Consider the following 72089-nt stretch of genomic DNA (forward strand, 5'->3'; position numbering starts at 1 on the left):
AGGGCCATAACCTGGTCTAGGGAGTCAGAAGAGGGGTAGCTAACCAGCAGGTCCTTCAGGGCGTCAGATAATCCTAACCTAAACTGGCACTTTAGGGCCGGGTCGTTCCACCGAGAAGCTACGCACCACTTTCTAAAATCAGAACAGTATTCCTCAACAGGTCTCCCACCCTGACGTAAGGTCACCAGCTGACTCTCGGCTAAGGCAGTCCTGTCAGTCTCGTCGTAAATGAGACCGAGGGCAGAGAAAAACCGATCAACGGAGTAAAGTTCAGGGGCGTCAGGAGCCAAGGAGAAGGCCCACTCTTGGGGCCCTTCCTGGAGTCGGGATATAATGATACCCACCCGCTGGTTCTCGGAACCTGAGGAGTGAGGTCTTAGGCGGAAATAAAGTCTGCAACTCTCCCGGAAGGAGAGAAAAGTCTTACGGTCCCCTGAGAACCGGTCAGGTAACTTGAGGTTGGGTTCTAAAGGTGAGGTGAGGGGTACTACAAAGGCAGCGTCAGACTGATTGACCCTCTGAGCCAGGGCCTGGACCTGTAGGGAGAGGCCCTGCATCTGCTGGGTCAGGGTCTCAAGGGGGTCCATGATAGCGTCAGCGTAGAAGAAATGGTAGACTAGGTAAGGGCTTGTTATTATGTAATGGCAGGAAGGAGGTGAAGGGAACAAGTGAGCCCTAATCTACCCACCGCCCTGTCCCTGCCTACTTGCAACGACCCGCGCTAGGCGACGGGGTACAACTTGGCGGCGGTCCCTACGCTGTCTAAGTGCAAGGGAGACAAACAGGGAACACGCAAGGGAATACAGTAGCCCACGGAACGCCGCGAGGAAACGGAGCGGTGAAAGAGCCAGTCAGGATCAGGAAGTAGTGGAGTATACAAACGGGAGCACGGAGAAGAAGCAAGCCAGGGGTAGAGCAACGCAGGATAAACGGAACTGAAGCAAAGCAGAAGCACGGCAGAAGCAGGCTGGAGCAAGGCAGCAGTGGGGCCAGGAATCCAAAAAGAATAACAAGCAAGGAGGAAGAGAAAACGGCAGGTATAAATGGACAGGGGGCGGAGCTAACTCTGACTGACCAGGCCGCGATAGGCTCTCCCACTCCTGAACCTGCCACCCTGATTGGTGGGAGCAGGTGTCAGTCTCAGAGGTCTGGTCTCAGGTGTCGACTGATTAATCCTGGGAGTATACCCAGATGTAGTACCTGGCAGATCCTTTACACTGGATTTGTGGATTTTCTTCCAATCTTTTTTGCAGATTCTCTCAAGCTCTGTCAGGTTGGATGGGGACCGTTGGTGGACAGCCATTTTGAGGTCTCTCCAGAGATGTTCCATTGGGTTCAAATCAGGGCTCTAGCTGGGCCACTCAAGGACATTCACAGAGTTGTCCCTAAGCCACTACTGTGTTGTCTTGGCTGTATGCTTAGGGTCATTGTCTTGTTGGAAGGTGAACCTTCGGCCCAGTCTGAGGTTCAGAGCACTCTGGATCAGTTTTTCATTTAGAATATCTCTGTACTTTGCTCCATTCATCTTTCACTCGTCCCCGACCTGTCCCATCCACTGAAAACCCCCACTACAGTATGATACTGCTACCACCATGTTTCCCTGTAGGGATGCTATTGGGCAGGTTACCCAAACTTCTTCCATTTAAGAATTATGGAGGCCACTGTTATCTTGGGAACTTTCAGTGCAGCAGCATTTTTTTTGTACCTTTCTCCAGATCTGTCCTCCACACAATCCTGTCTCTGAGCTCTACAGGCAGTTCTTTCCTCCTCATGACTTGGTTTTCGCTCTGATATGCATTATCAGCTGTGAGATCTGATGTAGACAGGAGTGTGTCTTTCCAAATCATGTCCAATCAAATGAATTTACCACAGGTGGACTCAAATCATTGTGTAGAAACATTTCAAAGATGATCTAGAGAAATGGGAGGCCCCCAGAGCTCAATTTGAAGTGTCATACCAAAGGGTTGGAATACTTATGTTCATGCAAAATTTGAGTTTTTCATTTTTAATAAATTTGCAAAAATTTCTAAAATTATTTTTTAACTTTATGGGGTATTAAGTGCAGAATGATGGGGAAAACTTGAATTTATTTTATTTTAGCACAAAGCCTCAACATAACAAAATGTGAAAAAACTGAAAGGGTCTGAAATCTTTCCAAATGCACTGTATGTGCCTGTGTGAGTATATATGGGTTTGTTTTTGAATGTGTCTTTGTGCTTGATCCAATGTAGAGATGAGCGAACTTATGAAAAGTTCGGTTCGGCTGGTTTAGACGAATTTCATGAAAAAGTTCGATTCGGACCGAACTAGTTCGGACCGAACCTGTAATTCAAGAAAGCCCATAAAAATCATGTATAACACTGTTTAAAAGTCCTAGAAGCCCTGTATAACACTCTTAGGTCACCCATGAGTGTATCCAAGTACTTTTGAGCTGTCTTTAAGGCAAAGTTAGTGTCAAAGTTACGCCAACATGTATGGCTATAGGAAAACGGATGGGACACGGTGATAACTAACAGAAACCACTGCACTTGTGCATGTTGTATGCTTAATGCACTGTTAAAAAAGGTACAAAAATTAACCATTTTTGGCGGCAGATGCCTGCCAGGGTTCATACATATAAGGTGGTAAAAGAAGAAGCAATGGCTTTTGACAAGCCCTCCAAAAATTTACTCTTTTTATTGGCAGATGCCTGCCGGGGTTCATCCATACATAGATGTAAAAGCAACAAGCAATGGCTTTTGACAAGCCCTCCAAAAATGTACCCTTTTTATTGGCAGATGCCTGCCGGGGTTCATCCATACATGGATGTAAAAGCAACAAGCAATGGCTTTTGACAAGCCCTCCAAAAATTTACCCTTTTTATTGGCAGATGCCTGCCAGGGTTCATCCATACATGGATGTAATGTAAAAGCAACAAGCAATGGCTTTTGACAAGCCCTCCAAAAATGTACCCTTTTTATTGGCAGATGCCTGCCGGGGTTCATTCATACATGGATGTAAAAGCAACAAGCAATGGCTTTTCACAAGCCCTCCAAAAATTTACCCTTTTTATTGGCAGATGCCTGCCGGGGTTCATCCATACATGGATGTAAAAGCAACAAGCAATAGCTTTTCACAAGCCCTCCAGGCCTGCTTGTAGCAGACGGCAGTGGAGGTGTATTGGTGGTATTAGAGGTAGCCAATGGACAGCACGGGTGGTGGTAGTAGTAGTAGTAGAAGCAGCACATTAAAAGAGACTGGACAGTTACAGGACAAAGCCCTGTGGTGGGGCAGGCCTGCTTGTAGCAGACGGCAGTGGAGGTGTATTGGGGGTAGTAGAGGTAGCCAACGGACAGCACGGGTGGTGGTAGTAGTAGTAGTAGTAGCAGCACATTAAAAGAGACTGGACAGTCACAGGACAAAGCCCTGTGGTGGGGCAGGCCTCAGGCCTGCTTGTAGCAGACGGCAGTGGAGGTGTATTGGTGGTAGTAGAGGTAGCCAACGGACAGCAAGGGTGGTGGTAGTAGTAGTAGCAGCACATTAAAAGAGACTGGACAGTCACAGGACAAAGCCCTGTGGTGGGGCAGGCCTGCTTGTAGCAGACGGCAGTGGAGGTGTATTGGTGGTAGTAGAGGTAGCCAACGGACAGCACAGGTGGTGGTAGTAGTAGTAGTAGTAGCAGCACATTAAAAGAGACTGGACAGTCACAGGACAAAGCCCTGTGGTGGGGCAGGCCTGCTTGTAGCAGACGGCAGTGGAGGTGTATTGGTGGTAGTAGAGGTAGCCAACGGACAGCACGGGTGGTGGTAGTAGTAGTAGTAGCAGCACATTAAAAGAGACTGGACAGTCACAGGACAAAGCCCTGTGGTGGGGCAGGCCTGCTTGTAGCAGACGGCAGTGGATGTGTATTGGTAGTAGTAAAGGTAGCCAATGGACAGCACGGGTGGTGGTAGTAGTAGTAGTAGTAGCAGCACATTAAAAGAGACTGGACAGTCACAGGACAAAGCCCTGTGGTGGGGCAGGCCTGCTTGTAGCAGACGGCAGTGGAGGTGTATTGGTGGTAGTAGAGGTAGCCAACGGACAGCACGGGTGGTGGTAGTAGTAGTAGTAGTAGCAGCACATTAAAAGAGACTGGACAGTCACAGGACAAAGCCCTGTGGTGGGGCAGGCCTCAGGCCTGCTTGTAGCAGACGGCAGTGGAGGTGTATTGGTGGTAGTAGAGGTACCCAACGGACAGCAAGGGTGGTGGTAGTAGTAGTAGCAGCACATTAAAAGAGACTGGACAGTCACAGGACAAAGCCCTGTGGTGGGGCAGGCCTGCTTGTAGCAGACGGCAGTGGAGGTGTATTGGTGGTAGTAGAGGTAGCCAACGGACAGCACAGGTGGTGGTAGTAGTATTAGTAGTAGCAGCACATTAAAAGAGACTGGACAGTCACAGGACAAAGCCCTGTGGTGGGGCAGGCCTCAGGCCTGCTTGTAGCAGACGGCAGTGGAGGTGTATTGGTGGTAGTAGAGGTAGCCAACGGACAGCAAGGGTGGTGGTAGTAGTAGTAGCAGCACATTAAAAGAGACTGGACAGTCACAGGACAAAGCCCTGTGGTGGGGCAGGCCTGCTTGTAGCAGACGGCAGTGGAGGTGTATTGGTGGTAGTAGAGGTAGCCAACGGACAGCACAGGTGGTGGTAGTAGTAGTAGTAGTAGCAGCACATTAAAAGAGACTGGACAGTCACAGGACAAAGCCCTGTGGTGGGGCAGGCCTGCTTGTAGCAGACGGCAGTGGAGGTGTATTGGTGGTAGTAGAGGTAGCCAACGGACAGCACGGGTGGTGGTAGTAGTAGTAGTAGTAGTAGCAGCACATTAAAAGAGACTGGACAGTCACAGGACAAAGCCCTGTGGTGGGGCAGGCCTGCTTGTAGCAGACGGCAGTGGAGGTGTATTGGTAGTAGTAAAGGTAGCCAATGGACAGCACGGGTGGTGGTAGTAGTAGTAGTAGTAGCAGCACATTAAAAGAGACTGGACAGTCACAGGACAAAGCCCTGTGGTGGGGCAGGCCTGCTTGTAGCAGACGGCAGTGGAGGTGTATTGGTGGTAGTAGAGGTAGCCAACGGACAGCACGGGTGGTGGTAGTAGTAGTAGTAGTAGTAGTAGCAGCACATTAAAAGAGACTGGACAGTCACAGGACAAAGCCCTGTGGTGGGGCAGGCCTCAGGCCTGCTTGTAGCAGACGGCAGTGGAGGTGTATTGGTGGTAGTAGAGGTAGACAACGGACAGCACAGGTGGTGGTAGTAGTAGTAGTAGTAGCAGCACATTAAAAGAGACTGGACAGTCACAGGACAAAGCCCTGTGGTGGGGCAGGCCTCAGGCCTGCTTGTAGCAGACGGCAGTGGAGGTGTATTGGTGGTAGTAGAGGTAGCCAACGGACAGCAAGGGTGGTGGTAGTAGTAGTAGCAGCACATTAAAAGAGACTGGACAGTCACAGGACAAAGCCCTGTGGTGGGGCAGGCCTGCTTGTAGCAGACGGCAGTGGAGGTGTATTGGTAGTAGTAAAGGTAGCCAATGGACAGCACGGGTGGTGGTAGTAGTAGTAGTAGTAGCAGCACATTAAAAGAGACTGGACAGTCACAGGACAAAGCCCTGTGGTGGGGCAGGCCTGCTTGTAGCAGACGGCAGTGGAGGTGTATTGGTGGTAGTAGAGGTAGCCAACGGACAGCACGGGAGGTGGTAGTAGTAGTAGTAGTAGTAGCAGCACATTAAAAGAGACTGGACAGTCACAGGACAAAGCCCTGTGGTGGGGCAGGCCTGCTTGTAGCAGACGGCAGTGGAGGTGTATTGGTGGTAGTAGAGGTAGCCAACGGACAGCACAGGTGGTGGTAGTAGTAGTAGTAGTAGCAGCACATTAAAAGAGACTGGACAGTCACAGGACAAAGCCCTGTGGTGGGGCAGGCCTCAGGCCTGCTTGTAGCAGACGGCAGTGGAGGTGTATTGGTGGTAGTAGAGGTAGCCAACGGACAGCAAGGGTGGTGGTAGTAGTAGTAGTAGCAGCACATTAAAAGAGACTGGACAGTCACAGGACAAAGCCCTGTGGTGGGGCAGGCCTGCTTGTAGCAGACGGCAGTGGAGGTGTATTGGTGGTAGTAGAGGTAGCCAACGGACAGCACAGGTGGTGGTAGTAGTAGTAGTAGTAGCAGCACATTAAAAGAGACTGGACAGTCACAGGACAAAGCCCTGTGGTGGGGCAGGCCTGCTTGTAGCAGACGGCAGTGGAGGTGTATTGGTGGTAGTAGAGGTAGCCAACGGACAGCACGGGTGGTGGTAGTAGTAGTAGTAGTAGTAGCAGCACATTAAAAGAGACTGGACAGTCACAGGACAAAGCCCTGTGGTGGGGCAGGCCTGCTTGTAGCAGACGGCAGTGGAGGTGTATTGGTGGTAGTAGAGGTAGCCAACGGACAGCACGGGTGGTGGTAGTAGTAGTAGTAGTAGTAGTAGTAGCAGCACATTAAAAGAGACTGGACAGTCACAGGACAAAGCCCTGTGGTGGGGCAGGCCTCAGGCCTGCTTGTAGCAGACGGCAGTGGAGGTGTATTGGTGGTAGTAGAGGTAGCCAACGGACAGCAAGGGTGGTGGTAGTAGTAGTAGCAGCACATTAAAAGAGACTGGACAGTCACAGGACAAAGCCCTGTGGTGGGGCAGGCCTGCTTGTAGCAGAGGGCAGTGGAGGTATATTGGTGGTAGTAGAGGTAGCCAACGGACAGCAAGGGTGGTGGTAGTAGTAGTAGCAGCACATTAAAAGAGACTGGACAGTCACAGGACAAAGCCCTGTGGTGGGGCAGGCCTGCTTGTAGCAGACGGCAGTGGAGGTGTATTGGTGGTAGTAGAGGTAGCCAACGGACAGCACAGGTGGTGGTAGTAGTAGTAGTAGTAGCAGCACATTAAAAGAGACTGGACAGTCACAGGACAAAGCCCTGTGGTGGGGCAGGCCTGCTTGTAGCAGACGGCAGTGGAGGTGTATTGGTGGTAGTAGAGGTAGCCAACGGACAGCACGGGTGGTGGTAGTAGTAGTAGTAGTAGCAGCACATTAAAAGAGACTGGACAGTCACAGGACAAAGCCCTGTGGTGGGGCAGGCCTGCTTGTAGCAGACGGCAGTGGAGGTGTATTGGTAGTAGTAAAGGTAGCCAATGGACAGCACGGGTGGTGGTAGTAGTAGTAGTAGTAGCAGCACATTAAAAGAGACTGGACAGTCACAGGACAAAGCCCTGTGGTGGGGCAGGCCTGCTTGTAGCAGACGGCAGTGGATGTGTATTGGTGGTAGTAGAGGTAGCCAACGGACAGCACGGGTGGTGGTAGTAGTAGTAGTAGTAGCAGCACATTAAAAGAGACTGGACAGTCACAGGACAAAGCCCTGTGGTGGGGCAGGCCTCAGGCCTGCTTGTAGCAGACGGCAGTGGAGGTGTATTGGTGGTAGTAGAGGTAGCCAACGGACAGCAAGGGTGGTGGTAGTAGTAGTAGCAGCACATTAAAAGAGACTGGACAGTCACAGGACAAAGCCCTGTGGTGGGGCAGGCCTGCTTGTAGCAGAGGGCAGTGGAGGTATATTGGTGGTAGTAGAGGTAGCCAACGGACAGCAAGGGTGGTGGTAGTAGTAGTAGCAGCACATTAAAAGAGACTGGACAGTCACAGGACAAAGCCCTGTGGTGGGGCAGGCCTGCTTGTAGCAGAGGGCAGTGGAGGTATATTGGTGGTAGTAGAGGTAGCCAACGGACAGCAAGGGTGGTAGTAGTAGTAGTAGTAGTAGTAGCACATTAAAAGACACTGGACAGTCACAGGACAAAGCCCTGTGGTGGGGCTGGCCTGCTTGTAGCAGACGGCACTGGGGGTGGATTGGTGGTAGAAGTAGTAGCAGCACCAACAGCGGCACATAAAAAAAGAGTGGACAGGACATAATCCCGTAGTAGCAGGCGGCAGTAGCAGGCGGCAGCAGCAGCAGCAATGTCAGATCTAATCAGTGGCATCAGGCACAGGGGTTTTAAAATCCTCACCGATCCACGCTTGATTAATTTTCAGAAACGTGAGATTTTCCAAGCTGTTGGCGGACAATCTTGTTCGCTTAGGGGTGACGAAGCCCCCTGCCGCGCTGAATACCCTCTCTGACGCTACACTGGAGGGTGGACAAGACAGTACACCTATGGCAAACTGGGCCAGTTCTTGCCAATGATCCAATCTGCTGACCCAGAAGTCCATGGGGTCTGGGATCAGGATTTCTGACGGAGAAAGGGCACAGTCCATGTACGAGTGAACCTGGTTGTTTAGGTGCTGGTGATGGTGAACATCCCTTTGGTGACTACGATGTGTGTCAGGTCGGGGTATTGGATGTAAAAATGTTGTCATCATATTTTCCAAAATGAATTGGCTGCTGCTGCTGCCGCTGCTGCCGCCTATTGCAGAGGTAGCTCTGCCAGAGGCGGTGGAACGATGAGACAGTGGGGAGCGGAGAGTGGCCCCCCGGTCAGACATGCTTGCAGCAGGTGTTTGCCGTTTGAAAGCCGTGACAAGCTGGCTGCATAGCTTCTCTCGATAATAAGCCAATTTTGCCTCCCCCTCGGAAGGCGCAAAAAACTCCCCCATTCTGGCTTTATACCAAGGGTTTAAAAGTGTGGCTATCCAGTACTCATCTCTTTGCTTCATGCTAACAATACGACAGTCAGCGCGCAAGTAACGAAGCATACAGCTGGCCATCCTGGCCAGCGTTTCAGAGGGCCCGGTTGGTTCCATCTCTGCCCCATACTGCCATGGTTGTCCATCATCAAGGTCGTCGTCAGACTCGTCATCATCATCACTGTCATGTTGTGCGGCTGCCTCGTCCCCTATCCCTTCCTGTGATTCCATCTCCAAATCCAGCTCCTCTTCAGGTCCTGTTTCCTCATCCTTATCCTCCTCCTCCTCCTCAACATCCATAGCCAGATGTGATCCTTCCTCCATCCTTTGCTGAATCATCGCTGTGAGCGTTTGCTCCATAATGAATATCAGCGGCATAACATCGTTCATTCCGCTAGCGTCACGGCTCACAAATCGTGTGGCCTCTTCAAAGGGCCTCAAAACGCGACATGCGTCTCTAACCAGCTGCCAGTGCCTGAGCTCGAAATTACACTGGCTCCAAACGCTGCCCGTCTGCTGCATCAGGAAATCATTCACGGCTTTCCGCTGTTCGTACAGACGGTCCAACATGTGCAGGGTGGAATTCCAGCGTGTTGGAACGTCGCAAATCAGGCTGTGTTCTGGGAGATTGTTTTGACGCTGCAAGTCCAGGAGGGCGTGCTTAAATGCATACGAACGTCTAAAGCGAACGCAAACCCTCCTGGACATGGCCAGCACACCCTTCAAACCAACATATGACTTTAAGAAGCGTGTTATGACCAGATTGATCACATGTGCCATTCAAGGAGCGTGTGTCAGGTGACCTAGACGCAGTGCAGCCACAACATTCTTCCCGTTATCAGAGACAACATTGCCCAGTGTGAGTTTCAGAGGAGACAGCCAGCATGCGATTTCCTCCTTGATTCACAGCAGCAGCTCCTGCCCTGTGTGGCTTTTCTCGCCCAGGCTCAGCAGGTGTAAGACAGCGTTGTGGCGCTTCACCTTGCACCTATGAAAAGAGGAGGGAGGAGGAGTGGAAGATACGCTGTGTCCTGTCGGGGACGGGAAGACCTCCATTGAGGAGGGCAAGGAGGAGGAGGAGTAGGAGGAGGAGGATGGTAGGCGCCTGGTGTCCGGAGTTGAACCAGAAAGATACAAGCGTGGAGGTGGTAATGCCTGGCATTGCTTCGGTGGTGCATCGGACTGCAAAATATTGACCCAGTGGGCCATGAAAGACATGTACTGTCCCTGCCCATAGTTGCTGCTCCACGTGTCGACGGTGGCATGTACCCTGCTGCACACGGATAATTGCAAGGACAGGCACACCTTTTCCTCCACGTGCTTGTGCAAGGCAGGGACAGTTGTCTTGGAAAAGTAATGGCGGCTAGGTATTCGCCACCTAGGCTGAGCGCACGCCATCAATTGCTTGAAGCCGGCAGAGTCGACCAGGTGGTACGGCAGCGACTGCACCACCAACAACTTAGCCAGGTGTGAATTGAGCCGCACGACAAGTGGATGACTGGGTATATATTGTTGCTTATTGGACAACGATTCCGTAATGGATAACTGACGGGACGTAGGGGGAGCACTAGATGACAGTGATGATGATGACAACGAGATGGTGGATAAGGCCTGGCTACTACTTAGATGACAGGGACTCGAAGCAGCAGCAGCAGCAGCGGCAGAGGGGTCTTCATTAGATGTACATGATGGTGGGGCATGTCGATTGTCCCACATGGCCTTGTGATGCCGCTCCATGTGTTTACGTAGAGCGGTAGTTCCTACATTGCTGCCCTGCCCACGCCTTACTTTCTGCTTGCAGATACGGCACTGTGCCATGTTTTCGTCCTCCGGGAAGGTACAGAAAAATTGCTGCACGGCAGAGTACCGTAAAGAGGTAGTACCACGTCCACCACCACCACCACCACCACCCCCACCCGAGCTTGCCCCTTGTCTGGCAGGCTTTTTTCGGGAGCCTACACCAGTAGCAGCAGTGTCGCCGTCACCGGCTCCTGAGCTGACCCTACCGCTGCAACGTTTTGCAGATTGACTTCTGCCCCTACCTTGGCTTGGCTGTTTATCACTGCCAGTGCCGCCACTACTACCCTCCTCCTCTGACGCCGTCATCACCTCGTCACCTGGTTCCCACGTCCTGTCTAAAACAACATCATCATAGCCCTCCTCATCATCCCCGCCACCTCTGTCACTGTGTTGTGAATGTGATGTGACATCATGGCGGGCTCCATGCCCCCCCTCATTACTGCGTCTGCCACCACAGCTACCACCAACACCCCCACTACCACAGCTATGCGACTCGGACACCGCTTCCACCTCCACCACTGCCGCAACACACTCCGTTGGCTGACTCGCGGAAAACAAATCATCATCACTATGTTGTTCAGTATCTTCCTTCGCACCCGAGGAGATGTCTCTTAGGACTCTCAGGAAAGATGGCTTCCCGCTAGGAAGGGGGAGTGAAGACATAGATGATGGAATGGAAACGCTAGAAATACCCATATTACTACTGTCACTGTGCCAAGGAACAGTGTAGAGGATCTGGAATCCAACGAAACCTGGCTTGAAGCCAGATCGTCAGAGTCTTCCTGCTGAGATGACCGCGAGCCAGCCAACCAGTCCACAATGGCCATATTGTCTAAAGTAACCCACCCACCGGAGGAGATGGACAAGTCTGGCTTGCTGATACTGCTACTACTACCAGCAGGCACATGGCTGCTGCTACTAGTAGAACTGGGCACATGTCTTGTGCCACAAATGCTGGTACTGGGTCTGGCACCAACAGATTCAACATTTGGACTGGAAGAGGACATGGCATGGGTGTTTTTTCCTCTACCCCATTCTATCACTACCTTTTTTTTACCAGACATTTCACTGCTGGAGTGCAGCAAGTTGAATCAAAACCCCTTCCCCTACTAGAGGAATTAGGCCATTATAAATTATTATTTGGACTGGCTGAAAATGAGTGACTGTGAATAGGTGGCAGTCAGTGTATGCTGTGACTTGTATAATAGCACCAAAGGCACCGGCTGTACTTAATTAGCACATTGAATTAAACCCTTAGACAGAAATGAGGCCCTTTTAAATTGTTATTCGGACTGGCGGAAAATCAGTGACTCATAAGGTGCCAGTCAGTCGGGGAATGCTGAGCGTTATAGTACTACAAAGGCTGCCTGTATTGCAAGTTGGATGTTAACCCATGCAACGGGGATGAGCCCCTTCTAAAAGCTTATTCACACACTGGCTTGGCAAATGGCAATGAATGAGAATTTCTATCAGCCACTGTGCACTCAGGGAATGCTGGGCGTTGTAGTACTACAAAGGCTGCCTGTATTGCAAGTTGGATGTTAACCCATGCAACGGGGATGAGCCCCTTCTAAAAGCTTATTCACACACTGGCTTGGCAAATGGCAATGAATGAGAATTTCTATCAGCCACTGTGCACTCAGGGAATGCTGGGCGTTGTACAACTACAGCTGCCTGCCTGGATTGCAAGTTGGATGTTAACCCATGCAACAGGGATGAGCCCCTTCTAAAAGCTTATTCACACACTGGCTTGGCAAATGGCAATGAATGAGAATTTCTATCAGCCACTGTGCACTCAGGGAATGCTGGGCGTTGTAGTACTACAAAGGCTGCCTGTATTGCAAGTTGGATGTTAACCCATGCAACGGGGATGAGCCCCTTCTAAAAGCTTATTCACACACTGGCTTAGCAAATGGCAATGAATGAGAATTTCTATCAGCCACTGTGCACTCAGGGAATGCTGGGCGTTGTAGTACTACAAAGGCTGCCTGTATTGCAAGTTGGATGTTAACCCATGCAACGGGGATGAGCCCCTTCTAAAAGCTTATTCACACACTGGCTTAGCAAATGGCAATGAATGAGAATTTCTATCAGCCACTGTGCATTCAGGGAATGCTGGGCGTTGTACTACTACAGCTGCCTGCCTGGATTGCAAGTTGGATGTTAACCCATGCAACGGGGATGAGCCCCTTCTAAAAGCTTATTCACATACTGGCTTGGCAAATGGCAATGAATGAGAATTTCTATCAGCCATTGTGCACTCAGGGAATGCTGGGCGTTGTAGTACTACAAAGGCTGCCTGTATTGCAAGTTGGATGTTAACCCATGCAACGGGGATGAGCCCCTTCTAAAAGCTTATTCACACACTGGCTTGGCAAATGGCAATGAATGAGAATTTCTATCAGCCACTGTGCACTCAGGGAATGCTGGGCGTTGTACAACTACAGCTGCCTGCCTGGATTGCAAGTTGGATGTTAACCCATGCAACAGGCATGAGCCCCTTCTACAAGCTTATTCACACACTGGCTTGGCAAATGGCAATGAATGAGAATTTCTATCAGCCACTGTGCACTCAGGGAATGCTGGGCGTTCTAGTACTACAAAGGCTGCCTGTATTGCAAGTTGGATGTTAACCCATGCAACGGGGATGAGCCCCTTCTACAGGGGCATAGCTAGGGGGGGCAGGCGGGGCATGTGCCCCGGGCGCAGCTTAGAGGGGGCGCCAGCGCCACCTCCTCCTGCACTATGATTGTACCTGTGTCGCAAGGACACAGGTATAATTAGAAGCAATGAATGACCGGGCACGTTCCGTGCCCGGCCATTCAGCGCCTTTCCACGAATGAAGCGACTGGTACCTTTTGTACCAGTGAAGCTTCCGTCGCTGAAAGGCGCTGACTGACTGACAGGGAAAGTCATCCTGCCCAGCCAATCAGCGCCTTTCATAGACTCTGCGTTCAACCCCCAGGAGACCTGCGCAGAAGAGAGCAGGTCTCCATGGCTGCCGGACGGCGTGGGAGCGGGATTAAGGTGAGTTTGAATTGTTTTTTGTTTTTTTTTAATTGTAATAAAAGTGTGCGCCATTATCTACAAGGGGGACGACTTTGTCTACGGGGGGACTTTATCTACAGGGGGGGCTTCATCTACAAGGGGGACTTTATCTACGGGGGGGGGCTTTATCTACACGCAATAGTGTATGGCACTATTATTGTAAAGGATCTGCTAGGCACAGCTTCTGTGTCAACGCCCATAGGTAATCAGTCTGCACCTGCTTCTATGTCTGTGAGACTGACTCCATCTTCCACCACTCAGGATGGCAGGCTTAGGAGTGGGAGAGCCTATCACAGCCTGGCCAGACGGAGCTAGCTCCCGCCCTCTGTCTATTTATACCTGTCTTTCCTGTTCCTCCTTGCTTGTGATTCTTCTCGTTTGGTTTCCTGGCCCTGCTGCAGCTTCTCAACTATTTGACCCTGCTTCATATTGACTCTGGCTTACTGACTACTCTCCTGCTCTGCGTTTGGTACCTCGTACACTCCTGGTTTGACTCGGCTTGTTCACTACTCTCCTGCTCTGCATTTGGTACCTCGTACACTCCTGGTTTGACTCGGCTCGTTCACCACTCTTGTTGCTCACGGTGTTGCCGTGGGCAACTGCCCCATTTCCCTTAGCTTCTTTGTACCCTTGTCTGTTTGTCTGTCGTGCACTTATTGAGCGTAGGGACCGTCGCCCAGTTGTACCCCGTCGCCTAGGGCGGGTCGTTGCAAGTAGGCAGGGACTGAGTGGCGGGTAGATTAGGGCTCACTTCTCTGTTTCCCTACCCCTATCATTACAATTATATTTAGGGGTGTAGTGTGTGGTATAATGATAACTTTATCTTTATTTATAGGTGCAGAAATGTTGGTAAAGTGAGAAGCTGAAGACATGTGAGCGGCAAACTGCAGAAATGGGCTGTGACCGGGAGAATTCATCATAGAGGTCTGGACCGGATGGAGAAAAATAACTCACCGGTGATTCACTTAATGTAAATGTTTATTCTGCCTCTAATCAGTAATGTAGTCACTGTATGATCTGCAGTGAGATGATTATGATAGGATTTATTTTTGTGAAACAGCATCTCCCAGCATATCCTTACCATTGTTCGGGCCATGCTGGGAGCTGTAGTTTTACGCCGTACACACCTATACAGCAGGGGTTGCACTAAATTGAGCTGTATTTGTGCTGGTGTTGTATTTATGTACTGAGCTTGGTTCTGGTGTTGTGTATAGAACCATATTGCTTGTAAGATGTACAAATGTGTTACATAAAAAGCAATGACACGTCGATTGGTAGAGAAAACAAACACGGCTAGGGGGAAGGAGATGTCGGGAAAGAGGTTGGGGGGGCGCCAAACTGAATCTTTGCCCCGGGTGCTGGAGAACCTAGCTATGCCTCTGCCTTCTTAAAGCTTATTCACACACTGGCTTGGCAAATTGCAATGAATGAGAATTTCTATCAGCCACTGTGCACTCAGGGAATGCTGGGCGTTGTAGTACTACAGCTGCCTGCCTGGATTGCAAGTTGGATGTTAACCCATGCAACGGGGATGAGCCCCTTCCAAAAGCTTATTCACACACTGGCTTGGCAAATGGCAATGAATGAGAATTTCTATCAGCCACTGTGCACTCAGGGAATGCTGGGCGTTGTAGTGCTACAGCTGCCTGCCTGGATTGCAAGTTGGATGTTAACCCATGCAACGGGGATGAGCCCCTTCTAAAAGCTTATTCACACACTGGCTTGGCAAATGGCAATGAATGAGAATTTCTATCAGCCACTGTACACTCAGGGAATGCTGGGCGTTGTAGTACTACAGCTGCCTGCCTGGATTGCAAGTTGGATGTTAACCCATGCAACAGGGATGAGCCCCTTCTAAAAGCTTATTCACACATTGGCTTGGCAAATGGCAATGAATGAGAATTTCTATCAGCCACTGTGCACTCAGGGAATACTGGGCGTTGTAGTACTACAGCTGCCTGCCTGGATTGCAAGTTGGATGTTAACCCATGCAACGGGGATGAGCCCCTTCTAAAAGCTTATTCACACACAGGCTTGGCAAATGGCAATGAATGAGAATTTCTATCAGCCACTGGGCACTCAGGGAATGCTGGGTGTTGTAGTACTACAGCTGCCTGCCTGGATTGCAAGTTGGATGTTAACCCATGCAATGGGGATGAACCCCTTCTAAAAGCTTATTCACACACTGGCTTGGCAAATGGCAATGAATGAGAATTTCTATCAGCCACTGGGCACTCAGGGAATGCTGGGTGTTGTAGTACTACAGCTGCCTGCCTGGATTGCAAGTTGGATGTTAACCCATGCAACGGGGATGAGCCCTTATAAAAGCTTATTCACACACTGGCTTGGCAAATGGAGAATTTGTATTGCAATTTGGATGTTGATTGTTGAGAGTAGAGTAGACTCCCGCTGTAGTGGATGAGCTATTGCTGGATTCCTGGCTTTTAGATTCCTAAAGCTTTCCCTTACTGCACAGAGATGCTATCCCTACAGCTCCTGTCTCTAAAATGGCCGCTGAGCTCCGTGCATAGACTTTTATTGCAGGTTTGAGCCCGCCCCTATGCTGCCTCCCGATTGGCTGGGAAAGCCGTTTGCAAGGCATTATGGGGTAGCCTGATGTCAGGTGATATTTTGAAATCCTCCATTTTGGATCTAACATGTGGCAGGCGCCAAAATGTAGCCGGGTTCGGTCAAAACGGTTTCGGCCGAACCCGGTGAAGTTCGGATTCGCTGCGAACCGAACTTTTCACGATGTTCAGACCGAAACCGGGTTCGGTTGTCCCGGTTCGCTCATCTCTAATTCAATGCATCCAATGCTGAAAAGTGTCTATGCATATAAGTCTATGTACACATGATCAAGAAATGTGCCTTTGTGTGTATATATGTGCCTGAATGTCTATATATGTGCCTTTATGTATTTGTATATCTTCCTGCCTGTGTATTTATGTATGTGTGTGTGTGTGTGTGTGTCTCTGTCTGTATGGCTGTGCCCTGAGCCATGAGCGTCTCGACGCAGACAGGCGCGATGTAGTGACGTTATCGCGCCAGTCTGCGATGAGTCACTCATAGCACAGACCAAAGGAGGAGAAGGATCCTCCATCTGGCGTGTGAACGGAGGATAGGTAAGTAATTTTATTATTTTTCTATTATGCACATATGGCTGCATTATGCTGTATGGGGGGCTAATATGGTGAGGAGGGGGGCATTATACTGTATGGGGAGCTGATATGAGGAGGGCATTATACTGTATGAGGAGCTCATATGGGGGGGCATTATACTGTATTGGGGGCTTATATGGGGGGCATTATACTGTATGGGAAGCTGATATGGGGGGCATTATGGGAAGCTCATATGGGAGGGCTTATACTGTATGGGGAGCTCATTTGGGGGCATTATACTGTAAGAGGAGCTCATATGGGGGGCATTATACTGTATGAGGAGCTTATATGGGGGGCATTATACTGTATGGGGAGTTAATGTCGGGGGGCATTATACTGTATTGGGAGCTTATATGGGGGGCATTATGGGGAGCTCATATGGGGGGCTTATACTGTATGGGGAGCTCATATGGAGGGCATTATACTGTATGGGGGGCTGATATTGGGGGCATTATACTGTATTGGGAGCTTATATGGGTTTCATTATAGTGTATAGGGAGCTGATATGGGGGCGTTATGGGGAGCTCATATGGGGGGCTTATAATGTTCAGGGAGCTCATATGGGGGCATTATACTGTATGGGGAGCTCATATGGGGGGCATAATATTGTATTGGGGGCTGAAATGGGGGCATTTTACTGTATGGGGAGTGGATATGGAGGGGCATTATACTGTATGGGGAGCTCATATGGTGGGGCATTATACTATATGGGGAGCTGATATGGCGGCATTATGGGGAGCTAATATGGGGGGCTTATACTGTATGGGGAGCTCATATGGGGGCATTATACTCTATGGGGAGCTTATATTGGGGCATTATACTGTATGGGTGGCTGATATGGGGGCATTATACTGTACGGGGAGCTGATAAGGGGGAGCATTATACTGTATGGGGAGTTGATATGGGGGCATTATACTCTATGGGGAGCTGATATGGGGGGCATTATACTGTATGGGGAGCTGATATGGGGGCATTATACTGTATGGGGAGCTCATATGGTGGGGCGTTATACTGTGGGGGTTGATATGGGGAGCATTATACTGTGTGGGTGCAGCTATCAGGGACATTAAACTGTATGTGGGGCATTATACTGTGGTGGGCAGCTATGGGGGTCATTTTACTGTGGGGGCTGATATGGGGAGCATTATACTGTGTGAGGGCAGCTATGGGGGGCTTTATACTGTATGGGGGCATTATACTCTGGGGGCTGATATGGGGAGCATTATACTGTGTGGGAGCAGCTATGGGGGGCATTATACTGTGTGGGGGCAGCTATGGGGGCATTATACTGTATGGGGACAGCTATGGGGGGCATTATACTGTATGGGGGCAGCTATGGGGAGCATTATACAGTATGAGGGGCATTATACTGCCTGAGGGCAGCTATCGGGGCATTATACTGTGTGGGGGTAGCTATGGGAGCATTATACTGTGGGATGCCGTTATGGGATGCATTATACTGGGGAGGGCAGCTATGTGGAACATTATACTGATGGAGCAGCTATGGGAAGCATTATACTGTATAAGGGCAGCTATGGGGAGCATTATACTGTATGGGGGCAGCTATGTGGAGCATTACACTGCGTGGGGGCAGCTATGGGATGCATTATACTGGGGAGGGCAGCTATGTGGAACATTATACTGTATGGGGCAGCTATGTGGAGCATTATACTGTATGGGGCAGCTATGTGGAGCATTACACTGCGTGGGGGCAGCTATGGGATGCATTATACTGGGGAGGGCAGCTATGTGGAACATTATACTGTATGGGGCAGCTATGTGGAGCATTATACTGTATGAGGCAGCTATGTGGAGCATTACACTGCGTGATGGCAGCTATGGGGGCATTATACTGTGTGAGGGCATTATACTGGGGAGGCAGCTATGGGGAGTATTATACTGTGGGGGCATCCATGGGGGCTGTTGGGCAAGGCAGCTGGGCATAGGCGCGCGCGGGGGTCTGGTGGTGTTGGGGAGGGGTAGGGGGCCCACGCTGAATTCTTTCACCAGGGCCCATGAGCTACGCCCCTGGTTAACAACAGGAATAACAGGAATTTATCTGCAGGTCTATAAAACCTGCAATATTGTATGATACTGAGTTGTGCCAATTCATAAACTCAGCTGCACACGTATACTACTATCTAAAGCTAGCTGTAGACATGACATTAGTTTAGCAGATCCCACTGATTTTGGTGAGATTTGCCAACAATCTTATAACTATAAGTATGGAGACATCCCTGATGTCTCATGTCGCACCAGAAACTGCTTGAATTGTCTGAATATAAAGCAGTCTCATCCTACTCTTTTACTTCTGATTATCAGGAATTTGGGCAGAGGTGGTCATACTATATGTCCATAATTACCAATATGCAAACTCCAAGGACATTTTTATTGAGGGCTCGGCTATGTTTGAAAAATCACCATCCCATAATTAACTAGCAGGCTTCTAGCACCCTGAGGAAGCAGATCACCGCGAAATGCGTGTTCGGGTATACATTGGTAAGATGGGTAAGGCTGGCTTTTGAATAGTTCATATTACTATTATGCACTGGCACTTTTTCTCCCTTTTTTGTAATGACAGAAATCCTTATAGAGGAATAGAAATAATACTTAGAGAGTCTTTTTGAGGTTATCTTTGAACTATGTGTAACCACATACAGCCATCCATATATTATATGTGAGTCTATTATAGAGAAATATCCTTCTGACCCAGCATTTATTGTGCGCTTTGCTATACCATGTATTAATACTAGAGTCTTGTTGACCTTGATGTATCACATATTTTTAACATTGTTTGTCTTACATGTACAATAAAATCTGCTATATTTTAAATACTTATGGTTATAAACTCTTTTATTTTATTATATTTAATATATGTCCATATTTGCCAACATTATTTTTTTTTTCCAGGGACACTTTGGTTATGGAGACGGATTGGGGCACAGCATATGTGGTGGGTGTCCCTTATGGGAAAGTGGCTTATCTGGTGGGTGTGGGTAATGGGTGTGGCTTATCTGGTGGGTGTGGCTATTGGGTGTGTGGTTTTTTTTCGTTACAGAATTTTTCCATACAAATAAATTAACAAAAATTTCCGCACTAGTTTGGCTGACAACTACTATGATGGCCAGTATCTCTCTCTCTGGTTATCTGGTTGTATACATGCAGATGATATCTCACTTTATCACTAGGGTCTGGGAAAACTTTGTGACAACCTGATTTGGGAGCTTAGTGGCGGCCATATTAGCTGTCACTCCGCTTTCCCTGAAACAGACATAACTGGGCAAAGGCAGATAAGAACTTGAAAGAAGGCGACAGCTCAAGGTCTTATAATTGAAGTCATATCTTCTATAAATATAACCTGTCTTTACCTGCAACACGGCTGCTACAATTGCCCTATACTTCAGGCCGAAGATACAGGTTTGAGAAACTATGGCCAAGGATAAAATGAGTAAAAAATTAGGAAGAAATATGAATTACTAGTTAAGACACATATGCTAAGAATGGCAAATCCTAGCTGTGAGGAGACACATAATTCACAGCATTTCTCACATTTACTACACACCAAGAAGAACACTGCTTGGAGGCAGTAAATAAGTCAATATTGTTATATTTACTAGTTGGCATATCATGGGGACTTCCTCACCTCCATATCATCCGCTGCTGTCTCCTTTCAGGCGGCAAACTGCACACTGGGGTATGTCAATTTTACTTAGGTTTTGCCCCGCCCCCAAGTGGCCATTATGCCGAAAGACTCATCACTCTAGTCTGCCCTAGCAGCTGATCCCCAACCAGGGGCAAACACCGGATTTTTAAAGGGGGTTTCCAAATGAATACTTTTCAAACCAAGTAATTTTTGCTATGCTCCTGCTACCCTCTGGTTTTAATGCTACAAGTATTGGTCTGCACATATCCACCAGTCGAGCCCTTTATGTTACAAGCGCTAATAAAAAAAAGGGCTAGGCGATATGTACTGACCACAACTGGTAGCGTAAAAACCAGCGTAGATAGTGCCACACTCAGTGCCCCAAACTGCTCCTGCAGGTAGTGCCACACACAGCCCATGTAGATAGTGCCACAGTGCGCCCAGTAGATAGTGCCACATACTGCTTCCTGTAGATATTTCCACACACTTCTTCCTGTAGATAATGCCACACTGCCCTCTGCAGATAGCATCACACACATCCCCTGTCGTTAGTGCCACACACACTCCCTGTAAATAGTTTCACACACCACCTCTGTAGATAGTGCCCTACACACCAGCCCCTGTAGATAGTGCTACACATACTCCCTGTAGTTAGTGCCACACACACTACCTGTAAATAGTTCCACACAACACCTCTGTAGATAGTGCCCTACACAACACCCCCTGTAGATAGTGCCATGCAGCCCCCTGTAGATAGTGCCACACTCTCCCTGTAGATAGTGACACACTTCCCCTTTTGTAGATAGCTGCCTGCTCCGCCACAGTATTCAATTATATCTGCGTCCTAAGAACACAGATAGAATTTAATGTAGCAGACGTCCGGGCCCCCGGATGCCCACTGCTAGCGATGCCACCAGGCATAAGGGGGTCCGTACTGTTATGTCCCTTAAAAGGTCCCCCTCATGCCGCGGGCCCTGTTACAGCCGCCATGCACTGTAGTATTGTTTATTTTTATACCTAACGTGGCCTGTAGGCTAGTGAATGGCAGAGCAGGGAGCTAGCTCCCTGCTCTGCCATAGTATTCAATTGTATCTGCATCCAAGATACAATTGAATATGAGGGGGCAGGGCTTGCCCGAACACATCCGGGCAGTAATTCTCCGGGATTGTCTCTGTAAATTCAGGACAGTCCCGGCAAACTCGGGACTGTTGGCAACTATGTTTGTCAACCTGTGTAGTTGCAGATGTAGATAAGGTGGCCCGCAGTCATCTTATAATACAATTTTGCACTGTCTATTAAATTGCATGTAAGGGACTGAGCTAATGAACTTCATGTCTCACAATTACTGGTGGAATGTTGGAGAGTGTTCTATGATGACCTATTTGGAAGGAAGGGGCCCATATTCGGTTCTTACACAAGGGCCCTCTGCCGTCTGTATCTGTCCAGGATTTTGGAAAGGTAGCTGAACAATCATTCGGCCAACAATTATCTTATGGCAGTGTAACTTAGCTCTCCTACATTTGCTGTTAATTTGAGTTGAGGAAATGACCAACAGGAGTTAAAACGGATAACTTTAGTGCCTGGATTATCAAGGGAAACTGAAGCCATTCCCTTTTTACAACCATCATAAACTTGAGCAACTGACTCATCTCTATTTGCACTACAGATATGTTTGAAGATAAGCTGTTATTACAGGACATATCAGTGTGTCATGGGCAGCTCACCATTGTTTCTTGGTTTTCAATCTGCTTCAAAATGACATCATTGATGTCTGACATTTCACATGCAATCTGGGATATATTCTTCTGTCATCAGGGCATGAGTTGTGCATTCAGTGATTTGTATTTATTATACACATGCACTTGTTTTGGATGTTAGAAAAACAGACCCTCATTGTTACATGTAAGGTTACTTCAGGTGCCTTTTATAGGCCTACACAATAGTTTCAGATGTCAGATTGGTTTTAGTTTTCTTCTTTTACTGGCATAGAGAAACAAATAGGTCGTTTTGATACGTTAGCACAGGATTTACTGGCTACATTACAAAAAGTGAGTTGTAACTGGAATGCATGAAGAGTAAACATATCTTCAATCTCTATGGCACCTTTGTTGACAATGGCTCTCTCTACTAGATAGGGCCCTGAGCAGGTATCGCTCTCTAAGAGACCATTTGCACAGGGGTTGTCCTGATGGGACAGTGCCTTTAACCCCTTTAAGCCTTTTCACGGCGGTCATTAGTGGGCTTTATTCTACAGCGCCGCAATTCCACGGCGCTGCATTAGAATAAAGTAAACCGAGCAGGGAGCTGTCAAATCGCCCTGCTCTCAGCTGTCAGAGGTAGCTGAGGGCTGGGGGCATCCCTGCTTGACTGGGTGAGATCGATATAAGTATCGATCTCACCCGTTTAACCCCTCAGATGCGGTGCTGAATAGCGTACACCGCATCTGAGTGGTTATGGAGAGAGGGAGGGAGCTCCCTCTCATCCCACCAACACCCGGCGATAAGATCGCCGAGTGTCTGTGTCTGCGATCGTAACAACCCGCTGAATAAAGTTATTGTGTTATTTATACCACACGGTAAACGACGTAGATTTAGGGCGCAAAAAAAGAGTCATGAAATTTCAGGTTTTCTTCTATCCCCCCCAAAAAAAGTTTATAAAAGTTAATGAATAAATTATATGTACCCCAAAATGGTGCTATTAAAAAGTACAACTTGTCCCGCAAAAAACAAGACCTTATACAGCTATGTCGACGCAAAAATAAAAAAGTTATAGCTTTTCGAATGTGATGATGGAAAAACTTAAAAAATGGCTTGGTCATTAGGGCTAAGAATGCAAGCAGGGGCAAGGGGTTAAAGGGAATGTGTTGCGAGTTTTTTTTTTTTTTTTTTAATTCAACAGTTAGTGTAAAAATGATTAAACATTGTTCTAATTTTTTACTTTTTTCACTAGTCAGGAAATATTATAAATTAGATTCTAATTTATAATATTTCCCATTGCTGGTCACTAGATGGAGCTATTCCCAAAATTGCAGCATTGCATGTGGTAAAGCAACCACATTGCTTTATGCTGCAAAATTTGGGAAAACTCACTCGCTCTAGTGAGCTCTCAGAATCCCCCCCCTCCTTTATCCTGGCTGGTGCCGGGAGAAACGAGGGGATTGAACGGTCAAAACTTCTACACGGTGTGTCGCCATTTTTTGAGCTAACACACAGTGTAGTAGGTTAACATACACTAGTAAACACAGTAAAACACGAACATACATAGAAATAACTTCGGTCCGTCCGCTCCGTCTGCTACCGCCGCTCCAAGTGCACAAGTCCGGAAGCCGCGACCGGAAGTAGTAATCTTACTGTCCGGCCGCGAATTCCGGTCTACAGGAAAATGGCGCCGGACGGCGCGTAGTTCAACTTGGACTGTGTGGGAGCGGCGCATGCGCCGTTCCCACACAGACGGCGTACAGCATAGTGAATGGAACGGGCCCCGTTCGCATTCACTATGGGACTGTAGCTGCTGTATTCCATGTCTGTATGTGTCGTTAATCGACACATACAGAAATGGAAAAAAAAATGGCAGCCCCCATAGGGAAGAAAAAGTGTAAAAATAAAAAAAAGTAAAATACAAACACACAAATAAATATAAAAGTTTTTAATAAAACACTAAAACCAAACTGATGTAAAAAAAATTTGTTTCGTGACACTGGTCCTTTAAGGAAAAGCCATTGATAAATTGTAATTAAAAAAAAGGGCAGACGACACTGATGCACTTTTACTGAGTAGTTTTAATACATTTTGCAACATTTTTGTAATTTCACTATCTATCTATCTATCTATCTATCTATCTATCTATCTATCTATCTATCTATCTATCTATCTATCTATCTATCTATCTATCTATCTATCTATCTATCTATCTATCTATCTATCTATCTATCTATCTATCTATCTATCATCTTTGCTATCTAATTATCTTTATTAGCTATATGTGTATTGCTGAGAATAAGCGCATATACTTGTAAATCAGAAACTTTTAAACCCTGTTAAAAATTTAAATACTAAACTATTATAATCTATTGTATCAAAGCAATCAAGATCTGGTGTCACTGTGTGCCAATGTATTAAAACATTTATACAGGAGGTACTATGACTAATGAAGAGGTAGAGATAATAAACAAAGGTTTAATCTTTTGCAGATTATTCTCTAAAAACAAATGAAAGTTCCAACTGGTGATTGGTAAGAAATATTTTATAAAAGGCGGTATTTTTTAGACTATAAAACACGCTAAATATTTTATGTATTAATCTACTCATCTGGCTACCATGTAATGCATTCACATTAGATAGCTGTCAGCTGAAAGCTTGTTCGGCCTCCCGATTCCCCCCATGCACATGCACACTCGTCTGAGCATGCATGTATTCTTAAAGGGGAGAGTGGTGGAAGCGGGTCATCTCCCCATAGTACAAAAGGATCGGACATGATGCAATCCAACTGCCCGATCCTTGTTTCCCCCGACATCTGTTGTCTGGGGAAAGTCGGGATCCTCCATACATATTAAGTGGTCGGCCGATCTTGACAAATTCGGCAGGCTCAGCCTACATTAATCTAAAGAATATAGTCACTGTGTCACTATACCAATGAAATAATTTGTTTATGAAAAGACTGATGTATTTCTGTGCACCAACTTTCGGGAGCTATGGGGCAGGTTTAGGGGCATAGTCACTAAACATGATCCAGCTTCTTTCTTGCTCTTTTTCCCCACTGTGCCAACTTTCTACATGCACTACCTTTGAAAAACTGCAGAGCATTAACCCCTTAATGACCAGCCTATTTTGGACCTTAATGACCAAGCTATTTTTTACGTTTTTCAATCGTCGCATTCCAAGAGCTATAACCTTTTTATTTTTGCGTCGACATAGCTGTATAAGGTCTTGTTTTTTGCGGGACAAGTTGTATTTTTTAATAGCACCATTTTTAGGTACATATTATTTATTGATTAACTTTTATTAACTTTTTTTTGGGGGGGAATAGAAAAAAATCTGAAATTTCGCCACTCTTTTTTGCGTCCTAAATCTACGCCGTTTACCGTGTGGTATAAATAACACAATAACTTTATTCAGCGGGTTGTTACGATTGCAATGATACCAAATTTGTATAGTTTTTGTATGTTTTACTACTTTTACACAGTAAAAACGCTTTTTTTTCAAAATTATTTGTTTTTGTGTCTCCATATTTGAAGAGCCGTAACGTTTTTATTTTTTCGCCGATGCGGTTGTATGAGGGCTTTTTCTTTGCGGGACGACTTGTAGTTTTTATTGGTACCATTTTGGAGTAGATGCGACTTTTTGATCACTTTTTAGTCAGTATTCACAGAAAACAGCAATTTTTCCATAGTTTTTTATTAATTTTTTTACGGCGTTCACCGTGCGGGTTAAATAATGTAATAGATTTATAGCCGGGGTCGTTACGGACGCGGCGATACCAAATATGTGTAACTTTTTAACTTTATTTAGTTTTTTTAATAGTAAAGCATTTTGTAAGGGGAAAAGCTGGGTTTTTCATTTTTTTTTCACATTTTTAACTTTAATATTTAAACGTTTAACTTTAACATTTAAACGTTTAACAATTTAACGTTTAACTTTATTAAACTTTTTTTCACTTTTTTACTAGTCCCATTAGGGGACTATAATATGCGATTCTGCGATCACATTTATAATACACTGCAATACTTTTGTATTGCAGTGTATTACTGCCTGTCCGTTTAACACGGACAGGCATCTGCTAGGTCATGCCTGCGGCATGATCTAGCAGGCATTCACTCCAGGCAGACCTGGGGGCCTTTATTAGACCCCCGGCTGCCATTAGAGACACAGAAACTCGGCGATCGTATCGCCGGGTGTCGGTGGGAGAGAGAGGGAGCTCCCTCCCTCTCTCCAAAACCACTCAGATGCGGTGCTCGCTATTGAGCACCGCATCTGAGGGGTTAAACGTGTGAGATTGATACTAATATCGATCTCACACGGCAGAGCAGGGACGCTCCCAGCCCTCAGCTGCCTCTAGCAGCTGAGAGCAGGGAGATTTGACAGCTCCCTGCTCTGTAAACTTATTCCGATGCCGCGACGTAAAAAGTCTATGGCATCGGAATAAGGCCCGTTAGTGACTGACGTAGAAACACGATGGGCCGGTCACTAACGGGTTAAGAGGGACTGTCACCAGTTTATAACTGCCCTATCTTCTACCTTATCTAATAGGCGATTTAATGTAGATAACAACAGTTGTTTTTAAAGAAAAAAAAAAGTGTTTATTTTTGACCAAGTTATGATCATTTTTAGTTTTATGCTAATTTGTTCTGAATGCCCAACTGGGCAATATTTTCATTTTCATCAAGTGGGCGTTGTAAAGAAAAGTGTATGACGCTGACCAATCAGCATCATACACATCTCTTCATTCATGCCCAGCTTGTTTCACTGCACAGCTCGAACTCACGAGATCACGCTGTGACGGGACTTCCTCCCACAGTTCCTTCACCGGAGCCATGGAAGACTGAACAGGCATCAAGTCAATGGGACAATCATACGCTCGATGTGGTGGCAACGTCTCTGCCTCTTTCTTATCGGAGACCTGAGAGTAGCAAGAGGGCAACCCTGCCAATGACTGATGCGGAGGAGGCTGAAGCAGATGGATATGCCACATACAGCGGTTAAGGCACTTAGGACCCCACTGGAAGACCTCTCCGGAGTTCCAATCAAGGATTGGGGCATGTAGACGGAGCCAAAGCAAACCCAGCAGCACGGGGTTGACGGCCTTGGGCAGGACAAACAGGGAGATGAGCTGGGAATGAAGGGCTCCCACTTGAAACCTCAGCAGCTGGGTCACAGACAATATTGGGTCGGGCAACGGCAGTCCATCTACTGAGGCAACGGTCACCAGCTTCTAAAGAAGTGTAGTGTGCAAGTGAAGAAGATCCACAAGGTATTTGCGTATAAAATTGGCTGCAGAGCCAGAGTCCAGATAGGCAGAGACCAGATGGGGCCTCTTGCCAGCGACTACATTCACAGGGATAAACAGCCTGAAGGAGAGTTGTATCGCCCAGAGTTGTCTCTCCAACCAAACCTAGGCGTTGGAGTTTTTTGGTTTCTGGGGACACAGATGCACGACATGGCCAGCGAGGCCACAATATAGACAGAGTCCAGAAGTGCGCCTGCGCTGTTTCTCCTGGACAGATAGTTTAAGCCGATCGACCTGCATCGGAACCTCGGGTGAAGCAGCAGATGAGAGCAAGAGGGGTTGCTGGAAGTTGGGAGTCAACTTAGGAAGCCTTCTCTCTTGACGATTCTCTTGGGATCTTTCTGTGAGCCTCATGTCCACCCGGGTGGCAAGTAAAATTAGGTTGTCCAAGGTAGGTGGTAGATCCCGAGCAGCTAGTTCGTCTTTGATCTCGGATGACAGACCATGCCAGAAGGAAGCCACCAATGGCGTGAAGGGGGAAGTGGATATGACATTGGTTAAGAAATCCCCTACATGCGCTTGCGTCTCCGTATAAACGAGGTGGTAGTGGCAGCGAGAACCAAGGATCAGAACCGGCGCTGCCAGGAGGTGTAGCAGGTGGATCAATCGGAGAAGCTGGAACAGGAGCAGAGAAGGAAGCAGCTAGCGCCCCTAGCTGTAGTGCCATGGAGTCTACTACCACAAGAAGTTGATCCTGTCGTGTTCACAGGTCTTGTAGGTCCGCCTGCATGGCTTGGGAGGGTGACAGGCCCTTGACATGACCAGTGGGGTCCATGGCCTGAGTGTACTGTCACGACGTGGGCTGTGGACCCTCTGGGCCATACCGCATAGCGGGATAGCAGCTGGCCAAACAGGTACAATGCAATGTCTATAGTTCAGAAAGGGTACCTGAGGCATTGTAGACAGTAGCGGTAGATTCAGGCTAAGATGAGGCTCCGACGGTAGACAGATACCCGGCGGGGTGCGATACAATAGATGCAGCGGAGGGCACAACATGACTCCAACTCTTGACGGTACTGAGGCACGGTAGCACGAGATACAGGGTACAGGCAGCAGGAACGGGTAAAACTGGGACCTGGAAAACACTAGGAGACCATTTGCAAAGACAAACTTTAGGTAACACAACAACGCTCAGGCAAGGATCGAGAGGGCAGAGCCCCTTTTATAGTCCTAAAGCATTCTGGGCTAATTGCAGTATTCTGCAACTGTGCGCGTACTGGCCTTACTACTGTCTGAGCTGCCACAGGTAACCTATACGAACTATAGACTGTGACCTGCATCCTGTTGGCCAGCTGGCAAACCACCAAGGCGGTATGGCCCAGTGTGTCCACGAACCCAACGTGACTGTACGCTCAGGCAATGGACCCCGCTGCTCGATCCAAGACCATGATGACGTCACAAGAGATTCGGGCGGATATGCTGGATCTCCGGTCTCGACAGGACCAACTCCTCCAGGCTTTGAACATTCTCGCACGTCAGCAGGAGGCACAAGATGCCGTTCCTCCTACTACACCTCCTGGCAGTGTTGATCCTCCGGCTACACCTCCTGGCAGTGTTGATACCCGTTTTTCTTTGCCACTTCCTGACCGCTATGATGGAGATGCAGGTACCTGTCGTGGATTTTTGAACCAGTGCCAGATCCACTTCAGCCTGTATGCAAGGGCATTTTCGTCTGATGGCGCAAGGGTCGCTTTCATCACCTCTCTCCTCACTGGCAGGGCCCTTGCATGGGCGAATCCTATCTGGGAGAGACAAGGACCCGTGACTTCCAGGGGTTCCTCCGGGATTTTCGCATGGTGTTTGAGGAGCCTGGATGAGTTTCATCTGCAGCGGCTTCCTTGTTAAAGCTCTGCCAAGAAGACACCTTCGTGGGCGAGTACGCCCTCCACTTACGCACCCTGGCGGGAGAACTGTTGTGGAACAATGAGGCCCTGGTGGCTACATTCTGGCAGGGACTGTCTCCTAAGATTATGGACGAACTTGCCGCTCGATATCTACCGTCTACCCTGGATGACCTCATCCTTCTGCCCGCCCGGATTGATATGAGGATCCGAGAATGGCTCCAAGAAGCTCGTCAGGAGGGAGGCCTCCCTAGTCTGGTCCCACCCTTGCAGAAACCTCTGCTGTCCTCAGTTGCCGATCCCCCTAAGGAGTCTGTGAGGATGAACCAGTGTAAGCTATCCACCCAGGAGAAACAACGCAGACGCACTTCGGGACTCTGTCTATATTGCGGCCTCGGAGACCATCTTATGCGTCTGTGTCCCCAAAAGTCCCAAAGCCTAGGGTTCCTAGGAGAGACAACCTTGGGTAAAAAAAGGACTTCCATCTAAATTGTCCATACCCGTGACTAGAGATGAGTGAACCGGGACAACCGAACCCGGTTTCGGTCCGAACATCCGGAAAAGTTCGGTTCGCAGCGAATCCGAACTTCACCGGGTTCGGCCGAACCTGTTTTGACCGAACCCGGTCAAAAATATTATACAAATCGGCAGCCACTTATCTCTATCAATCACTAATAAAGAAGAGAGGCTGCTGATTAAAAATAAAATAAAAAGCATTTCATACGTACCCGGTCGTTGTCTTGGTGACGAGTCCCTCTTCTTCCTCCAGTCCGACCTTCTTTTCTGACGCGGCAGCCTGTGATTGGCTGCAGAGGCCTCTGCAGCCTGTGATTGGCTGCAGCGATCACATGGGCTGTATCGTCATCCAGGAAGGTCGGGCCGGAGGTCGAGAGGGACGCGTCACCAAGGCAACGGCCAGGAGACCGGACTGGAGGAAGCAGAAAGTTCTCGGTAAGTATGAACGTCTTTTTTTTTTACAGGTTACTCTATATTGTGATCGGTAGTCACTGTCCAGGGTGCTGAAACAGTTACTGCCGATCAGTTAACTCTTTCAGCACCCTGGACAGTGACTATTTACTGACGTCGCCTAGCAACGCTGCCGTAATGACGGGTGCACACATGTAGCCACCCGTCATTACGGGTAATATATTTTATAATGGGAGCACGGCTCGGAAAAACGACCGGCTGCCCGTGGCCGGCCGTGCCCGGCCGTGCTCATCTCCTTAAATACTCTGTGCTGCCTTAAACTCTGTGGACAGGTCAGGATCCTGTTTCTTTTAAATGCTGCTGGGGAACCCGCTCGATCCACTATATAAGGCTGCGCTACAGTGCAGCATTTAAAAGAAACAGGATCCTGACCTGTCCATAGAGTTTAAGGCAGCACAGAGTATTTCAGGAGATGAGCGTGCAGATTCAGTGCTGCTGTGAGCTCTGCTCTTACCATTACGTAGCTCAGATGTACCGCTCCTCCACTCCTGTCCTCAATAACACCTTCACATGATTGGCAAGTCACCATGTAATGGTAAGAGCAGAATTCACAGCAGCACAGAGTATTTCAGGAGATGAGCGTGCGGATCTTGTGCGGGGTGGTGACTTGCCAATCATGTGAAGGTGTTATTGAGGACAGGAGTGGAGGAGAGGTAACAGACTGAGCTACGAAATGGTAAGAGCAGAGTTCACAGCAGCACAAAATCTGCACGCTCCTCTCCTGAAATACTCTGTGCTGCTGTGAACTCTGCTCTTACCATTACGTAGCTCAGTCTGTTACCTCTCCTCCACTCCTGTCCTCAATAACACCTTCACATGATTGGCAAGTCACCACCCCGCACAAGATCCGCACGCTCATCTCCTGAAATACTCTGTGCTGCTGTGAACTGTGTGTGTTTGCGTGTGTGTTTTTGTATATGTGTGTTTGTGTATATGTGTGTATATGGGTGTGTGTTTGTGTGTTTATGTGTGTGTGTTTGTGTATATGTGTTTGTGTATATGTTTGTGTGTGTGTGTTTGTGTGTGTTTGTATATATATGGGTCTGTTTGTGTACATGTGTTTGTGTATGTGTGTGTTTGTGTATATGTGTGTGTTTGTGTATATGTGTGTGTTTGGGTATGTGTGTTTTTGTTTGTATATGTGTTTGTGTATATGTGTTTGTGTATATGTGTGTGTGTATATGTGTGTTTGTCTCTTTGTGTGTGTGTGTGTGTGTGTTTGTGTATATCTTGTTGTGTTTGTGTATAACTGTGTATATGTGTTTGTGTATATGTGTGTGTGTTTGTGTATATGTGTGTGTTTGTGTTTGGATATGTGTGTTTTTGTTTGTATATGTGTGAGTTCGTCTATATGTGTGTGTGTTTGTCTGTTTATGTGTGTGTGTGTGTGTGTGTGTATCTTGTTGTGTTTGTGTATATATGTGTGTGTTTGTGTATGGTTGTTTGTTAGTGTGTGCGTGTATATATGTGTGTAGGTGAGTAGAAGTATTGTTAGTGTTCACATTGATAACTGTTTTTTTATGTTGTTGCAGATTTTGATGTACCGATTGGACTACATCTTCGATTCGTTGGACTACTGCGTAGATCTACGTTTTTTCAAATTTTAATAAAATGGTTAACGAGGGTTTTGTTGGGGATTTCTTATTTCAATAAAAAAGAATTGTCTTTGTGTTTTTTTTTTTTACTTTATTAGTGCCTAGATAATGGCAGTTGGCTGATTGACAGCTTCCATTATTAAGGAGGTACTTAGGGTATGTTCACACGAGGGCGTCCGTAACGGCTGAAATTACGGGATGTTTCAGCCTGAAAACATCCCCGTAATTTCAGCCGTAACGGAAAGTGCAGGCGCTTGAACGCCGCGTCAATTACGGCCGTAATTAGCGCTGCTATTCATTGGAGTCAATGAATAACGGCTCCAATTACGGCCAAAGAAGTGACAGGTCACTTCTTTGACGCGGGCGTCTATTTACGCGCCGTCATTTGACAGCGGCGCGTAAATATACGCCTCGTGTGAACAGACAAACGTCTGCCCATTGCTTTCAATGGGCAGATGTTTGTCAACGCTATTGAGGCGCTATTTTCAGACGTAATTCGGGGCAAAAATGCCCGAATTACGTCCGTAAATAGGCCGTGTGAACATACCCTTAGTGTTAGCCGGTGCAGAGGCTAGCACTAACCACCCATTATTACCCCGGTACCCACCACCACCACCAGGTGTGCCGGGAAGAGCTTGGTACGATCCAGTACCCGACCATCTGTTGTGATGGTAGGGTACTGGGGCGGCCGTAGGCTGGTATTATGAGGCTGGGAAGGGCCAAAATCAGTGGACCTTCCCACCCTTGTAATGCTAGGCTGCTGCTGCTGTGTTGTATCGGGCTGGTTATAAAAATGGGGGGGACCCCCACGTCATTTTTTTTTAAAATTTAACAATAGACGGGTCCCCCACATTTTTAATAACCAGCCATATACAAGGCCGCAGCAGTCTGGCATTACATGGGTGGGAAGGGCCACTGGTTTTGTCTATTCCCAGGCTAATAACACTGTGTTGTATGTGGCTGGTTATGATAAATTGGGTGAAACCCCATGTCTTTTTAAAAAAAAAATTACAAATTAATAAATAAATAATTTAAAAAAATGACGTGGGGTCCCCCCCACTTTTATAACCAGCCAGATACAACACAGCAGCAGCAGCCTAGCATTACAAGGGTGGGAAGGTCAACTGTTTTTGGCCCTTCCCAACAGATGGTCGGGTACTGGATCGTACCTGGCTCTTCCCGGCACCCCTGGTGGTGGTGGGTACCGGGGTAATAATGGTGGTTAGTGTTAGCCTCTGCACCGGCTAACACTAAGCCTCGCCTTAGTAATGGATGTTGTCACTTAGACAGCGGCCATTACTAAAGTGGTAGTAATAAAATTTGAAAAGAAAAGACAAAGATATAGATAAAATATTTTATTGAAATAAAGCACCCCCAACACAACCCTCATTAACCATTTTATTGTAGAAAAAAAACCGCCATCTAAGTAGTCCTCGAAACCGACGTAGTCCAAACACCAAACCTGTAAAAAATAAAATAAAATAAAAATGAAATAAAACATGTCGTAGGCTTAGATTCAGTTTAATGTGTGATACTGACTGTTATACCATGTATAGAAGCCTGCCGCGAAGTTGACTTAGATACAGGGCGCCAGCAGACAGTATCATACATGGCCATACAGACATATATACAAACAAACATACATGCAAACATACATACATATATACAAACATAAATACATACATATATACAAGCATGCACATATATACATGCAAATATACATACATGCAAACATACACACATATATACATACATACATACATACATACATGCAAACTATCATACATACATACATACATGCATACACACACACACACACACACACACACACATGAAAACATACATACATACAAACAAACATGCAAAGATACATACATACATACATACATACATATATACAAGCATGCACAAATATACATGCAAACATAAATACATGCACATATATATAAACATACATGCAAACATACATGCAAAAATAAAAACATGCAGACATACATGCATGCACATATATACATACATACATGCCAACATACATACATGCCAACATACATACATGCAAACATACATACAAACATACATACATGCAAACATACATACATGCATACATACATACAAATATATACATGCAAATATACATACAAACATGCACATATATACATACATGCCAACATACATGCAAACATACTGCACATATATACATGACAACATACATACATACATGACAACATACATACATGCCAACATGCATACATGCCCAAAAAAAATAATAATACGTTCATACTTACTTTCCTCCAGCGATGACATTTCATCCATGTCGCCGCTGCAGCCTGTGATTGGCTGCAGAGGCGGTCACGTGGGATGAAGCGTCATCCCTGGAGGCCGGCCTTCTGACGTCATCCTGACGTGCGTGACCGCCACTACAGCCTGTGATTGGCTGCAGCGGCAACATGGATGAAACGTCATGGCTGGAGGCCGGACAGGAGGAAAGTAAGTATGAACGTATTATATATATTTTTTTATTACATTAAAATTGTATTTTCCGCGCGCCGAGCATGTACTGTCAAGGTTGCTGACAGAGTTAGTGCAGCCCATTAACTCTATCAGCACCCTGGACAGTAGCATGCTCGGCGCACGGAAATTACAGGTTCGGTCCGAATCAAACTTTTTCGGGAAATTCGGCAAAATAGCCGAACCGAACTTTTTATAAGTTCGCTCATCTCTACCCGTGACCACAGTGTCCGGTGAGAAAACGCATCGGGTCTCTGCGTATCTGGACTTTGGATCCACTGCTAATTTCATTTGTAGAGACCTTTTGGATCTTCTTCAATTACCCACTACCCCTCCGGTTGCATCGGTAAATGGACTACCGCTGCCAGACCCAGTTATAGCTGTGACCAAGCCACTGATGCTCCAAGTGGGAGCTCTCCACTCCGAGCTGTTATCTTTCTTTGTCTTGTCCAAGGCCGTTAACCCTGTACTGCTAGGCCTGCCTTGGCTCCGATTACATGCCCCAGTCCTGGACTGGAACTCTGGAGAGGTTCTCCAGTGGGGCCCCGAGTGTCACAACCATTGCCTGGGACAGATACGTTCGGCTCAGCCTCATCTGCCTCAGTCAGAAGGATTGCCTGGTCATTATACTGCATTTTCGGACATCTTCAGCAAGAGGGAGGCGGAGACGCTGCCCCCACACCAGGTGTATGACTGTCCTATCGAGCTGATTCCTGGTGCATCCCTTCCCCGTGGTAGGGTATATCCTTTCTCCTTACCAGAGACTCTGTCCATGTCCGCTTATGTTAAAGAGAACTTGGAGCGGGGCTTCATATGGAAATCTTCCTCCCCGGCAGGAGCCGAGTTCTTCGTCAAGAAAAAGGATGGTTCTCTGCATCCCTGTATCGACTACCGGGGTCTCAACCAGATCACGGTGAAAAATAAGTATCAGTTGCCATTGATCTCAGAACTGTTTGACAGTATACGTGGTGCCAAGATTTTTTCCAAACTAAACCTGCGTGGGGTTTACAACCTAATCAGGATTTGCCGGGGTAATGAAGGGAAGACTGCATTTAACACCCGTGCTGGACACTATGAATATCTAGTAATGCCCTTCGGCCTATGTAATGCTCCCACGGTCTTCCAGGAGTTCATTAATGACATCTTCCATGACCTCCTCTATGTTTGTGTAGTAGTCTATCTTGATGACATCTTGATTTTTTTCTCCAGATCCTATGACTCATCAGAGACATGTCCGTCAAGTTTTGCTGCAGTTAAGGGAGAATCGTCTGTACGCTAAGTTGGGGAAATGCGTAGCCATTCCTGGGCTACATCTTCTCGAATAGAGGTCTCAGGATGGATCCTGAAAAGGTTAAGTCCGTCCTGGAATGGCCACGCCCTCAAGGCTTTAGGGCTATACAGCACTTTCTGGGATTCACCAATTTTTACAGACAGTCCATCCCAAACTTCTCCTCACTGACTTCTCCTATCTCTAACCTCACCAAGAAGGGCATAAACACCAAGGAGTGGACTCCTGATGCAGAGTCTGCATTCAATAGCTGAAGAGTGCCTTCACGCCAGCCTCTATCCTCCATCATTCAGATGTTTCTCTACAGTTCTCGTTGGAGGTGGAAGCTTCCTCTGTCGGTTCCACTCCTGTTCCAGAGAGGTTCCAAGGGCAAGTCAATAATATGTGAATATTCCTCTAAGCTCTTCTCTTCCTCAGAACGCAACTACTCGATTGGGGATCGGGAGTTACTGGCTATCAAATTGGCTTTGGAGGAGTGGAGACATCTACTAGAGGGCGCAGCTCATCCTATCCTAATTTTTACTGACCACAAGAATCTCACCTATCTCCAGACGGCCAAACGGCTGAATCCTCGTCAGGCCAGGTGGCCGCTGTTCTTTACCAGGTTCCAGTTTGAGCTCCATTATCGCCCGGCTGACAAAAATGTGAGGGCCGATGCCTTGTCCAGGTCTTTCAAGACAGAAGACTCCATGGCATTTGACACTGTCCCACATAGACGTCTAATGGGTAAATTAAGGACTATAGGTTTAGATAGTATAGCTTGTAATTGGATCGAGAATGGGCTCAAGGACCGTATCCAGAGAGTTGTGGTCAATGATTCCTACTCTGAATGGTCCCCGGTTATAAGTGGTGTACCCCAGGGTTCAGTGCTGGGACCACTATTATTTAACTTATTTATTAATGATATTGAGGATGGGATTCATAGCACTATTTCTATTTTTGCAGATGACCCCAAGCTATGTAATATAGTTCAGTCTATGGAAGATGTTCGTGAATTGCAAGCGGATTTAAACAAGCTTAGTGTTTGGGCGTCCACTTGGCAAATTAAGTTTAATGTAGATAAATGTAAAGTTATGCATCTGTGTACCAACAATCTGCATGCATCATACTTTTGTGCGCCTGGCTGGCAGAGGGAGAATCCTCCGCTGGGGACACTCCTCTAGACTGGCAGGTCACGCGGGTACCCGTAAGACCCAAGATCTGATTGCCTGCCATTTCTGGTGGCCCACGCTGCCCAAAGACACTATGGACTTTGTTTCTTCCTGTTCAGTGTGTGCAGCTAACAAGGTCGCTCACTCCAGACCTGCCGGCCTGCTCCATCATTGCCTGTGCCCGATGCTCCCTGGCAGCATATAGCTATGGACTTTATCACTGACCTGCCTCTCTCTGCTGGATGCAGTCCTGTCTGGGTGGTGGTGGATCGATTTTCGAAGATGGCCCACTTCGTTCCTGTGACCGGTCTTTCTTCTGCTCCTCAACTGGCCAAGATTTTGATCCAACACATCTTCCGCCTGCACGGCTTGCCGCGGCATATTGTGTCTGATCATAGTTATGTACGATGATAGGAGTCCCTGCCTCGCTGCGGGACAACTGTCCCGTACTGTAATCATGTTTTCAGTACGGGACAGTAGTTCCACGGAGAAGCAGGGACTCCTAGCGTTGTACAAAACTATGATGCTAGGAGCCCGGCTCCATGCAGTGTGTTCGGTCCAGGACTTGCAGCCGAAATACGTTCCGTCCTTTACAGACCGAACATGCTCGTGTGAATCCAGCCTAAAGCGGATGCTCTTCGAGGTCCTCTGATCTGTCTGATTCTCTTTCTGAGGATAAGGCACAAATCACCGATCCATGCTGTATTCTAGCCGATACGGACATTTCGCATAATATCCTGCCCAAAGGACGTTGCTTTGTACCCTTTGATCTACATTGAAAGGTGTTATCTTTGGTTCATTCTTTAATGTTGTTGGGGCACCCTGCAGCCAAATGTACCAGTGAATTAGTCTTGCGATACTATTAGTATGTACAGTAGACAAGAAGTTAAGAAAATTTTGTTGCTTCCTGTGCTAAGTTTGAACCATCAAGGGATGCACCATCGTGTCTCCTCCAGCTCTTGCCCATTCCTCCTGAACCTTTGGCCAAGATCTTGTTGGACTTTATAATCGATTTTGCCTCCTGCTCAGGGATTCACTACCATTTGGGTAGTGAGGGATCTCTTCTCTAAAATAGCCCTTTTTGTACCATTGTCTAGTTAGCCCTCAGCTCCTTGGTTAGCTGAAATGTTTTTCAAGGAAATATTTTTTCTCCATGGTCTTCAAGCTCGCATTGTTTTAGATCGGGGAGTACAGTTTGTTTCTCAATCCTAGAAAGCACTGTGTAAAGCTTTAAACATTTCTCTGGACTTTTGCTCTGGTTCGCCATCCTCAGAGTAATAGCCAGACGGAACGGATCAACCAGGTTGGGTTCCATTTGGAGTTTCCGTTCATCCATTCCGTCAGAGGAACAGATCAACAGAAAGCCGAACAGAAACTATAACTTCCGTTTGCATTACCATTGATTTCAATGGTAATCCTTCTGTTTCAGTTGGTTCCCGTTTTTTCTGTTACGTAAAGTTTCCGTCCTTTAAAGGAAACAATAGTGTAGTCGAGTACGTTATTGTTTTCCGCGAAAAACACAGAAACATTATGCAACAGAAACTAATGGAAAGCAAATGGAAACTGCAATAGAAGCAGTACTATTGAAATCAATGGTAATGCAAACTGAATCAATAGTTTCCGTTTGGCTTTCCATTCATCTGTTCCTCTGATGGAATGAATGATCGGAAACCCCAAACAGAACCGGACGCTGATGTGAACAGGCCCTGTTTCTCTACTGTTTACTTTATACTCCCTTATGTTATAGAGACCTTTTTTTTTTATTCTGTCTGGGCTGGGTTCACTGTTGAAATCTAGTATGCATGTTTTTTAGAAACTTGATACGCCTCATCCTATTGAACACTATACTACCTTTGTTTGTGTTTTGTGGTCATACACTACCGTTCAAAAGTTTGGGGTCACCCAGACAATTTTGTGTTTTCCATGAAAACTCACACTTATATTTATCAAATGAGTTGCAAAATGACTAGAAAATATAGTCAAGACATTGACAAGGTTAGAAATAATGATTTTTATTTGAAATAATAATTTTCTCCTTCAAACTTTGCTTTCGTCAAAGAATGCTCCGTTTGCAGCAATTACAGCATTGCAGACCTTTGGCATTCTAGCTGTTAATTTGCTGAGGTAATCGGGAGAAATTTCACCCCATACTTCCAGAAGGCCCTCCCACAAGTTGGATTGGCTTGATGGGCACTTCTTGCGTACCATACGGTCAAGCTGCTCCCACAACAGCTCTATGGGGTTGAGATCTGGTGACTGCGCTGGCCACTCCATTACAGATAGAATACCAGCTGCCTGCTTCTTCCCTAAATAGTTCTTGCATAATTTGGAGGTGTGCTTTGGGTCATTGTCCTGTTGTAGGATGAAATTGGCTCCAATCAAGCGCTGTCCACAGGGTATGGTATGGCGTTGCAAAATGGAGTGATAGCCTTCCTTATTCAAAATCCCTTTTACCTTGTACAAATCTCCCACTTTACCAGCACCAAAGCAACCCCAGACCATCACATTAGCTCCACCATGCTTGACAGATGGCATCAGGCACTCTTCCAGAATCTTTTCAGTTGTTCTGCGTCTCACAAATGTTCTTCTGTGTGAGCCAAACAACTCAAACTTAGATTTGTCTGGTCATAACACTTTTTCCCAATCTTCCTCTGTCCAATGTCTGTGTGCTTTTGCCCATATTAATCTTTTCCTTTTATTAGCCAGTCTCAGATATGGCTTTTTCTTTGCCACTCTGCCCTGAAGGCCAGCATCCCGTAGTCGCCTCTTCACTGTAGACGTTGACACTGGCATTTTGCGGGTACTATTTAATGAAGCTGCCAGTTGAGGACCTGTGAGGCGTCTATTTCTCAAACTAGAGACTCTAATGTACTTGTCTTGTTGCTCAGTTGTGCAGCGAGGCCTCCCACTTCTCTTTCTACTCTGGTTAGAGCTTGTGTGTGCTGTCCTCTGAAGGGAGTAGTACACACCGTTGTAGGAAATCTTCAGTTTCTTGGCAATTTCTCACATGAAATAGCCTTCATTTCTAAGAACAAGAATAGACTGTCGAGTTTCACATGAAAGCTCTCTTTTTCTAGCCATTTTGAGAGTTTAATCAAACCCACAAATGTAATGCTCCAGATTCTCAACTAACTCAAAGGAAGGTCAGTTTTATAGCTCCTCTAAACAGCAAAACTGTTTACAGCGGTGCTAACATAATTTCACAATCATCCATTAGCCTTCTAACACAGTTAGCAAACACAATGTACCATTAGAACACTGGAGTGATGGTTGCTGGAAATGGGCCTCTATACACCTATGTAGATATTGCATTAAAAACCAGACGTTTGCAGCTAGAATAGTCATTTATCACATTAACAATGTATAGAGTGTATTTCTGATTAATTTAATGTAATCTTCATTGAAAAAAACTCTACTTTTCTTTCAAAAATAAGGAAATTTCTAAGTGACCCTAAACTTTTGAACGGTAGTGTATGTTAAAAAAATACATCAAAATTAATCCAAAAAGGCTATTTAGAAAATAAAAATAAATAAAATATCGGTACATGTAAATTTACAATTGCATCTCTTTGAAAAACAGTGACATACTGATTTCATTATTAGGGTATGTTCACACGGCTTATTTCTGGCCCTTTTTCGGGCCGTAAATGCCCAAAAAACGGCCGAACAAACGGAAGCAGAACGCCTCCAAACATGTGACCATTGATTTAAATGTGAAAAACTGCGTTCTGTTCTGATGGGGCGTTTTTTTGGGAGGCCGTTTCGAAAAACGCCTGCGTAAAAAAACGCCTGCAAAAAATAAGTGCATGTCAATTCTTGAGCCGTTTTTGGAGCCGTTTTTTGATGACTCTAAAGAAAAGCAGCTCCAAAAACGTCTGTAAAAAACGCTGCTAAAAAACGTGAGTGGCTTAAAAAACATCTGAAAATCAGGAGCTGTTTTCCCTTGAAAACAGCTCTCTATTTTCAGACGTTTTTTGCTAAGCGTGTGAACATACCCTTAGAATGCTTCTACAGCAGCATAGATTGCAGATAAAGCCAATGAAATATTAAACATGACAACATAACTGGTAATGTCTGTGTGCTGGGAGGATCTATATAACCTGCATCTGTTGCTATTAGTGGTGTTTTCAACTTTAGGTATCTGGTTTAGAGCTCAGTAGCCAATTAACAATTGATAATGGTTTCAAATGGCTCACTTGATATGTCTCCTTATATGCATATTCTTCTCTGTCAATGACTCAGTAAGGTCACTAAAAGAAAATTAGTCATCAACCAAAACAGATGCACATTAAAAATCTTTCTCCCAAAGACTGTATGTAACATAAGCAAAACTGTTTAATGTCTAGAAGAATCACCCTACAAGAAGCAGTCCTTTCTTTTTCCCTGATTTTCCTTTATGTCCCTTTCACACGGGCATGATTTGATCAGTACTTCAAGCCAAAATCAGAAGTGAGTCTAAAACACAGAAGCGGTGCAAATCTTTCCATGATATTTTTCTCTATTAACCCCTTAATGATGCAGCCTAGTTTGGTCCTTAAAGAGACTCCGTCACCACATTATAAGTGGCCTATCTCCTATATAAGGAGATCGGCGCTATAATGTAGGTGACAGTAATGCTTTTTATTTAGAAAAACGATCTATTTTAAACCACTTTATGAGCGATTTTTAGCTTTATGCTAAAGCGTTTCTTAATGCCCAAGTGGGCGTGTTTTTACTTTAGACCAAGTGGGCGTTGTACAGAGGAGTATTTGACGCTAACCAATCAGCATCATGCACTCCTCTCCATTCATTTACACTGCACTAGCGATATAGTTATATCACTATGTGCAGCCACATACACAAACACTAACATTACTGCAGTGTCCTGATAATGAATATACATGACCATAATTCAGCAATTTCTCATATTTTGAAGAAAATTTCAAAAGCCTTCTTTTTTATGTACCAGTTTAGTTCTGAGGTGGCTTTGAGGGGCCTATATAGTAGAAACCTTCATTTTAAACTAGACCCCTCAAAGTATTCAAAACAGCATTTAGAACGTTTCTTAACCCTTCATGCATTTTACAGGAATTTAAACCAAAGTAGAGGTGAAATTTACAAATTTCATTTTTTTTTTTGCAGAAAATCCTTTTCATTCCATTGTTTTCTGTAAAACAAAAGGTTTTACCAGAGAAATACAACTCAATATTATTACCCAGATTCTGCAGTTTTTAGAAATATCCCACATGTGGCCCTAGTGTGCTAATGGACTGAAGCACCAGCCTCAGAATCAAAGGAGCACCTAGTGGATTTTGAGGTCTCCTTTTTATTTGAAAATATTTTAAGCACCATGTCCAGTTTTAAGAGGTCTTGTGTTGCCAAAACAGTGGAAACCCCCCAAAAGTGACCCAGTTTGGCAAACTACACCCCTCAAGAAACTTATCAAGGGGTAAAGTGAGCATTTATACTCCACAGATTCTTTGCTGCATTTTGTGGAATTATTGCAATTGAAATTCACATTTTGCCGATAAAAGGTACACATTTTAAAAATTTTAAATTCAAATTTTTTAAATTACGGCAATACCCAATATGTGTTCATTAACTGCTGGTTGGACAAAGGGCAGGGCTCAGAAAGTCAGGAGCACTATTTGGCATGCAGATTTTGCTGGATTGGTTTCTGGGCACCATGTCGCATTTGCAGAGCTTCTGAGGTACCAGTACAGGGGAAACCCCTTAAAAGTGACCCCCATTTTGAAAACTAGACCCCTTGAGGAGTTCATTGTAGTTTTTATGGGGTGCATGCGACTTTTTGATCAGTTTTTATTCAATTTTTTTAAGAGGCGTGGTGACTAAAAAAAAAACAGCAATTCTTCTATAGTTTTTAATTCCCTTTTTTACAGGTTCACCGTGCGCTATAAATGACAAATTCACTTTATTCTGCGTGGTGATAAAATTATGGCGATACCATATGTTTATAGTTTTTTTTATGTCTTATGGAGTTTGCAGAGTAAAATAAATTTTTTTAGAAATTCATTTCCTTTTTGTGTTGCCATATTCTAAGAGCCATAACTTTCTTTATTTTTCCATCAAGAAAGCTGTGTGAGGACTTGTTTTTTGCGTAACGAATGGTAGTTTTGACCATTTTTGGGTACATGCGAGTTTTTGATCTCTTTTCATTCCATTTTTTGGGAGGTGAAGCGACCAAAAAATTGTGATTCTGGTATGGTATATTATTCTTTTCTTTTACGGCGTTCACCGCGCGGGATAAATAACTAAATACTTTTGTAGTTCAGCTCGTTACAGACGCGGCGATACCAATTATGTATAGTTTATTTATTTATTTTTATTTTTTTTTTATTAATAAATGACTGATAAGGGAAATACAGGGATTTTTACATTTATTACTTTAACCCCTTAACGCTCAGCGACGTACTATTCCGTCGCGCTGACCGACCAGTTCACGCTCAGCGACGGAATAGTACGTCGCGGGAGTAACGGCCATCTTCCCGACACATGCAGGAGCTGTGACAGCTGCTGTCTCGTACAGTGGCTGCCGCAGCTCCTACAGCGGGGACCGATCGCTGTGTCCCCGCTGATTAACCCCTTAAAAGCCGCGTTCAATACCGAACGCGGCTTTTTAGGGGTTAAGCTACAATCGCCGGCCTGCTACACGATAGCGGCCGGTGATGGTGACTATAGCAACCGGACACCTAACAATGGCGTCCGGCTATGCCATTGGCGGAAGCCTAGTGGGTCCTGACAAAGTCAGTGCTTGCTGTCAGTGAGTAGCTGACAGTTCTAATACACTGCACTACGCATGTAGTGCAGTGTATTAGAATTGCGATCAGGGCCTCCTGTCCTCAAGTCCCCTAGTGGGACAAAGTAATAAAAAGTTAAAAAAAGATGTGTTAAATTAAGAAAAGAAAAATTTTAAAAGTAATAAAAGTAAAAGTTTTCCCTTATCAGTCCTTTATTATTAATAAAATTATATAAACAAACAAATAAACTATACATAATTGGTATCGCCACGTCCGTAACGGCCTGAACTGCAAAATTATTTCATTATTTATCCCGCGCGGTGAACGCCGTAAAAGAAAATAATAATAAACCGTACCAGAATCACAATTGTTTGGTCACTTCACCTCCCAAAAAATGGAATAAAAAGGATTTTCTGACAAAAAAAATAAAAAATGTAAATTTCACCTCTACTTTGCTCAAAATTTCTGTGAAACACCTAAAGGGTTCATAAACTTTCTAAATGCTGTTGTGAATACTTTGAGGGGTCTAGTTTCTTAAATGGGGTGTTTGATGGGGGTTTCTAATATATGGGCCCCTCAAAGCAACTTCAGAACTGAACTGGAACCTAAAAAAAATGAAAAATGAGGAAATACTTTGCTTCTTACATTATACTGATAAATGAGCCGTGCCACCCCGAGATGACCCCAGTTTTGACCGTTTGTATAAACGGAGACCCCTATTAGACCGTTTCATTCCCCTTTTTTGCCAAGCAGTCACACCCGAGAATTGTATTTCTATTGATGAGTCCTTGGTAGATTTTAAAGGGAGGCTTCAATTCCGCCAGTACCTGCCGGGTAAGAGGGCAAGGTATGGTGTGAAGATGTATAAGCTGTGCGCGAGTGCATCAGGGTATACGTACAAATTTAAGATATATGAAGGGAAGGACACAAGTATTCAGCCCCCAAAATGCCCCCCCCCTTACTGGGAGTTAATGCAAAAATTGTTTGGGATTTGGTGCACCCACTGCTGGACCAGGGTTACAAATTCTACCTGGATAATTTTTATACCAGCTTCCAACTCTTCAACTGCCTCGCTCCGAGTAGTACTGCGGCATGCGGCACTGCTAGAAGAAATCTGAGAGGCCTCCCTAAGACTCTGCTTGGGCAAACACTCAAGGGGTGAGAGCAGGGCACATTCTAGCACCAACATATTGTGTGTCACGTACAAGGACAAGAGAGATGTCACACCAGTACCCATGTACCTGTACGAGGTACCAGTACAGAGACCCCCAAACCAGACTGCATCCTGGACTACAATAGTTACATGGGAGGGGTGGACTTGTCAGATCAAGTCCTGAAGCCCTACAGCGCCATGCGGTGTGGTATAAGAAGCTGGCCGTGCACATCATACCGATGGCATTATATAATGCGTACGTGCTACGTCGACGGGCAGGCCAGAGGGAAACTTTCCTGGAATTTCAAGAGGTGGTTATCAAGAAACACATTTTTAGGGACCAGGAGGGGGGGGGGGGCTCCCAGTACTTCTGGAAGCGAGGCCACACGCATCGCACCAGGGCAACACTTTCCCGGAGAAGTTCCCCAAACTGGCAAGAAGGAAAATAGTCGAAAGAGGTGCAAAGTCTGCTATAAGAGGGGGATAAGGGAGGACACAATATATCAATGTGACACGTGTCCCGAAAAACGAAGGCTCTGTATGAAAGAGTGTTTTAAAATGTATCATACATCCCTTGATTTTTAATCTACGCCACTTTTACTTACCCTGATGCCCTCCGCACAGCTTATCCCCCTCATCTTTCCCTTCTGAGCCCTGCTATGTGCCCAGGCAGCTGATAACATCCACATGTAGGGTATTGCCATACCCGTGAGAACCCACATTACAGTTTATGGGGTGTATGTCTTTGGTCAAAATACTCACTACACCTCTAGATGAATGCCTTAAGGGGTGTAATTTTAAAACGGGGTCACTTCTCGGGGGTTTCAACTGTACTGGTACCTCAGGGGCTTCTGCATACATGACTTCGCACCAGAAAATCCCCAGTAGGCCAAATGGTGGTCCTTTCCTTCTGAGCCCTCCCATTTGCCTAAACGGCAGTTTATCACCACAAATGGGGTATTGCCGCACTCAGGACAAATTGGGCAACAAAATGGGGTATTTTGTACCCTGTGAAATAAGAAATTTTGATAAAAAATGACATCTTATTGGAAAAAATTACATTTTTTTCATTTCACAGCTCAATTCAAATAGGTGCTCTGAAAAAACTGTGCGGTCAAAATGGTAAAAACAACCATAAATGAATTCCTTGAGGGGTGTAGTTTCCAAAATAGGGTCACTTCTGGTGGGTTTCCATTGCTTTGATACCTCTGGGGCTCTTCAAATGCAACATGGCACCCAAAAACCAATCCAGCAAAATCTGGACTCCAAAGAACAAATAGCGCTCCTTTTCTTCTGACCCCTCCCATGGGCCCAAACGGCAGTTTATCACCACAAATAGGGTATTGCTGCACTCAGGACAAATTGGGCAACAAGATGGAGTATTTTATTTCTTGTAAAAATAAGAAATGTTGAGCTAAAACGACACATTATTGGAATTTTTTTTTTTTCTAATTCCCAGCCCAATTCAAATAAGTTCTGTGAAGAAACTATGGTGTCTAAATGGTCACATTACCCATAAATGAATTCCCTGAGGGGTGTAGTTTCCAAAATGGGGTCACTTCTAGTGGGTTTCCATTGCTTTGATACCTCTGGGGCTCTGCAAATGCGACATGGCACCCAAAAACCAATCCAGCAAAATCTGCACTCCAAAGAACACACAGGCTCCTTTCCTTCTGAGGCCTCCCATGGGCCCAAACGGCAGTTTATCGCCACAAGTGGGGTATTGCTGCATTCAGGAGAAATTGGGCAACAAAATGGGGTATTTTGTTCCCTGTGAAAATAAGAAATTTTGATGAAAAATGACATTTTATTGGAACAAATGTCATTTTTTAAATTTCACAGCCCAATTCAAATACGTGCTGTGTAAAAACTGTGGGGTCAAAATGGTAACAAAAACCATAAATCAATTCCTTGAGGGGTGTAGTTTCCAAAATATGGTCACTTTTGGGGGATTCCTACTGTTTTGGTACCTCAACACCTCTTCAAACCTGGCATGCTGCCTAAAATATATTCTAATAAAAAAAAGAGGCCTCAAAATGCACTAGGTGCTTCTTTGCTTCTTGGGCTTGTGTTTTAGTCCACGAGCGCACTAGGGACACATGTGGGACATTTCTAAAAACTTCAGAATCTGGACAATACATATTTAGTAGTGTTTCTCTGGTAAAACCTTCTGTGTTACAGAAAAAAAATTAATACAATTGAAAATCAGCAAGAAAAATGAAATGTGCAAATTTCACCTCCACTTTGCTTTAATTCCTGTGAAATGCCTAAAGGGTTAAATAAACTTCCTAAATGCTGTTTTGAATACTTTGAGGGATCTAGTTTTCAAAATGGTGTGTTTTATGGGGGTTTCTAATACATAGGCCCCTCAAAGCCACTTTGGAACCGAACCGGTACCTTAAAAAAAAGGCTTTTGAAATTTTCTTAAAAATATGAGAAATTGCTGTTTATGTTCTAAGCCTTGTAACGTCCAAGAAAAATAAAATAATGTTCAAATAACAATGCAAATCTAAAGTAGACATATGGGAAATGTGAACTAGTAACTATTTTGGGTGGTATAATTATCTGTTTTACAAGCAGATGCATTTAAATTCTGAAAAATGCTATTTTTTATAAATTTTCTCTACATTTTGCAATTTTTCACCAATAAACGCTGAGTATATCGTCCAAATTTCACCACTAACATAAAACCCAATGTCTCATGAGAAAACAATGTCAGAATTGCTTGGATAGGTTTAAGCATTCCGATGTTATTACCACATAAAGTGAAATATGTCAGATTTGAAAAATGGGCCCTGAGCCTTAAGGCCAAAACTAGGCTGCGTCCTTAAGGGGTTAAAGCTTTATTTTTTTTTATTTTTTATAAACTATATATATTTAACTTTTTTTTAATCTTTTTTTTTTTTGTCCTAGCAGAGGACATAAAGGCAGGAGGCCCTGATGGCTATTCTAATAAACTGCACTTCATGCCTAGTGCAGTATATTAGAGCTGTCAGCTACTCACTGGCAGCAAGCATAGGGGGTCCTGCCTTTGTCAGGATCTACTAGGCTTCCATAGATGGCATAGCCAGAAGCCATTGTTAGGCCTCCGGTAGCTATAGCAACCATCGGCGCCTGTGATCATGTCACGGGACGTCAATGGTGTTTTAACCCCTAAGAAGCTGCAATTGCTATTGAATGCGGCTTCTAAGGGGTTAATCAGTGGAGACCAACGAGATCGGTCCCTGGGGAAGGAGCTGTGGCTACTTCTGTATGATATTTGCAGGAATAAAAAAAATTGGTGGACGGCTGGTAATAATGGTAGAAGCAGTTCCAGTGTTTTGAAATACAAAAATAAATAATTTATTGCAAAAGACTACGCGTTTCAACACTGATCCAGCGTCTTCATCAGGACAAGTGTGCAGTACCATAAAACAGTCATCTTATATAGTCAGTGTGGTCACATGCATAAGAGGTTTGAAAAAACTGCTAAGTCATAGGTCAAAGGTCAACTCTGACATCACAAGGGATCATGGTGATGCAACTGCAGTTCAGAAAAGGAACTTCACTCGATGCAAAATAGACCACAATTTACATTTAAAATGTTAATACTTCAAACAAATAAAAGTGCAAATACACTAAATGAGATCATTAAGAGCCAAGAAGGTACATAGAGTATACAAAATAAAATAAAACGTATGCCTGAGATTGGGCACAAGTGCATTGGTGGCCCAGTGGTAGAACTCCCGCCTACCATGCGGGCAGCCCAGGCTCAACTCCTGTCCAATTTAACACAGCAACATAATGAAGAAGTTGCTAAGAAATGGATAAAAATATAAATAAAGTGATGCTGCATAATTAGAGAACATAATATGTGAGAGTGACCTATAAAACAACATCAAGCACAAAAATTGTAGTGTGATGATGATACCTGATTAGCAAACAATTATATAAAGATTAAGCAACAATAGCCACCTGACATCATTCAAGTGTCATTTCTGTGATATCATTAATGCCTTCAGGGTGCAAGCATGCTAGTTTATAGATTCAATAGTTTTAGGCGAGGGAATCTGTCGGCAGTACCTGGAGGAATTAGTTTGATGGGTGTAATGGATATATTGTTGAATTTACCGTTATGTTTTAGTGCACAATGCCTCGACACACTTTGTTTGAGGTATCCATTATTCACATTAAAACGGTGCTTATTAATCCTGCAGCGTAAGGGTTGTGTTGTTCTACCAATATATTGGAGATATATTGACATGCCCCAGATAGCTGGGGCATGTCAATAAGTAGACCACTTAGTCGCTCCCACAATTAAGGAATGTTTTGTAGTGGAAGGATTCAAGGGTGTTGTCAGAAGTGTATGATGTGGTTCTATGTGATATGTTATTACAACAAAAACACCTTGAGTGACCACAACGAAAAGAACCATAAAGTTAGGGGAACATACTAGGGCGACTGGGCTTAGGATCACGCAGTTTACTTGGGGCAAGAATATTTCTTAGGGTTTGAGATCTTCTATAGGTGATCTTTGGCAGGTCTGGTAAAATGTCTTTCAGGTATTGATAATTTTTTAAAATGTACTAGTGTGTACACGAAACAGAGGTGCAGGTGTACCCTCCCTGGCTCCGTTGCCTAATCTTGTACTTGGATCTGTTCCATCCGAGCACTCTGAACCTTCCAACATTACCCAGACCTCCAGATGGCATTCACCGTTGGTAACCACTAGCGAATTGGGGCCTATTAAAATAAGCACGGTCTTTAAAAGGAACATCAGTTCCATTAACTTGTACCAGCGTAAATATTCTACCTCTAATCCTGCCACCAGGTCAGGCATTACCAAGATTTCTTCCCCTTCGACTGACATACACAATTCCCACATTAACAAACCATCTATCCCTAGTTCCAAACCCTTATTCTTGGTTCCAGCCAACGCTTTCAAATCTTCTGAACTCAACACCCATCTCCAACGTTTAAACCTTCACTTCCCCACCCATTAATTCTCCAACATCACCCCTCTTCAATGATTCCATAGAGATGACCAATTCCCAACAGATACCTTCCTCTTTACTCCAGCTTTCTCTCTATGAGATACCTGATTCCAACCCAGACATTGAACAATCTATAGCTAGTAATCTTATTCACGCTGATAACCCACTGCTCCTGACAGACAACACTTTTTCCACCATCTCTTTTTTAGGACTTCCGTCCCAGCTTACAATGCCCCCTGTCACACCAGTATCTCTAACCAGAGACATCCTTCTCCCTGTACTTAAGAGCCCAAAATCCCAAAACATCACAATTTTTTTTCCAATGGTGCACAGATTTACAACAAAAAGAAAGCTAGAAACAGATACAGAGTATGTAGAGGAGGCAGAAGTAGAAACCAAAATCCATATAGCGAAAGCAAAGGAATGCAGACAAAAAAGTTATAATTGTTTAACCTATCTAGTCATCAACTCAACCCAAATTAAATTGATTTATTATCTAAAGGTCTTTCCTTCTGTCCAACAGCCTCTACAGATGGTTTTGAACTTTTCATGGACCTCAATAGATTTATCAGGGAATTAACAATATCATGCCACTTTGCCGTTTCTCCCTCAGCTCCTCCACTCGATACACCTACAATAGTAACAGATCCAACCCCAATCACAGCAGATGTTCGTCCCAAATCAAATTTTTACCCCGCACACAACCGTGGGTCGGCTCTTGAAACTTTCTCATCCCTAGTGTGTAAGGATTTTGGTTCCCTGGGGAACCCTTCTGTCACTCATGATAATTTGACTATCTCCCCGAAAGGAGAGCTATCAAATCTCTGAAGAACAATTCAGCTATAGTTATCCGTTCTGCAGACAAAGGTGGAGGGATTGTTTTACAGGATAGGTCCGATTACATCCATGAATCTCTTAGGTTGTTAGCAGACACCTCGTTCTACGAAAAATTGGAAATTATCCCACTTTCTTCATACACCATTGCATACAAATCTCTTATAGAACTGGCCTTTAGTGATAACATCATTACCAAAAAGGAAAGGAATTTTTTGTCAATTTCCTTTCCGACAATGCCTTTTATGTATCACTTGCCCAAAGTACACAAATCACTAACCTCACCCCCCCGGGCGCCCCATAATTGCAGGCATAGGATCCCTCACTAGTAACCCCTCCCACTTTGTAGAGCTACACCTCCAACCGTTTGTCTTAAAACTATCGTCTTATCTAAAGGATTCAACGCAATTAATTAGAGACTTGCGTATACTCAACTCCATACATAATTTGTCATCCCTCAGTTTTCTCACAGCAGATGTATTTGCCTTGTACACCAACATCCCACATGACAAAGGCCTAGAGACCATTGAATTCTACTTACACTCCAATCGGAACATTCCTGGAAAACAAGCATCCTTTTTAACCAATTGTATTGAATTTATATTACATCATAATATTTTTACTTTTGATAAGAAATTTTACAAACAGATCAGGGTTTGCGCTATGGGGGTCACAATTTGCTTCCTCCTATGCCAACCTCTATATGGGTGCTTTTGAAGACCTTCATATTTATGGCAATCATTTTTTAAAGATAATATTTTATTCTACAGACGTTACATTGATGATTTAGTTTTTATTTGGAAAGGGGACGCGACCGAGGCCTGCCTCTTCATGGAATTTTTAAACTGTAATCAATTTGGATTAAACTTTACACATAACTTTTCAGCCACATCAATTGACTTTTTAGATTTCATTATGAGCAAGGATACCAATGGAAATCTGGTCACCAACACACATTTTAAGACAGTTGACGTGAATAGTTACCTGGATCTCTAAAGCACCCATTACCCTCCCTGGCTGAGAAACATTAATTTCAGTCAATTCAGAATAATTAGAAAAAATTGTTCCAACCCAAAACTTTTTAATTCAGAATGTGATATTTTAAAAAACTATTCAAAGAAAAAAACTTTTCAAGTAGTTTGATTAAAGGGGCCCACATGAAAGCTGCTAGCCTAACCCAAGAGGATTGTATATGACCAGTGGTTAGGACTATTGACACTGAAAAAACCAACCACAATTTTATCACGACTTTTAATATGGGAAGTAAACATATAACCTCTGTTTTGTGTAAACACTGGTACATTTAAAAAAATGATCCATACCTGAAAGACATTTTACCAAACCTGCCAAAGATCACCTAAAAAAGATCTCAAACCCTAAGAAATATTCTTGCCCCAAGTAAACTGCGTGATCCTAAGCCCAGTCGCCCTAGTATGTTCCCCTGACTTTGTGGTTCTTTTCGTTGTGGTCACTCAAGGTGTTTTTGTTGTAATAACATATCACATAGAACCACATCATACACTTCTGCCATCACCCTTGAATCCTTCCACATCAAAACATTCCTTAATTGTGGGAGCGACTATGTGGTCTACTTATTGACATGCCCCAGCTATCTGGGGCATGTCAATATATCTCCAATATATCTCCAATATATTGGTAGAACAACACAACCCTTACGCTGCAGGATTAATAAGCACCGTTTTAATGTGAATAATGGATACCTCAAACAAAGTGTGTCGAGGCATTGTGCACTAAAACATAACTGTAAATTTGACAATATATCCATTACACCCATCAAACAAATTCCTCCAGGGACTGCAGACAGATTCCCCTGTTTAAAACAGCGAGAATACTATTGGATCTATAAACTAGCATGCTTGCACCCTGAAGGCCTTATCAATATCACAGAAACGTCACTTGAATGATGTCAGGTGGTTACTGATGCTCAATCTTTATATAATTGTTTGCTAATTAAGTATCATCATCACACTACAATTTTTGTGCTTGATGTTGTTTTATAGGTAACTCTCACACATTATGTTCTCTAATTATGCAGCATCACTTTATTTATAATTTTATCCATTTCTTTACCAACTTCTTCATTATGTTGACCATTGTTAAATTTAGCTGTGTTACATTGAACAGGAGCTGGGCTGCCCGTGTGGTAGGTGAGAGTTCTACCACTGGGCCACCAATGCCCTTGTGCCCAATCTTAGGCATACGTCTTATTTTGGTTTGTATACTCTTTGTACCTTCTTGGCTCTTAATGATCTAATTTTGTGTATTTGCACTTTTATTTGTTTGAAGTATTAATATTTTAAATGTAAATTGTGGTCTATTTTGCATCGAGTGAAGTTCTTTTTCTGAACTGCAGTTGCATCACCATGACCCCTTGTGATGTCAAAGTTGAACTTTGACCTATGACTTAGCAGTTTTTTCAAACCTCTTATGCATGTGACCACCCTGACTATATAAGATGACTGTTTTATGGTACTGCACACTTGACCTGATGAAGACGCTGGTTCAGCGTTGAAATGTGTAGTCTAAATTATTTATTTTTGTATTTCAATACACTGGAACTGCTTCTACCTTTATTACCAGCAGCGCCGTTTATGGTCCACTAATTTTTTCTTCCTGCAAATACTTTACAGAGGTAACCACCTCCAGTTATCGGATGAGGCCTTGCTGCAGCGGTCTAATGATACCTATTTCATTATAAGTCTACAACAGCGTTGTGCCTGTGCTACCACAACGCCAAGAGGTGAGCTCAATTGACTTTCCTCAATTTTATTCCATTATTTTTGGTGATATGCACTATGTGGCGCCGTGCATTTTTTGCTTTCTTCTCCACCTGCTGTATGAGACATCATATGTCACAGCTCCGGAATGTCGGTTCCTCCCGTGACGTACTATTCCGTCACTGAGCGTGAATGATACACTTATCATGACGGAATACTACATCAAAGAGCGGGAAGGGGTTAAAGGGGTTTGGCCAGGAAAAAATATTTTCTAAAAAGAGTCCCCCAGCCTTGGTTTGCCTTCCCTAAAACCTCCTACATACCTTCTAACGAGTTTCTGTTTGATCTCCATTGTTGCTTCTGCTCTTTCTGTTTGTTTACATACCTCTCTTCTGGTCCTGGCAGTTTCCTGTCTTTTAACCCACCATACCCGTGACCCCTTGCTGTACTTGAGAAGGCAGCTTACAGTCTCGCCCACCTTTCTCCCTCCACAGCATCCCGGCCAGCTCTTTGCATACTTCCGCACCCCTCTATGTTCACAGGGTCCCTGCCTTCTCTAATTACAGTCACCCAGCTCCCTCCATGCACACTGTCATAAACACCCACTAATAATCATCAAGCTCCTATGCATCTCCATCTGTCCCTGCTCTAATCACAGGAACCCAGCTCCCTCCTTGCACACTGTCACAAACACCCTCTAATAATCATCATTCTCCTCTGTGTTTCCATCTATCCCTGCTCTAATTACAGGCACCCAGGTCCCTCCCTAATCCCCTTTCACAGCCTGATAGATGTAAGTCCGCCCACTGCAACTATGTGAGACATCTTGGTACACACAATCCAGTCAGCAAGTCTTCCTCACCTGCTTCTGAATCTGTGCCAAGAGATCCTGTGTTAGGGTATGTTCACACGGCTTAGCAAAATTCGTCTGAAAATACGGAGCTGTTTTCAGGCGAAAACAGCTCCTGATTTTCAGACGTTTTGTAGCAACTCGTGTTTTTCGCGACGCATTTTATGGACCTTATTGGAGCTGTTTTTCAATGGAGTCAATGAAAAACGGCTCCAAAAACACCAAAGAAGTGACATGCACTTCTTTTTTGCGGGCGTCTTTTTACGTGCCATATTTTGACAGCGACGCGTAAAATTACACCTCGTGGGAAAAGAATACCGTAAAACCCATTGCAAGCAATGGGCAGATGTTTTTAGGCATAATGGAGCCGTTTTTTAGGCGTAATTCGAGGTGTAAAACGCCCGAATTACGTCTGAAACCAGTGCGTGTGAACATACCCTTACAGTGAGGCAAACACCAAACACTACTCCACACAATGGTAATAATTTTTTTTACATAATTTACCATAAATGTATGTAAGTCTCTCTCTGTCTCCATACCTCCCAATTTTCAAGTATTGCAAAGAGGGACAACCGAAGCCGCGCGCATATAGCGGAACGGCAATTATTTTACCTTTTAAGCCATGACTCTGACCCCGCCCAATCCTCACCCGGTGAAGCCCACACAGTATCATGATCCCATAGTGCCTCCCCACAGTATAATGCCCCCATAGAACCCTCCACACATTATAATGCCCCTACAGCCTCCCCCCACACAGTATAATGCCACATAGTGCCTCCCATACAGTATAATGCCAAATAGCTGCCCCCACAGAGTATAATTCCCTTTACCTGTCCCCATACAGTATAATGCCCCCATAGATGCACCCATACAGTATAATGCCCACACAAATTCCCCCATAGAGTGTAATGCCCCAATGCAGCATAATACCCCCATAGCTGCCCCATACAGTATAATGCCCCCATAGCTGCCCCATACAGTATTATTCCCATACAGATGCCCTCATACAGTATAATGCCCCCATAGCTGCCCCATACTGTATAATGCCCACACAGATTCCCCCATATATAATAATGCCCCCATAGCTGCCCCATACTGTATAATGCCTCCATATCTGTCCCCATACAGTATTATTCCCACACAGATGCCCCCATACAGTATAATGCCCCCATAGATGCGCATACAGTATAATACCATCAAAAGAAAGAATGCCTGCAGGCAAACAGAACCCTTTTCCTGACTACCCAATTTAGAAATAGAAAATAAATTATAAACACTTTAACATTTTTATTAAGTATAGCAAGAAAACAGACCACATATATGGTTTAAAATTGTCACTGCCTAATGCCGATGTGAAGTGGATTCAAAAGCTGGCAGAGCACAGCATGATGTGCACGGCTAAAGGTAAATGCTGACTGACATCAACAGGACAGTCACAGAGCAATGCTAAATGGTCCCAGGCTATGCCCGGATTCTCAAAGCAGTGTGATCGGCTACAGCAGGAATAAAAAACAACTGTTAGATCCCCCCCGACATGTTTCGCTACCTAGTAGCGTCCTCAGGGGTACACGGGGCTAATGGCGGCGCGACGAAAATTCACTCCTCTTAAGGAGGTATAGAGTGACGTACATGAGAGGTAGGCGTGAGGTCAAACTGCCAATAGAGCGGAGCAACACACAGCAAGCGCCAGACAGAAAGAAACAGCCAATAAATGGCAACGTATCAAGCAGCCAGTAACAGACACCCAGCCGCGCAGGCGCCTAATGAGGACTGCAGAGACAATGCAGAGTACGGGCGCCTGCGCAGCAGGGCAAATAAAGAACTTAGAGTAATGCCGAGTGACAGATCGGCGCAAGCGCCGTAGAAGTCACTTCGGACATAGTGCAGAAGCCAAAGGACCCAACACTGAAACAAGTCAGTGTGGCATCTGAGCCTGCATAGTGGGGCAATCAGACAGCCCAGGCTAACACTAGGTGGAATCAGGGGGAGAGAGAAAAGTGGACAGTAAAGGCACAACAGATCTAGACTCAATGCAGGGAATAGTATACATGTCCCATCATTATAAACCAGTGAGGCTACAGTCAACACTGCAGGAACATCCCAGAGCCAGAAAATGTGCCCAACGCCAGTAACAACAATGTCCCCCTAAGCTTGACTCCCAGAACGATATTAACTACCACTGCGGCAGGGACATAAACGCATGTATATGTCGCCAGCTGTGTATACAGTCACACGCAAAAACCCAAAAACAATGATAATAAAACAAAAAGTATATGTTAACAGACATCAAATAATCATAATGGAAGCCGCCATACTAAAAGATAAATATATGGTCAGATATTAAATTAGTAGATGAAAGAAGTAGAGTATCAATGTAAAACCGCTCCGTTGGGAGAGGACATGACATGGTAAGTATAAGTAGAGACAATCAAACAGGCCAGAGAGCGACATATGAAAAATAGTGAAAATAAATATACAGTAAATTAAAAATGTCCACAGAATACGGGAAGAACGGGGGCAGAAAACCAAATCAATCACAAGAACGCACTATACGTGAAACCCTCATTGAGCCCCTGAGGGGTCATAGAACCAAGACGGTGGATCCATCGTGCTTCCTCCTGTAGAAGTTTACAATCCAGATTACCAGCCCTAGGTCCCAATTTTAGCTGTACAATACCCCAAAATTGAAGCAACTTGGGATTATCGGAGTGAAACCTATGCATGTGTCTGGAGAGAGTGGTGTCTTCCTTGAGGTTGATGGTACTGAGATGTCTAGATACTCTCCTCCTCAATTCCTGCAGAGTCTTGCCCACATATAATTTTGGGCAAGGGCATCTGGCCAGATACACGACCCCACTACTCTGACAGTTGAGAAATTGTTTTATCTGATAGGATCTCAAAGGATTAGTAAAACTCTTAACCCTGGGCATAAGGGGGCAGAAGGAACACCTACCACAGGGGTGAAAACCCGTGACAGGTGACTTCAGCCAGGTGGATGAGGTTTTGGAAGGCGTCGTTGAATAATGGCTGTGTACCAAAAGATCACGTAGATTTTTCCCCCTGCGGTAGGTAATGGCGGGGTTGGCAGGAATGACATCTTTTAGATCAGGGTCGGCAGTAAGGATAGACCAGTGTTTTTTCAAAACACTAATCACCTGTGAAGAACATACATCGAAAGTACCAATGCAACGAATAACACTGGACGATGTTGGCATAGCAGACTCAATACCGCGGTCAGAGAGTAGATCAGATCTATGGGACGCCCTAGCCCTGGCATAGGCCCTATGTAGCCATTTTTTGGGGTATCCCCGTGCCCGAAACTTTAGATAGAGTCCATCGCATTCTCTCTGAAAGGATGACTCGTCAGAGCAATTACGTTTGGCTCGCAAATATTGTCCGATGGGTATCCCTCGTTTAAGGGCAGGGGGATGATAGCTATCCCAGTGCAGAAAGCTATTGGTGGCTGTGGCTTTACGGAAAATGTCAGTTTGGACACCTCCACCAGGGTCCAGAGAGATCTTAAGGTCAAGAAAATCGATAACTCGGTCATTAATTTCATAAGTGAATTTCATACCAATGGTGTTGTTATTGAGCATGGACATGAAGTCAATAAATGTGTTGGCATCCCCATCCCACAGGATGAGAATGTCATCAATATATCTGTCATCAGTATAATACCCACACAGATTCCCTCATACAGAATAATGCCCCCATAGCTGCCCCATACAGTATAATTCTCACACAGATGCCGCCATACAGTATAATACCCATACAGATGCCCTCATACAGTATAATGCCTCCATAACTGCCCCATAGAGTATAATGCCCCATAGCTTCCCTGCATATAGCATAATACCCCCATAGCTGCCCCACACAGTATAATGCCCCCATAGATGCCCCCATACTGTATAATACCCCCACAGCTGTCCCATACAGTATAATGCTCCTATAGCTGCCCCATACAGTGTAATGCCCCCATAGCTGCCCCATATGGTATATTGCCGCCTTAGCTGCCATCAGCTAGTATAATGTCTCCTTAGCTGCCAACATACAGTATAATGCCCCCTTAGCTGCCCCCATACAGTATAATGCCTCATAGCTGCCCCCACACAGTATAATACCTCTACATCTGCCCACCACACAGTATAATGCCCCATGCCCCATAGTGACTCCCACACAATATAATGCCCTCTAGCTGCCCCCATATAGTACAATGCCCCCATAGATGCATCCATACAGTATAAAGCCAACAAAATGCCGCTATACAGTATAATGTTCGCAGGAGAACGCCATACACTATAATTCCCACACAAATTTTGCCATACAGTATAAGGCACCATAGCTACCCTCATACAGCATAATGCCCCTATAGATGCCCACATACAGTATAATATCCCTATAGCTGCCCCATACAGTATAATGCCCACACAGATTTCCCATACAGTATAATGCTCCCACAGCTGCCCCATACAGTATAATGCCCCTATAGCTGCCCCCATACAGTATAATGCACCCTTAGCTGCCACCATACAGTATAATGTCGCCAGGAGTAGCCCCTGACGTCACTGTCCATATGTGCAAAGATCAAAAGAGGTAACAGCACCAGAATTTGTGAAATAGGAGTGACAGCCCAACAGGACTGGATTCAATTGTCCCCAACGAATGCAAGGAAGGAGAATCAGGCAGCACATCCAAAAAACTGAACTTTTTATTCACCCATGCGATATTTAAGCTCCTAAGAGCCTTTCTCAAGCATGGATGATCTGAAAAGTCGCATGGGTGAATAAAAAGTTCAGTTTTTTGGATGTGCTGCCTGATTCTGCTCTTACTTTCCATGACTGACAGTGATGTCAGAGGTTCCCTCTAGGAAAGGAATTCCCGGCCAGAGCATTGGCATCGCTTTTGCCGGGGTCACTAGCCCCTATACCCCTGAAGACGCTACGTCGGTAGCGAAACATGTCGGGGGGGCTCTTTTGAATTTTTAACTCTGGTCCTGCTGGTCTCTTAGTAATTTAACTTACAACGTGGTGCTGCGGTCTGCAGCCGTTAGCACCTTGCCTCTTTGAATAACCACACATTGCACTATGCTGATCTCTATCAGCAATGGACCAGGAATTTTAACTTCTATGTAGTCTGTTGATGGTCGTCTATACCAATTAAAACTTTATATTTTAATTTTGGTGGTTGGGAAACAAGGGCTCTGTTTGCCGGTAGGCACTCTATACATTTTGAATCCTTTGCGCCCACCAACTACTGAGGTCCACCCCTTAGTAATTGCTCTAGGAAAGGAATTCCCGGCCAGAGCATTGGCATCGCTTTTGCCGGGGATTCCGCTCCTGAAAGAGCCACTGATGTCACTGTCCATATATGGACAGTAACGTCAAGTGCTTTCCCAAGTGAGAGGAGACAGGGTTCAGGACGCAGAGAGAGGAAGCAGGGGGTGGGTATGCCACAAGAGGAGGAGGGGGCGTGGATGCTGCAATAGGAGTCAAAATAATAATTATCCTCAATCGAAGTCTGTCAGGGGCCTCTAAGCATTTCAGAGATTTTCAAGGTGGTAACCTGAGCAGCATGACAGTATGTACCATTGAGAGGATCTCACGCCCATAAAAGGGGAGGGGATTAGAGAAGAGCTCTTCTCAGCATAGAATCCTATTGGATACTCACATTTGACACCAGGCATCCCCAAGGTCTAAATTACCGTCATGATTTGATTTATTTTTATTATTTTTAAATCATTGAGTAGCCTTAAGGCTTTGTTCACACCTGTGTCAGGGTTCCATTCTGGCGTTCCGTCTGAGCTTCTAGTCAGAACGGAACCCTGACTGAAAAAAACGAAAACCATAGGTTTCCGTTTTCATCACCATTCATTTCAATGGTGACGGATCCGGTGCAAATGGTTTCCGTTTGTCTGAGTTGTGCAAGGGTTCAGTCGTTTTGACGGAAGCAGTACCGTTGTCGACTACGCTATTCATTCCGTGAAAACGATGGAACCCTTGCACAACTGAGTCAAACGGAAACCATTTGCACCCGATCAATCACCATTGAAATCAATGCTGATGCAAGTGGAAACCTATAGTTTCCGTTTGTTTCAGTCAGGGTTCCGTTCTGACGGGAAGCTCCGACGGAACGCCAGAACGGAGCCCTGATGCAGATGTGAATGGAGCCTTATTCTGTTAAATGCTTACCTTTTATTGAAATTCACTTAGATATTTGTACAACATCGTAGTCACTTTTGTTTACTTATCCTACGTAACACACATACCTGATGTAATCAATGCACAGGTGTGGTTTCTTCTGGTCAGGTGCTTCCTCCAGCCTTGTTCATTCATGTGTATATCTTAGAGGGCTTCACATGAGATTTTTGAAGCTATGAATAAGGACTAGTTTTCTTCAGTCCGAAATGCGTAAGCGATTCTGTCCCCCCACTTTCTATGGAGTGTACACGTCCATGTTTTTAACATGTTATTCTAAATAAAGGTTTTTTATTTTTAAAAATTCCCTTGGCGGCTGGAACCACATATTTGTTTTTTTTCTAAACCTCAGTCCCTTTAATGTTCCATTGCTAGTTTCAGCTTACAAATACTGACACAAAATACTGCCATGGGAAAGGGCCTTAGGCACAATGGAAAATGCTTTTCAAACATACATTTAGGCTGTTTACCCATACAGGCTACAAACACTTTCTTGGCATATGTCATTCAGATGACTGCAATGCGGATCTATGATGCTGTTAGTTTGGGTCATTAGACTTGTGGTTGGACCTGAACTTGCGGCTTTACTAGTCGCCAAAATTCAGCTGCATTACGGCAGTCTGAATGAGGCTTTAGATTGTAAGCTTTATGTTATGTATTAGATTGTAAGATTGTAAGCTACTTATGTTTACATTATATCTGATTGTAATTGTATGTCACTGTACCCTGTAATATTTTATAAAATGAAAATGAAAAATGTTGACACTTTATAAATAAAATAAATATTATGTACGCTGGTCTGTCTGATCACACACAGGCATTATCCAATAATGCTAACACATACAGTGAAGGAAATAAGTATTTGATCCCTTGCTGATTTTGTAAGTTTACCCACTGTCAAAGACATGAACAGTCTATAATTTTTAGGCTAGGTTAATTTTACCAGTGAGAGATAGATTATATTTAAAAAAAAAACAGAAAATCACATTGTCAAAATTATATATATTTATTTGCATTGTGCACAGAGAAATAAGTATTTGATCCCTTTGGCAAACAAGACTTAATACTTGGTGGCAAACCCCTTTCACAGCAGTCAGACGTTTTTTGTAGTTGATGATGAGGTTTGCACACATGTTAGATGGAATTTTGGCCCACTCCTCTTTGCAGATCATCTGTAAATCATTAAGATTTCGAGGCTGTCGCTTGGCAACTCGGATCTTCAGCTCCCTCCATAAGTTTTCGATGGGATTAAGGTCTGGAGACTGGCTAGGCCACTGGAGGGAAGGAGGTTGTCACTCAGGATTTGACGGTACATGGCTCCATCCATTCTCCCATTGATGCGGTGAAGTAGTCCTGTGCCCTTAGCAGAGAAACACCCCCAAAACATAATGTTTCCACCTCCATGCTTGACAGTGGGGACGGTGTTCTTTGGGTCATAGGCAGCATTTCTCTTCCTCCAAACACGGCGAGTTGCGTTAATGCCAAAGAGCTCAATTTTAGTCTCATCTGACCACAGCACCTTCTCCCAATCACTCTCAGAATCATCCAGATGTTCATTTGCAAACTTCAGGCGGGCCTGTACATGTGCCTTCTTGAGTAGGGGGACCTTGCGGGCACTGCAGGATTTTAATCCATTACGGCATAATGTGTTACCATTGGTTTTCTTGGTGACTGTGGTCCCAGCTGCCTTGAGATCATTAACAAGTTCCCCCCCGTGTAGTTTTCGGCTGAGCTCTCACCTTCCTCAGCATCAAGGATACCGGACGAGGTGAGATTTTGCATGGAGCCCCAGATCGATGTCGATTGACAGTCATTTTGTATGTCTTCCATTTTCTTACTATTGCACCAACAGTTGTCTCCTTCTCACCCAGCGTCTTACTTATGGTTTTGTAGCCCATTCCAGCCTTGTGCAGGTCTATGATCTTGTCCCTGACATCCTTAGAAAGCTCTTTGGTCTTGCCCATGTTGTAGAGGTTAGAGTCAGACTGATTAATTGAGTCTGTGGACAGGAGTCTTTTATACAGGTGACCATGTAAGACAGCTGTCTTTAATGCAGGCACCAAGTTGATTTGGAGCATGTAACTGGTCTGGAGGAGGCTGAACTCTTAATGGTTGGTAGGGGATCAAATACTTATTTCTCTGTGCACAATGCAAATAAATATATATAATTTTGACTATGTGATTTCCTTTTTTTTTATATATATATATAATCTATCTCTCACTGGTAAAATTAACCTAGCCTAAAAATTCTAGACTGTTCATGTCTTTGACAGTGGGCAAACTTACAAAATCAGCAAGGGATACTTATTTCCTTCACTGTATCCCTAAAATCAACCCAAAAATGTGTATTGTAGAATAATGTCACACATGAGGTTATTACTAGAACCTTAATGTATGTAGGTTTCAGATGAAGAGGTATTAAAAGAATTGGTCTCTACTTATAAGTTTGGACTGCAGCTTTAAAGGCATTGTCTTATCAGAGACAGTCCCTTTCAGAATGAAGCTGGTCCGGCTCTTAGCAACAGCAGGGCAAAGTCTTGTCTGGCCAGACATGTAGTATTACATGGTGGCCATTGAAATGAACAGTATGCAATCTAAGTAAATTGGCACCAATCAAAGCAGAGGAAGTAGAAAATGAAAACAGTTATAGAAAGGTACATATTCTGTTAATGGGTAACTCCTTCATTACTACCAACAAAAATATAAACAAATATTAACAGGGAAAAGCTTGATACAGTATGAGCAAATACATGGAAGTGTTGTAGTCTTTTGTGTATGATTAATTGTACATATATATTTGCCTTTTACTTTACATTAAATGTTGCAATTCAGTAACTGCCATCGTGCAAGCCTTTTATCAGTGCATATTTGCAACAATAAAGTGTTTCTAACATATTATTAGTGTCCCCCAAACCCCAAACATCCACCTTATCAATATGCCAGTCACAACCAGTGGCATCTAGTGACATTGATCCCAGCTACAGTGCCATCATAATAGAACATCTCAGTCATAGGGTCCCCTTAACACCACCCCCTAGTTATAGTGCTGTTTTAATAGAGCCCCCATAACAGACTCAACCAAGCATGTGGCCGCATAAAACTGCTAGACTGCCCGCAATATCATATAATGTATGATAGAGTTTTCCCCATAATTTCTAACACACTTTTCAGCAAAAGGTGAGTGACAGAGTAAGTTACATCGATGCTGTCAGAATCATTGTGTGGCCTGCAGCTGAAGAGCCAAACATACAGTCGGCCAGGGAGGGAAATCTGGGGCATAGCTAGGAAAGACTGGGTCCCTCCCCTGCAACCAACATTCCCCCACCCCCAAAACCCCTGCCTTCCCGACAATGAACATTTATAATTTCTGTGTGCAATGTAAAAATACAGATAGGCCACCAAGTGTACTCTTATTACCCTTTAGTTACAGGGTTATGAAAATTGATACATACAGATAAGCGCTGATATTTTCACATTTTTTAAAGTGTTATCCCTTAAACGGGTTTTCCCATCTTGGACAATTATGTCATACCCACAGAATATGTCATAAAAGTTCGATAGATGCGGGTCCCACCTCTGGGACCCCGCTAGTAGATAGTGCCTTACATAGCCCCGTTGTAGATATTAAATCACAACCCGTTGCAGATAGTTCCACCCGCCCTTGTAGATAGTGCCACACACTCCCCTTGTAGACAGTGCCACACACTCCCCTTGTAGACAGTGCCACACACTCCCCTTGTAGACAGTGCCACACACTCCCCTAGTAGACATTACCACACACTCCCCTAGTGGACGGTGCTACACACCCTCTGTAAATAGGGACACACACACACACCTGTAGATAGTGCCACACACAGCCCCCTTGTAGATAGTACCACACAGCCCCCCCTTGTAGATAGTGCCACACCCCCCTTGTAGATAAGCACCGGGGCAGGAAGGACCACACCCCTGTAGATAGTACCACACAGCGCCCTGTAGCTAGTGCCACACAGCCCCCCTGTAGATGGTGCCCTGCAGCCCCCTATAGATAGTGGCACACAACACCCCTGTAGATAGTGTCACACAGCCCCCTGTAGTAAGTAGTACATAGCCCCCTTTAGATAGGGGCACACAGCCCTCTGTAGATAGTGGCACACAGTCCCCTGTAGATAGTGGCAAACCACACTCCTGTAGATAGTGACACACAGTCCCCAGTAGATAGTGCCACACAGCCCCCTGTAGATAGTTTCACAAAACCCCCTTGTAGATAGTGCCACAGACCCCTTGTAGATAGTGCAACACACAGCCCCTTTGTAGATAGTGCCACACACACCCCTGTGGACAGTGCAACACAGCCCCTTGTAGATAGTGACACCCGAAATTGTAGAGTGTGCCACAAAGCTTCCCTTGTAGATAGTGCCACACACAACCCTGTAGTCAGTGTCACACACCCCCTGTAAAGAGTGTCACAAACCCCCTTGTAGATAGTACCACATACCCTCTTTATAGATAGGGCCACACACTCCCCTTGTAGACAGTGCCACACACTCCCCTTGTAGACTGTGCCACACACTCCCCTAGTAGACATTACCACACACTCCCCTAGTGGACAGTGCTACACACCCTCTGTAAATAGGGACACACACACACACACACACACACACACACACACACACACCTGTAGATAGTGCCACACACAGCCCCCTTGTAGATAGTACCACACAGCCCCACCTTGTAGATAGAGCCACACACCCCTTGTAGATAAGCATCGGGGCAGGAAGGACCACACCCCTGTAGATAGTGCCACACAGCCCCCCTGTAGATGGTGCCCTGCTGCCCCCTATAGATAGTGGCACACAACACCCCTGTAGATAGTGTCACACAGCCCCCTGTAGTAAGTAGTACATAGCCCCCTGTAGATAGGGGCACACAGCCCTCTGTAAATAGTGGCACACAGTCCCCTGTAGATAGTGGCAAACCACACTCCTGTAGATAGTGACACACAGTCCCCTGTAGATAGTGCCACACAGCCCCCTGTAGATAGTTTCACAAAGCCCCCTTGTAGATAGTGCCACAGACCCTTTGTAGATAGTGCAACACACAGCCCCTTTTTAGCTAGTGCCACACACACCCCTGTGGACAGTGCAACACAGCCCCTTGTAGATAGTGATACCCGCAATTGTAGAGTGTGCCACAAAGCCTCCCTTGTAGATAGTGCCACACACAACCCTGTAGTCAGTGTCACACACCCCCCGTAAAGAGTGTCACAAACCCCCTTGTAGATAGTACCACATACCCTCTTTGTAGATAGGGCCACACACAGCCCCCTTGTAGATAGTGCCACAAACCCCTCCTTGTAGATAGTGCCACCCCCCTTGTAGATAGTGCCACACACTCCCCCTTGTAGATAGTGCCCTCTAAACAAATAAAAAAAATTATACTCACCTAGCCCCGTTCCCGCGATGCACAGAGCTGCTCCACAGCCTCCTCCGCAGCCTATGGGATAGGCCTGTGTGATTCAGTGACGTCATTGAGCCAGCCTGCGCAGGGATCCTGTCCCAGTGCCTTATAGCCTTCAGGCCTAACGTGGCATGTAGCTTACTGAATGGCAGAGCATGGAGCTAGCTCCCTGCTCTGCCACAGTATTCAATGTATCTGCATCCTAAAAACACAGATGCAATTGAATGTATCAGCCGTCCGGGCCACAAATGGCCAGTGCTAGCAACGCCACCAGCAGTGGTGTAACTATGGGGGTCGCAGCGGTCACAATTGTGACCGGGCCCTGAAGCCCACCGCACCACATCAATGAAAAGTTACTATAGTAACTGGGGCCTATGTAATAAACTACACAGGCCCCCATTACTATAGAAGCTGACAGTACTTACATTCCTCCTTCCGGAGCGCAGCGGCGGTCCTGACGCCACAGAGCTGTGCGCAGTGGATGACGTCACAACGTTATGCGCTGCGCACAGCATCACAGCCCTGGATGGAGTCAGGACCTCCACTGTGGCCGAAGAAGAGGGCAAGATTAATACCACTGTCTGCTGGAGCTGATAGGTCGGTACCCCAGACAATCAGCTGTTTTTAAGGGGGTGCAACGCTCGTACGAGCGCTACGTCCCCTTCATTCCAGTCGCTTTCTCACACTGTGAATCGCCGACACGGACGTGTCAGTGATTCACAGTGTGAGCAAGCAAGGGAAGTTAAGAGTATGAGCGCTGCACCCCCTTCAAAACAGCTGTTGGAGGTCCCGGGAGTCGGAACCGACCCATCAGCTATTGGAGGCCTATTGTGAGGATAGGCCATCAATGTTTTCAACATTTCAGGTTATTCCCCGGGTCGCCTCACTCACATTTCCCTCTTTTGAAGTCCACAACCTCAGAATCTTTCACACTTTTGCCCTCCGAGTGGCAGTTGTCTACCGCCCCCCTGGCTCACCCCGCCAATTCCTGGATCATTTGCTGCCTGGCTTCCACAATTTCTATCCTTTGAAACACCCACTCTAATCATTGGTGACTTCAACATCCCCATTGATAACCCAATCTCCCCATCTGCCTCCCAGTTTCTATCTTTAACCTCGTCCCTAGGTCTGTCACAACTTACTAACTCTCCTACACATGAAGACGGGCATTCACTTGACCTGGTCTTCTTTCGTCTCCGCTCAGTTTCTGACTTTATTAACTCTCCTCTCCCGCTCTCTGACCACAACCTTCTCTCCTTTCCTATCAAATATTCTCTGCCTCCTCAGGTCATGCCTACGTATCAGACATACAGAAATCTACATGCCATTAACACTCAGAAACTCATAGACAGTCTACAGTCCTCATTGTCTCCTATCTCTTCCTTCTCCTGTCCCAATCTGGCTGCCAAACTTTACAATAACACTCTCAAAAATGCACTGGATGAAGCAGTCCCCCCTACACTCCGAACCACCCGACAAAGACGACAACAACCCTGGCACACGCCTCAATCCCGCTTTCTTCAGCGGTGCTTGAGATGTGCCGAACGACTGTGGAGAAAATCGCATTTGGCTGCAGACTTCCTCCATTACAAATTTATGCTCAAAACTTACAACTCTGCCCTTCACCGTGCCAAACAAGTCTATTTCACTTCTCTCATCTCCACACTATCTAATAATACAAAACGCCTCTTTGATACTTTTCACTCCTTCCTTAATCCTAAGGTGCAGACGCCAACCACACATCTCAGTGCTGAAGAACTGGCCACTTATTTTAAAGTTAAAATTGACAAAATCCGGCATGATATTATCTCACAGTACCCTAGTAACATCGATCCCCTTCCCTCCCGCACTCCCTCTTCTTCACTTTCAACATTTGACCCAATAACAGATGAAGTCTCTAGGCTCCTCTCTTCTTCTAGTCCTACTACCTGCCCTAGTGATCCTATCCCCTCACAACTCCTCCAGTCCCTCTCCACAGCTGTCACTAGTCACCTGACTAAAATATTTAACCTTTCTCTTTCCTCTGGTATCTTTCCCTCCGCTTTTAAACATGCCTTTATAAACCCATTACTGAAAAAAACAACTCTTGACCCATCCAGTGCTGCTAACTACCGACTAGTCTCTAATCTGCCCTTCATCTCAAAACTCCTGGAACGCTTGGTCTACTCTCGCCTTATCCGCTATCTCTCTGTTAACTCCATTCTAGACCCCTTACAATCTGGTTTCCGCACTCTACACGCCACAGAAACTGCCCTTACTAAAGTCTCAAATGATCTCTTGGAGGCTAAATCGGACGGTAAATACTCTCTCCTCATTCTTCTGGATCTTTCTGCAGCCTTTGACACTGTAGACCACAACCTCCTACTTAACATGCTCCACTCTATTGGCCTCAAGGATGCTGCTCTCTCTTGGTTTTCCTCCCATATCTCTGACCACTCGTTCAGTGTGTCATTTGCTGGTTCTACTTCTTCTCCTCTTCCCCTTGCTATCGGGGTTCCTCAGGGATCAGTCCTAGGTCTGCTCCTCTTTTCCTCTACACAGCCCCTATTGGACAAACCATCAGCAGATTTGGCTTCCAGTACCATCTCTACGCTGATGACACCCAATTATATGCCTCTTCCCATGACATCACCCCTGCTCTAATACAAAACACAAGTGATTGTCTGTCTGCTGTCTCTAACATGATGTCCTCTCTCTATCTGAAACGGAATCTTTCTAAAACTGAGCTGCTTGTGTTCCCACCATCTACTAACCTCCCTAAACCTGATGTCTCCATCTCTGTGTGTGGCACTATCATAACTCCTAAGCAGCAACGCCCGCTGTCTCTGGGTTATTTTTGACTCAGATCTTTCCTTTACTCCTCACATTCAATCACTTTCACGCTCCTGTCATTTTCACCTCAAAAACATCTCCAGAATCCGCCCTTTTCTTACTGAGGAAACAGCCAAAACTCTCATTGTTGCTCTGATTCACTCTCGTCTTGACTACTGTAACTCATTACTAGTCGGTCTTCCCCTCACTAAAGTCTCCCCTCTCCAATCTATCCTTAATGCAGCAGCCAGGCTCATATTTATGACCAACCGCTACACCAACGCCTCTAATCTTTGCCAGTCACTGCAACCATCCCCTTCAGAAAAAAATTCAAACTTATTACTCTTACCCACAAAGCTCTCTACAGTGCTGCACCTCCTTACATCTCCTCCCTCATCACTGTCTACCACCCTACTCACCCTCTACGTCCTGCTAACGACATTAGATTAAAATCCTCCATAATCCGAACCTCCCACTCCCGTCTCCAAGGTTTTTCTCGTGCTGCACCAGTCCTCTGGAATGTTCTACCCCAGACAATCAGATTAATTCCCAATATCCACAGTTTTAAACGTGACCTGAAAACACATATATTTAGACTGGCCTATAACATTCCCTAATCAGACTCCTTTCCATGGCCCCCCTTTTAGATTAGTCATCAGAATAAGATTCCCTCACACTCCTTCTCTTCATGTCCATCATACATGGATGCTGGCTGGTGACCGGCTCATGCAGATTTATGTGTACCACCCATGTGTATAATAAATTGCTGGACTATTGTACGGAACAAACACTGTTACACTTTGTATCTCCCTTATTTCCTCATAGATTCTAAGCTCTTGCGAGCAGGGTCCTCACTCCTCTAGTTTGAATTGTAAATTAACTTTGTCACTATGTACTGTCTAATATTGTTTGTTTCATGTTCCCTCTAAATTGTAAAGTGCTGCGTAATATGTTGGCGCTATATAAATAAAGATTATTATTAATGTTTAAGGACTGGACAACCCCTTTTAAGCCTACCATGTGGTAGGCTTAGATACAGGGTCCCAGCAGACAGTAATCTTATACTGCATAAGATTAGTGTCTGCTGGACCCTGTATCTAAGCCTACCATAGGCTTAGATACAGGGTCCAAAAAACAGTATCACACATGCACATGGGCCCTGTATCTAAGCCTACCATATGTGTTTGGCTGTGTTCACATCACCGTTGCCCTTCCATTGAGGGGTTCCTTCTGAGGTTTCTGTCGGGTAACCCCTCAACAGAACAGCAAACTGAAACCACAGCTTCTCTTTCCCTCACCATTGATCTCCATGGTGATGAAAAAGTTTTTCAGCGTTGTGACAGGGTTCCGTTGTTCCTGATGGAACCGATAGCGCAGTCGACTGCACTATTAATTCTGTCAAAATAACGGAAGCCTGTCACAACGGTGACAAACGGAAACTTTTAGCAACGTTTCTGTCACTATTGATATCACTGGTGAGGGAAACGGAAGCTGAGGTTTCAGTTTGCCTTTCCATTGAGGGGTTACCCGACAGAAACCTCCGCTGGAAGGGCAGCGGGGATGTGAACAGGCCCTTACTAATGTTTTTTTTGTGTTTGTGTTTTTTTAAAGGTTCGGTCGTTGGACTACATTGGATTCGAGGACTACTTAGATGACGGCTTTTTTTAAAATTATCAATATATTGGTTAATGAGGGTATTGTTGGGGTATTTTATTTTAATAAACCTGTTTTTTGTATGTCTTTATACTTTTTTTAAACTTTATTACTACTGCCTTATTAATAGCTGCTGGCTGATTAACAGCATCCATTACTAAGGCGGGGCTTAGTGTTAGCCGCTGCAGAGGCTAACACTAACCCCCATTATTACCCCGTTACCCACCGCCACCAGGGGTGCCGGGAAGAGTCGTGTACGATCCAGTATCCGACTATCTGTAGTGATGGTCGGCCACTGGGGCGGCTGCAGGCTGGTATTATTAGGCTGGGAAAGGCCAAACACAGTGACGCTTCCTACCCTGATAATGCTAGCCTGCTGCTGCTGTGTTGTATCTGGCTGGTTATGAAAATGAGGGGGAACTCCACATCATTTAAAAAAAAAAAAAGAAGAATAATTGGAAAGAACGATGTGGGGTTCCCCCATTTTTATAACCAGCCAGATACAACATAGCAGCAGGCTAACATTACCAGGGTGAGAAGGGCCACTGTTTTTGGACTTTCCCAGCTTAATAATACCAGACTGTGGCCGCCCCAGTGCCCGACCATCACTACAGATGGTCGGGTACTGGATTATACCCGGCTCTTCCCAGTACCCCTAATGGTGGTGGGTACCGGGGTAATATCGGGGGTTAGTGATTGCCTCTGCACCGGCTAACACTAAGCCCCACCTTAGAAATGGATGTTGTCGATCAGCCAGCGGCTATTAATAAGGCAGTAGTTATAAAGTTTAGAAAAATACAGACATAGAAAAAATATTTTATTGGAAGAAAAACCCCACACACAACCCTCATTAACTATTTTAGTGAGAATTAAAAAAAACGCCATTATCGAAGTAGTCCTCGAATCTGAAGTAGTCCAGCAACCGAACTTGTAAAAAAATCCAAACACACAAAAATAATTAGTAACACATAAAAAAGTAAAACAATTATTATTCTTACCTTTCCTGGGTTCAGCGCTGGAGCCGCAATGTCAGCGAGCTGAGCCCTTTATCTAATCTTATGTGTGATACTGTCTGCTGAGCCACCGTATCTAATCCCATCATGTGTGATACTTTCTGCTGGGCCTTATATCTAATCCTATCATGTGTGATACTGTCTTCTGAGCCACTGTATCTAATCCTATCCATAGCTATAGGGTCGTAGTGCTATAGCTATGCTGTCTCCTATACACACACACACATTTTTTTTAGGGGGTATATGTATTGCGACTATTTACCCTGACGTTTCAAGACCTTAGTGACACCCCTGGCTGCTGGTGCTGCATCGTTGGGTCACTTAGGAGACCCAGCGATGCAGCTGAAAGTTGTGGGCCGTCGGCCATGAGAAGTTTGGGGGGGCCCAAGAAGAACCTTTGCATGAGGGCCATGAGCTTTTAGCTACACCCTTGGCCACCAGGCATGACTCGTAACGATCTGTCCCAAAAACGGTCACGCTTATGCCGTGGGCCCCGTAGCAGCCGCCATGCGCTGTATTATTGTTAATTTTTACACATAACGCTAAAACAGACACTTTTGACAGGGGCATGATTAGAAAGCTATTCCACAGCAGTATCACAACATGGTGGTGGTTTAGTGGCCAAAAATCTAGTGACAGGTTCCGTTAAAAGAATATTCAGGTACATTTTTACATGCATGCACAGACATACTTGGAAACATATACGCAGTGTTCTTAATTTTCTTATCTCTGATAAAGTTCTTACATTTTGTCATTCATTTTATATTCGACTTTAAGCATACCTAACTTTTCAGATGACTATTCAGAATAAGCTTTCATATGTGTGTACATGAGGAATAACACTATTTATGTCCATTATATGACTTGTATTCTGCATTCTTTAGCACTTTTGGTTCTGTGTGTGACTCATTCTGCACCTGTTCTCCCCTCCACTCTTCATAGACTTATATGGACAGCAGTGTCTGTGTCGCCTCTCTGCTCCTGCTGCCACCTCCTGCTCCCAACTCCCCTCTCCATAAACTTCTATAGGCAGGCTGTGAAG

The sequence above is a fragment of the Rhinoderma darwinii genome, chromosome 1 (assembly GCF_050947455.1).
Source record: "Rhinoderma darwinii isolate aRhiDar2 chromosome 1, aRhiDar2.hap1, whole genome shotgun sequence".
Lineage (NCBI taxonomy): Eukaryota > Metazoa > Chordata > Amphibia > Anura > Rhinodermatidae > Rhinoderma > Rhinoderma darwinii.